We start from the raw sequence: 72,089 nt of genomic DNA on the forward strand, positions 1-72,089 counted from the left end.
CCAGGCCTACTTTGCTGGGACTCCAGTTCAGTTAATAAAGGATGCTGCTGTCCATCTACTAGTCACAGGCAGTTGTTCCAGCACTTTTCTCTTTTTCCCAGGTCCAGGGACACTTTTGTGATGAATCTGATGCTGAGATGTTTCTAAATAAGTTATACTTTCTCGAACTGCAATACTGAGCAACACTGGCATATTGGCATCTCAGGACGTTTCTAGTACTCCAGCAGTTCAGCCTGAAGTTTATGATCCCAGTTTCCTTTTGCAGTCATTTGTTTATTTTTATGACATTGTGACAATCATTCTCCCACTGATGATTTGCTTTTCTTTGTGTCCTGTAACTGCTTATATTTCAGCAGCGTGTTTTTATCATGCATATTTGACATATTTTGAAACACCGCATGCAAGCATCTCACTGCACAAGCAGTTTAGCTCAGTGTCATGCCATCCCATGCTTTGACAGTTAAACCCATTGCTTTACCACCTTTAAATCCATAGCAGAAATTTCCTGACCCATATTTGTCACGCAGTGCCATCTACCAAGCCAACATACCACTTTAACTCTGACTTGTATATCTCCGATTTAGACTACAATCTGGATCAGATAGATCTACACAGATAAATCTGCACAGCTTATTGATTAGGACTATAGAGATCACAATCAGTCAGGAAGTGATAAAACAAGCTAATCTATATGCTTCAATACATCTATATGTATAGACAGGTTGTTTAAAACGTACGTATCCATAAAAATGTTTCACATAGCCACCAAAATTTTATAAATCAGTGTTTGCTGCTTTCATAACTGATTTTGAACAAAACATCCCAGAAATTCAGCAAAATTTAGAAGTTGCTGTTCCAACCTGGCATTTTTGCTGGGAATTGATAGGATTATTTGCTTTGTTCAGTCTTTCCCTATGCTTCTACACCTCCTGCAAACAAGTGCTATGCCATTGGTGCCAACCTAAAAGAGAATATCCTGAGAACACAGTTAATAGTAACAGAATTTATCTCAAGCACAAAGCTTTGTGAATATATGAAGCACTAACAAAGCCCACATGCTGCACTGATCAGGCTACTAGTCTTGAGTAAGTATCTGTTCTACAAAAAAGTTGCCAGCCCATTTTCAGGAGCAGCAAGCTCCAGAGCTGCCCATCAGCCAGTCTCAGACCCAATGCATTAAAATCCTGGAGAAAAAGTCAACAGAAGTTGACCACTTTATTATTTGTCACACCAAGTCTTGAAGGAAATTCTGCAGGAGCATTCACTCTCACACCTTCTTGAGCACCTCTTATCAGAAGTTGAAGTCAACTTGCCCATTGACTGAATGTGTCAGAAACTATATCAAACTTGAACAGGTCTTAAATTCCTTCTTATTTCTGTTTTAGGTAGTGATTGGGAAGAAGATGCCCCAGACACTCTTCAAGATGGATCAGACTCTAAATGCTCTTTCAGGTTGCAAAACTAAGGTGCCAGCCAGCTACTTTTTGAGACGTCCCTGGCACATTAACTCGCCAGAGCTGAAGATAACAAACCAGACCTTTAGACAGGTGGGGCCTAATTAGAATTAACCTGGCTTTTCATTAACTTCAGTAGAGCTACATTGACACTGATGTGGAATTAGCGTGAAGACTAGTTTGTCTCCTCCTGTAGCAGGCAGATTCCAGCCCAGACCCAGGGATGAGACATGAACCTTGTCTAGCACCACCATTCAACAGATTTATGACTCATTTATGCCTCTGATTCCTTTCCCACTTGTTGCCTACTGAGACGTGATGCCTTCTGGGGCAAGGTCTGTCTTACATGCATTTACTTGCGGACTGATGTTGCCTGAAATTACAGCAGCATTGAACTGCTGCAGCTGCATTCAAATAAAAATACTCAAAACGACAGAAAAATGTTTACACCTACATCATATCTTTCCTGTGTGGGAAGGGGAATAAGCTGCAAAAGTAGAAGGCAGGGCTGCTGTGATGCAGTACTATGGCTTGTAATAGTATAGTTATTTTAGTAGGACATTTATATTCTCAGCTGGCATAGTTACACTGTTAAAAACTTCCAGTACTGACCCAGTCTGTGCTGGAGCTGAACCTTTCACAATGCTGCTGCAATCCTGACTGGTACCTGTGGATGTTACTGTAATGCAAATAATGAATAATAAAAAGTAATAATTGGACATGAACTGCATGCACTATGCTGTCCTGGGTAGGCAGTACAAATTACTTGCAGAAATTTTTCCTATTCCTCTGTATTCTGCTCTAGGTGACAAGCTGTTTGTTAACTTTTCTTTCACTGTTAGCAATGAAAATGTGCATATGTGGCAGCTAGTAACTCAAGCTTCCCATGGGGACAGTTAATCCTCTGCTCCTTGGTCCTGTGCTTAGTTCCCTCAGTCACTTTCCCCCTACGGATCCAATAACAGAGCAGGAGAAGACATGCCGGAAAGAGAATGAGAGCAATAATTAACCACAAGGAATGGAGAAACAGGACTGGTTAGAAAGAGTAAGAAACAGTGGCATGTCAGACAGCAAAACATCAGTGCTTAATGGTTTAAACAAGTAACATGAAAGCCTTGTTCTTTCTTGCCCAGTGACACAGGAGTCTCCCTATCCACAGAAATATCTCTCTCTTAAAGGATAACATTAAACAATCCAATCTTTAATAAGCCCCTGGAAACCCAGAGGCACAATACAGACCCCCTTTGTTTATCACAGACCTTATACGCTCAGAGGTCTTCAGATGAATGAGGTGCCAGACAGCAGTCTGGGAAGGCTGGGGGTGTTAACTCAACACCGTCCATCAGCTTCACAAAACCATCACTGCACGCACTCAGATTCTACCCTGTCTTTCTCACCATGGCTGAGGATAACGAGGAAATTATTCCAAAACTATGAAAACTGTAAAATAATTCTGCTTCTATCTGAAAGTCAGGTTTTATGCCATAGATCTACTACAGGATTGACATGCAAAGAAAAAATTCTTAGCTTTGATGAATTCAACAGTAAAACTCCAAGAGACTCATTCACTTCCCTAAGTAGGGGCGTCTAGTCCTGTTTGAGATCTCCTGGGGTATGCCACAGCTTCTTGCCCATCTCATGCACACCTTTTAGAATACCTTGTGGCATCTCATACAACAGTGAAGGCCTATGTCTAGGTACCTGAATTGCTCTACAGTCTATACCGGGCTACAATTTCACCCTAAGGCTAGTTTGTGATGAGATAGCAGAGTTTACAGAAAACTTCCTTTTCTTGCTTGGATCACAATAGCAGTCGCTCCTTGGAGAACAAAACACTGCAGAGGCAGGATGAAAATATGTGACCAGCGTAGAGCTTGTTTACCCTCTCTGGCTTGCAGCATGGGGAGCAGATCATGCATTTCAACTCACACCAAGTGTTAGAAGAAAAAAAACTTAGGTCTAGATGTCAGGTCTTTAAGGTTTTTCTTATTTGTGGGTTGAAGACTAAAAACTGCAACCTCTTGAATAGGGATTTGCCTAATGCTTCACATAAAGCGCACTGGTTGCCATTGACATTGAGGTGCTGGAGCTCATCCAAAGAAGGCCAACGAGGCTGGTGAAGGGTCTAGAGCGCAAGTCTTATGGGGAGCAGCTGAGGGAGCTGGGGTTGTTTAGCCTAGAGAAAAGAAGGCTGAGGGGAGACCTTATTGCTCTCTACAACTACCTGAAAGGAGGCTGTAGTGAGGTGGGGGTCGGTCTCTTCTCCCAAGTAACAAGTGATAGGACAAGAGGAAACGGCCTCAAGCTGCGCCAGGGGAGGTTTAGATTGGGTATTAGGAAAAATTTCTTCACTGAAAGGGTTGCCAAGCAGTGGAAGAGGCTGCCCAGGGAAGTGGTTGAGTCCCCATCCCTGGAGGTATTTGAAAGACGGGTAGATGTGGTGCTTAGGGACATGCTTTAATGACGGACTTGGCAGTGTTACGTTAATGGTTGGACTTGATGATCTTAAAGGTCTTTTCCATCCTGAATGCTTCTATGATTCTATCATTGAGTCCTGCTCTAATATCAGTTTTACACCTGCATGACAGTGTTAACTTCCACATTTGCAGCACTGGGGCACCAACTGTCCATTAATTTCATTGCAAGCATTGGATCTAGCTGTAGAGAGGCAGTTTCAAGACTGAGGACTTTTGAAGATCCATCCAAATACTTGATTAAGACAAGGAAACCCCAAGCTGCCTGTTTAATGTTTCTCTTTCAACAGCAAACTAACACAAGGGGAAAAAATGAGGCTTCTGTGCTTTGCATGAAGGCTGGGCTGGCAAGTTCTACTCAGGGCTTTCTTCACCTTGAGCTCCAAGCACAACCACCTGGGAGTCACTTGACTCCCAGACTTGGTCAGACTCGTGGCAACTTCCCAAGCACTCATACACTTGTTCTAAGTAAAGAGATCCAGTGCTATCTTTAAAACTGAAGCAACCCAGAGCTCTGTCCCATTAGCTCCACAGAACAGATAAGTTTAAAAACACTTTGGCAGGGAACGTGTGTCTGACACCTTTCCCTTTCATGATGCCTCTCCAAGTAGACTCTGCAGTCTTTGATAGGACACTTGGTAAAACAAAAGGGGAGTTGGGAAGGTATCTGGCAAAAATGGCCTGCTGACGAACTGGTTGATAATACACATTATGCTCAGAAAACTCCTTTGAGCTTACACTTCATCAAGCTAGATGATTCCCTATGTGAAAGGTAATCTAAAAAGGTGGTGAAGCCCATGCAAATAGGTAAGTGAATCCCTGCACAAAGTGCAACCCTTCTCTGAAAGGTGTTATGGAAAATTAAATGCATGTGGGCTGGGTGAAAATTCCTCATTTGCACAAGGACAAGAGTGTATAACAGCCTCCTTTGCTCTTCCTTGCTCCTCACACTTGCAGAATAAAAACTCACAAAACTTTTAAAGCTGCCAGCATGGTGTTTACACCTTGCTACACAGAGCAGTGAGCAGCAGGGTTTTGATCATGAAACCCCTTATTCAGGGTGAAATAATCACATGAAGGGGGAGAGAGAAAACAGGTTGACTGTAGATGTGATAGAGAAAGATACTATGATTTTTCTTGAACTTCTAATTTATGAGAACTTACAAAACTGCCAAGCCTCTAAGAAAATCCCTGGTGTAGGATGAGCTTACACATGGTCAGCTTGCCCTTCCTTGTATTTTCCCCTTCTGACAGACACCTTAGATGGATTTGCCAGGCAGATGGAGCTGGGCATTTTTTGGAAGGAGGCAACATGGGCAGGGAAGGGTTACAGCCACAGATGCCCCACATTTGCAGTGCTTCGCTAAGCCTCAGCATGCACACAGACAAGAGAGGCTGCTGTGCCTCTCTCTTCATGTTAAGAAAGATAAAATCAGGTCACTTAAGACAGGGAGAAGAAAGAATGAAACAAAAACAAAGCTCAGAAATCATCACTAAGGGAACATCCTGTACATGTAAGAGTAACACCAAGGGAGAAGTGAAATTCCTGCAGCCAGCCTCCAGTTCTTGCATCGATTCTCTCTGAGAATGTTTGGGTTTTTTTCTGCCTTTGTTTCCCCACCTACAAAACGGGGATGGTACTCACATAATCACTTTGCAAAGTGCATAGGAGGATCAGCTGGCTATTATTTGTCATATAAACAGAGTTATGAAAGTGCAAAGGAGTATTTTTAATAAATAGCTCATTACCTCATTATATTTTTTACTTCATTTCCTCCCAGGAAGGTCAATCAAATTAACCACCTCATCCCTGATGGGCTGTCTTTACCTAAAATGACCTACAAACACCACCTGCTCTTATACGATGTGCTTCTCTTGGTAAGTCATGTATGTGAGTCACAGTGAGCAGCACATTAAACAATAACAGATTGATTTGTATTTTAATAATCTGACCTTGTTTTAGCTGGACAGGCAATGGTGTTTTACATCGCGTCGTGCTGCAGACAAGACAGGTTATGGATCCTTGTGATACTGCTGTGAATACTGAGTGACTCCAGTGAAGGCTTCAGACTTCTACCACAGAAAGGGAGATCAAAATAACTTTAAATACTTTGGGGTATTTAAATAACTTGGAAGTGGCTGCAGCCTTGCTCTTCAGGCTTTAACCTGCACAAGCTTGAGAGATTTTGTGCCCTTTGCAACTAAGGGCTAGGGCAAATTTCTTTTCCAGCATACCCAAAACCTTTTTTATTTGTTCTAATCAGTTTGACCTGGATTCACTTGGCTTCCTCCAAGCAAAATTCACTGTACTGCTCAAGAAAAAAAAAAGCCCTCACAATATCTGCCAGATGCAGTGACCCCCAGCTAAAAAAAAAAAAAAAAAAGATTTTCATCAGCATATTATTTTATTTCTTCAGCTGATTTGCTTTTGTCTCCTAAAAGCCTGTGGGACACAAAGACAGCACTAACTTTCCTCCCCATCACAATGCTCAGTGATAACATTAGGTGACCCACTTCAGCGCTGCAATGAGTTGTGCTATTAAATGACTGAAGGTAAATTGACTCTTCTGTCTTTTCACAATGCAAGTCTCAATACATATGGAAAAACTTACTTCTTTATTTTTTATCATTATGAAGGCTTACCACTTACCAAAGAGTGCTTTCTAGGGAGAAGGAAGCTGCCATATGACCAGGGTAAAGATGGTAAATAGTAATATAGACTGTTTATTTTGCACATTACACAAGAGAATGACTATAATAGGTTTGAATTAACAGTGGAGGGTTACTCGACACTGTTTTCCTGTCTTTGGCCAACTCTCAGTGCAGAAGGACAGGTGTGATGGATTTGGCACCTGGGCTGTCCTGCAGAAGTACAAAATGACAGCCTCAAAAAGCAGCCAGGAAAATAGAAAAGGATTCAGTCTAACTCTGATCCGGGTCTTTCCATGGGATTTTCCTAAGGGTGGCCCAATTGCTTGCACAGGGGCAGATTATAGCACAACTTCTGTTCCTATTTTCTGATGCGATCTCCATGCCAGAACAGGGTGCAGCCCATGGCAGACTTTGCTCATACCAGAATACAGTTCTCTGCCCTCTTTGCTTCCTTAGTTGTTTAAGTCACTGCACCAGATGACTGGATCCACTCCTGTTCCCGAAGTGACAGAAAGTCCTCTTCATCTTTCTATCATTCCTGAGTTGAAGCCTCACTCGTCTTCCTTCATCAGGGTGTGGCAGATGATCTTCTTCCTCTTCCCTCTCTTGTGTACGAGGGATACAGAAACAGAAATAACTGTTTGCTTTTGAACCCTGGTGAGCACACTCAGATCTCAGTCGCTACTCATGGCTGTGTGCAGTCTTCACTTCTCCTCCACTTTTCTCTAACACTGCCCAGGTAGGAGGTGGAGTTTCTTCCTTCTCCTGTCCTGTTAGGAGGGAAGCATCAGCCTAAGCTAGTCTTGTCATCAAATCTTATTGGACTTGGAAGTAAATGGTTGCACATGTGCTGCTTTGAGAAAATAAAGATGCAGTCAGATAGACCCATCTCCTCCCCGTTGAAGTCTAGAGAGGTACTTGTATGATATGAGATGAATAGAAAAACTGGGATGAAAGACAACTGGCTTTGGGCTCATTTTAAAGAGGCTTCCTCATTCAGTCATAAAATATTCTGATTATTCACTACAGGGTTGGTTCAGAGCTGGATGTGTCTTCCAGGGCTAAGAAAGGGATGGTCTCCATCCACTGCTTACTTGCAACCAGAGGCTCCGCTGCATGCTGGCATTTAGTTAGGCAAAACGGAAGGGAGGGGAGGGAAGTCTATCAGTTTGGTTAAATTCATTATCAATCCATTGTTAATATTCTTAATTGATTGATGACTTTTTTCCATGTCAGAAGGCAGTTCACACCAACAGAGTTTTATAATGAGAACAGGAGATCAACATTTCCCAGATCAAAGTAGATGGGCGCATATTTTGAATACCAAGCTGGGGGAAAAGGAAGATACCCTCATGGGCTGGGAACTCTAACTAGCAGGACGGGGTTTCCAATGATTGCGCTATAAACTACGTGCTGGGCATGTATTACAGTAATCTCGATCACTGGGGACACACTAATTGGACATTTAAGAGCGGGCACATAAATAAAATACTTCCAGATTGTAGACAGATTACGTGCATGCATTCGATTCTGTTATGGCTACACTTTCTTCATGATTCCTGTTATATGGTCCATTGATAGGATTTTAAAATTTAATCCCCTAGGCCAGCAAGTCCAGAAAGTACTTCCCAAATAACATATTGCCAATACTGATCTGAATTAAGACCAGCCTGTAAATTCTCTACCATGCAACTGATTTGGCTTTGCACTGCTTGTTTTTTTTTTTAATTTTCTTTCCAGTCTTCCCAGATGATAAAAAACAATAACTGCATTTCAGAAAAAAAGAGACAAGGGGATCATTCTTATTTTGGTACTCAATCGAGGAACAAGAGTAAAACCTCTGAGGGATTAAAAGAACACCGTCAAGCAGTTTAAGAACACAAGTTTAGTTTTGTGAAAGCAATGGTAATAACAGTTTACATTGCTGGAGTGCTTTTCATTTCAGAAGATCCTGAAGATCCTTACAAATTGAAATTTGTGGAGAAGTGTCATACAGCAATCTGACTAACTTTGGCAACTCTGTATGAACTCTTAGCAACACGACAGTGAATTCTGTGAAAAAGGCCCTGTTAATGTGCACCGTAAGGTGAGTGAATTATACCCACTATCTCAAAATTAATTCAATTTTTTAATGCACATTTGATAGATGAAATAGTTTGTCCAATGAAGCAATTTTCAGTTCTTCAGCAGATAAAACATGATTGCTCTTTATAAATTTTTGTAGATTTGCCAAATCTTGAGGATTTGATCATTTTTCTTCAAAAGTCCAGTTTCAGTTGTGATCCATAACCTTATAGCTGACAATCAATTAAAGAACCAACAACCAAAGCCAGTGATATATGGTCACCAGGTCTATGAGTTGGTTATTCTTATTTCTAAACAAAAAGATTTCAAACTTTCCTTGCAAAGAAAGTCTTAGCTTATAAATTTGCTCTAGGTTATCCATAATATTCTTTTTCAAAATGTTTAAAAACTCCAAAAGAATGGAAGCATTTTAATCAACCCCAAATACATGTGTGTGTGGTTTTTTTTTCCCTAAGCAGTCTTTTATATGTCTGCTTTAGGTCTGCTTGACACAGTATTTCTGCCCTCTATTTTTGGAACATGAGGTGCATCCCAAACTTATTGCACAGCTGCGCTGCTTCATTCCTTCTTGCTTCAGGCTGGGGAGAGCATGCCTGAACAGAGCCTCCTTCAACACTTCTTGGTACGTACAGGTGGCACACGAAATGTTGATTATTTGTTGCTTTAACTGTAGAAAAGAGCCAGGTGTGGAGGAAATTGTGACTCAGAGATGAACACTTCATAGCACTTCTTGGCTTCTTCAGGTGTAACTAACTGACTCATGATATGCAGCCCTTGCTGAGGGCTGTACACTAAATTGGATGACTCTCTCACACTTTGTGGATGCCAGTACAAATCCACTGAGTCAATGAGTCAATAGGGTGATGCTGACTTGCATGAAGATGAAGCGTGGCCCAGGCTCTAACCCTGATCTTCCAGATGAATGCAAGTCTTGTCCCAGGTATCACAGGACACATCTACAGTCTCACACTGACAGGGTCCACGGACTGAGCTCCAGCACCAGCTACCCGATTGCTGGCCCTGCTTGGCTGCTGGTGCTCCATAGCTGTCTTCTGAACCATTATAGCTGGATCTCACCAAAACAAATAAGCTCCTGGGGTAGCAATGAGTATGTGAGCTTCTTGCCACTTGTCCTTTAGCCTATAGCTAAGTCCCTAGCCCTCTTTTTTCTTCCCCCCGCCTCTTTGTATTTTTTTTTTTAACAGCATAGACACTGCTGTAGAGATCACAGAGAAGCCATCTTCTTCCAGGGGAGGTTTCCCTGAGTGCGCATCTCTCAGTGTCTTCCTTTTTTGTGATCATATTTGTTTTTCTTTACCTTTTTTAAATGCATATCCTACAGAAGCTGCACCACTGGCCTACTTTTTAAAATGCATCATAGAAACCCCTGGTTCTTTGAGTGTTTAAATACAGAATTTGTACTGCAAAGGTTAGTCCAAGCAGGTAACAGACCAAAGCAAACATTTACTATAGTGTGTGTAAAATGAAAAAATAAAAACAATACATAGATTTTGTCAGGCCCATGAATAATGTAAACAGTGAGCTGAATTGTGTCAAAACATAAACCAAGCAATTCTTTTTAGCCATGCAAATCGTCTGTAGCCAGTCTGAAGTCTCAATCACAAAGCTTTTTCTGCAATATTAAAGAGAAGACCTTCCTTTCACTGCAGAGTGATAAAGAGGCACTAAGCCCTGCTCTGTCGTTAGTCACAAGTCATTTTAATGTGGGTCTGCAACACTGTGAAAGATGACCTGCAAAAGGCAAGTGGCAGGCTATAATTCTGTGCCTTGGAAGGTAACACCGGGATCTACTAGCTGATAATTGACTTTCCTGTTATACACTTATCATCTGTAACACTTTTAGACCCTCAGTGAGTCCTTGCTACCAGTGTGTGTGTTAATCCCTGTGATAGGGACAGAGCAGTAAGCTGTCCATAGTGTGGCAATGACTGTCCCGTCCTGTCTGAAAGCAGCAGCAACAAATACGTAGTTGTGAACCCAATTCCAGTTGCCAGTCACAAGCCACTAATTATCATTCTTTTATATGATACAGACACTACCTGGCCTTAAAATTGACTGGAATCCTGTTGTAGAAGCACAGTGTAAGATTTTGTCTCTGCCACGAAGAATTTATAATCTGACCAGGCAAAGGGCTGGAAGAGTATTTGGGAAAGGGCTGGAAGAGTATTTGGGAAATACCACAACATTTGTGCCCTGTTTTCAAACACCTCCCTAGGCACTGACAAGTGGCTACTGTCAGAGACAGATAGGAGGCTAGGTGGGCCTTTGATTTGCCTGGTCTGAGCGTTAAGAGCAGCAAGAGAAAAATCTGTGCACTAAGGACTCAAGTGATTTGGCCAGAGCCAGGTCAAGAGCCGAACAGGTCAGAGAGCCCAGAGGTTGCAACCCAGAGCCCAGCCTGGTAACTCCTGCAGTGCATCCAGATGGGTCTTCTCCTCCTCCTCCTCCTCCACCCCAGGCTCTGCAGACAGCCTAATAAGACTTGTATCTGCTTTCTTTAAGAAGGGATTTCCAGACTGCGGCAGGAGAACTGACACAGACATTGCCTGGGCTGCTTGCATTGCTGCTTCTACACATCTGACATTGCAGAGTGGCAGGACTAGCTGCAAAAGCCAGCCTGGTTAACACGGATAATGAACCGATCTGCGTGTACCTGCTCAGAGCAAGCAGCGACACATTCGCATACGTATTCCAGTTACATCCCAGTTGTGGAGTTTGATATTCACCTGCGTGTGATGAGAGCCTTTAAGGCAGCGCTGCTGAAATCAGCACAGCCTGTGGCCTGCTCCTCTACAGATTTAAGCAGGGAAGGAGAAACGTCAGAGTAGGCTGAGAAGACAAAATACAGCTGGGTATTTCTGTATTGCTCCCTGCTAGCCTGGAGGAGGGTATAACCAGTGTAGGAACATGAGCCAGTGGCATTACTCAGTTTAAGAAATGCAAGAACAGATAAAGCCATGGCTTTATGCTCCTTTGCTGCCGTGATGAAGGGTGTCTCTCACCTGTGATTCCTACTTTGCGCTGTAATCCTCACCTGCCTTAGTGTGTATATTTTGGATACAGACTTGAAAGTTGTGATGATTGCATTTCAATAGACTTTCCCCAGCCATACCTAGCAGGTAATTTGGCTCTGGTTTATTTTGTAAACTTGATACGTCATCTCTTCCTAAAGCAACTAGATGTGTTTTCTTTTGGAGGCCAGAGAGGGAAGAGGCAGAGAAAAGGGATGGGAAGATTTAGCAAAATCTACATTAAAAATGCTAAAATCCATTAGATATATGGACCCATTTTTTTCTCATTCTTCTTTGGTTTCTTTAACTGAATGATGAACTAACACTGATTTTTTATCTGGTAACTCATTTGGGATGTTGAATATGTGATGAATCCCAGAGCAATAAGTTTTATTATTCTAATTTACTATTACTAAAGTGAACTTCACCAAAGTAAGCTGGTGGAAGTAGAAAAATATTTCCAGCCGGTTTCTGTTCTGAACTAGACCACGAAATTATAAATACTAGGCCTGTCTTCTATAAGCATGTGAATATGTCTGTAAAATAGTTCACTTTTGGGGCACAGCTAAACTTGAGCATCTGAATGTAGTTTAGAAGGACTGCATGTGAATGCTTCTATGTGAAGGAGAAAAAAAAAATCAAAAAGTATCCAGAAGTGGCTTATAATCTGTGGGCAGCCAATGTAGAGCTGCAACTGGCTTGAAGTTCTCCTTTATTTAACTCCATCACATCTGTCTTCTTGGAACTAGGTAGCCCTGAAACCTTGTGAAGAACTGCAGCTATTTGAAATCATGATACCAAACTGGAAAACATCCTTTCACTTTGAATGCACGAATCAATATTGATCCCCTTTACCATGTGGTAGAAGATTTCAAGGTCAGTCTCCCACTGGCAATGTGGAGCCAGGATACATGCTGCAGTGCAAGTCTTTTATTGCCATTTTTCCTCATTAGTCTGGAGTAAAATATGTACGAGCTATACCTTGGCAATTTCCTTTTCCCCAGTCAACTCAGACACCACAGTCCTGAAACTCAACAGCTTTCTCCCTTGATCTCTTCCCTCTTGAAAATGTCCTCTCTCCTTTTATTTATTTTATTTATTTCTCTTCCCAGTCCCTTCTCTTTTAAACTCAGAAATTCCTTTACCCGAAACATGGCCCTTAATAACATTTCTGCCACAACTATTCACATTTTTGGAATTCAGGTTCAATCCACCAGTGGGAAAGATTACTTCTCACTGCTGCAGTCCAAAATTAGGAAAATATACTTTTACCTGCAGAATCCAGAGCAAAGTCATATTTGTATTTGCTACTGTATATACCTATCTTAATCTTTTCAGCCATTGATGTGTTTTAGTATTGACAAATAGCTACCTAAGTCAGGGTTTCTGAAGAGAAGTTCCTCAATAAGTCATTAAGAAGAGGAGTCACAAAGCCTAATTTGGGCTGCCTTATGAAATCTAGAGCTCATTGGGAAAAAACAAAAAATTTCATGGACTTCCAGCATTTTTTTGCCCTGTTCACTTGTACTCCCCAAAAGTTTCACAGGAAGCTTAAATAACATATTACACCTATGCAATTCTTTAAAAGAATATCTGTTTAATTTAAATGTATTACTTGTTTTTTTGTAGTGTTTTTTCATTTACTTAGGAAAAAAAAATTCTTTAGACAGGATGCCACTTGTTGCAGGGAAACAGTTACAATTTGTTTTCATGTGTCCGTTGTCTTCTAGAGCTATGTGGTGTGAGAAGGTCTGTTCTGTTTAGGGGAACCAAACTGTGACAGTCGTATTGTTCTGGGACATAGTGGACTGCCTGGTGCTTTTGAAGATCTGATGGCCTAAATTCAAGCACATCTGAAGGACATTTCTGGATGTATGAGTGAAAAACCCACTTTCTTTCTAACTGGACTTTTTTATAACACATGGCTATTGAGCAGAGAGTTCCAATGGCAAGGGAAGGCATTAACACTGGGTATGTCATTCTCTAATGCATGTTGGCATAGATTTATATAAATATGTATTCACACATATAAAATGATATACATATAAATAAGCTTTATATATAATGCTGTATGTACAGCAGTTGTCTAGGTACAGAAATATGCACAGAAATATGTATTTATATATATATATAAATAGGGCATGATTTGATGTTATTAATCTATACCACCAAGACCTGTTGCAATGATGTAGTTACAACACCTCAAATCACTTTTGTCACTAGCATAAAAAAAAGCATTCAGGGAGCTAGTGCTAAACGGAATGGTCAAAATCACTTGACAGTATAAACATATGTCTTCATAAAACAGGTTTGTAGGTACAGCTACACCAGCGAATCCGTCCTTATGTAGACCATGCTTATGCCCTCAAAGGACAAACAAGCCCCATGGATGTCTCTAAATTTGTGTCATGTACAAGTGTATTTTCTTTCCCTACCAGATGAGGAGCCACATGGAAAAAATCAGCCACAGCTTTTCAGAGCTACTTAAAAGGGGGAACATACCCAATTCCCTTTCACTTTAGCGGCCATTCAGATTTTAGCTCTAGAATTCTGTCCTGCATTCCCAAAGCACCATGAGTTTATGATAAAGTAAATCAGTTGTAGCCCTTAGGATAAATGATAAACCCAAGGAGAGGCATTTCAAGACCTTTGGAAATGTAGCAAAACAATCTCCAGGTAAGAGGTACTACACCTTAGGAGGAACACTTCTTTCACTTGGCCAGGATGGCTTTGGCTATCAAGAGGTGAGGATCACTAGGAGAATCCTGTAAGCTTTTGAGAAACTCACTCCAGCTGGCCCAGGAGAGGGCACTTACATGTCATTCATGGTACTCAGTGATGTCATGTATTGTCCTTGACTACAATTCTCAGTGCTCAGAGGCAGGAGGGTTCTCCTCCAGTCTGCCCAGAAGAGCAAACAAAAGTAGAGAGACAAAGTACTTTGCCCAAGGTCACTCTGCAGGTTGAGACTCAAAATTAGAGTGTTAAAGTACATGTGCTGTACCCTGGAGAAGAACAGCATTCAAATTTCACTGAAGCCTCTGGCTAAGCAAGAGAACACAAGAACAGCCCAGTTTCCAGTTAAAATCTCAACCTGGCCAATGTGCAGCAGTTGAGTTCAAAGATGCAGCCAAGCTCTGAGCCTTCCCCACTGATTAATGTATGATTAACAGGTCACCAGTGAATGCTTCATCAAACTTTTCATTAATTCTGAAATTAATTTCCACTTTGATTTCATTTTCTGTTTCCTGAGAACGCCCCCATTCTTGAGACATCTAAACATATCCTTATTTCCAGTGAAGCCACTAAGAGAAAAGCTTATTAACTACTTTTTAATTTGGAGCAATGAACCTCTTAAAGTTCTCAATGAAGTTTAGCATTTCCTGATGCTTTGTTGCTTTAAGCAGAGCTCGTCGCTCAGACAAAAAACAAAGTGATAACAAAGCCATAAAGAAGTGAAAGGATTTGTCTAGGCTCCCCTATTTTCCAACAGTAGAGACAGAGAGACCACCTAAATGTCCTGATTTTCACATTGCTGAGATCTCTAATAACCCACATACCCTGCTTTCATTTTGTGATGAGGACCATAGAGGACAAGTCCCTAGATGAACATGGAAGAAAAAGCTGTGGGTTCCTGTAAGATCTCCTGCCATGCTCAGGCCGCCTCAACATCATGGAATCATAGAATCATAGAATACCAGGTTGGAAAGGACTTCAAGGGTCATCTGGTCCAACCTTTCTTGGCAAAAGCACGGTCTAGACAAGATGGCCCAGTACCCTGTCCAGCCAAATCTTAAAAGTGTCCAATGTTGGGGAATCCACCACTTCCCTGGTGACATTATTCCAATGCCTGATTATTCTCATTGTGAAAATTTTTCTTGCTGTGTCCAATCGGAATCTCCCCAGGAATAACTTGTACCCATTACCCCTTGTCTTTTCCATGTGACTCCTTGTAAAACAGGGAGTCTCCATCGTCTTTGTAGCCACCCTTTAAATACTGGACCATGGTGATAAGGTCTCCCCTAAGCCTTTTCTCAAGGCCAAACAAGCCCAGTTCTCGTAGCCTTTCCTCATATGGCAGGCTTCCCAGTCCTTTGATCATCTCTGTGGCCCTTCTCTGGACCATCTCCAGCCTGTCCACATCTTTTTTGTATAGCAAGGACCAAAACTGAACACAGTATTCCAGGTGTGGCCTGACAAGTGCTGAGTAGATTGGGATAATGACTTCTTTATCTCTGCTGGTGATGCCCTTGCTGAGGCAACCCAGCATCCTCTTGGCTTTCTTTGCCACAGCAGCACACTGCTCACTCATATTGAGCTTGTTGTCCATCAGGACCTTGAGGTCTCTTTCCACAGCCGGGTGGATCCCAGCCTGTGCTGCACTCCTGGATTATGGTTTCCCAGATGAAAGGCCTTATATTTGTCTTTGTTGAACTTCGTAAGGTTCTTGTTAGCCCACTCTTCCAACCTCTCTAGGCCTTCCTGCAGGGTGGCTCTCCCTTCCAAAGTGTCCACTTCCCCACTCAGTTTGGTATCATCTAAGCCATCCTCTGAGATCCCTTGCTAGGCTTTGCAGTCGCACTCAAACTCCCCACACAACTCACCCTCTACCACAAAGCCCTTTCTGTCCTGCTCCCATCCTTTATACAATAGAATTAATTTTCCCATTTGGTATTTTATTTTGATGTTCCAGTCATAAAAAAGCAAATGGTTCCCTCAAGCCGTTTCTTCTCTATGAAACTGTGAAATAGCTTTGCAATTTTGGAGCAGTTTAAAATGCATTGTTATATTGAGAAAGAAAAGGAGAGGAGGGGGGAAGCTTCTTTTCTAACTTTGAGTACTGAATGCTATAGGAAAACCAGATTGAAATTCTTCAAATAATAAGGATTTCATAGCTTCTGCAGTGATCAAGGCGGATGGCTCCCTATTTGCATACTGCCATCTATATAAAAGAAATGAGACTCAACAGTTTTATTATAATTATATAGCTAGGTTTTTAGTATTAATAAGCCTATTGTTATCACCACTGCCTTTCAAAAAAATCTCCACATTTCTGTCATACAAACTGAAATATTGGAATTTATTTTTAAGGCACGTACTAAAAAAGTAAATCCTTTCCAAAGGCTCTCCTTGGTTTGTTGCTCAGCACTGAACTAGTTTGCTGGAGATTATCACCAAGGACTGTGTTTGATCATTGGGTTTTTCAATACTCCCTTGCTTGCTGAGTGCTGCTCCAGATGCACAGTGAATTATTTAAAATTCACAGTGGAAGGGAGATGCATACTTTAAAGATATTATCAGTGCCATTTTCTGTGGGACTTCAGGCAGTTCCTAGGTGCCTGAGTTGATGTTCTATTAAAATAGAGTATCCTTCATTGAACCACAAAAGAAGGTGACTGATAATTAAGGTGAAATTGCTGCTCTCCTGTCTACGCTGCAGAACTCTTATCAGACGTGTGAACTCTTATCAGGCGCCCTCTTATCTCTCCTCCTGTGCATCCTGTGCTCAAATCCCACACGGAACTCCCATCGAGATCAATGGGAGCTCCACTCGGGATGTGAAAACACAATAGCTGGTGGAGTCTCCTGAGTGTGGCTCTGCAAGCCTAATGTGGTCTTAGGGACATGGTACACAGAGGGGAAATGTAAAAGGAAAAAATCAATGGCTTTTGAGGCTGATTCAATACATATATGTTGTTCACATATAGCAAAGTTGTTCATTTGGTGTCACAGCCAGAAGTAGAAGCTAAGGCTCAAAGCTGAAATGCTTCAGCTTTGGATATTCACAAGGACACATTCTGATGGGGTGAAAAAAAGTTTTTCTCCCAGGGTAGAAAAATGTAAAGAAACCTGTAGCTCAGTTTCAGAGACTTTTTGCATAGGAAAAACAGAAGCATAACTTTTTCAAGCAGATAATACAAGGGAGCTTTGTGGAGAAGGTCACAGTCATAAAAGCAGGGGTTTATCTAAGCTAAATCTCTGCATGTCAGTCACTTCAACTTCAGAAATATCAGCAGGTCCTATTTGCCATCTCTGTGGCTGATCTCAATCCATTTCTTATGGGCACAGTGATAGAAGTGGGTCTTCAGGGAGAGGTTGGAGAAGGACAGATATTTGAGGTATTTGGGGGAGGCAAGCGGAGGCTTTGAACACCACAAGAGGTTTGAACATCAGGTGGTGTGAAAGGGAGCTGTCAAAAGAGATAAAAGGTGGATGAAGAAGAATGGGAGAGAGATGTTTTACAGCCAAACAACAGTAAAGAGAAATATCTAGAGCAGGCAGAAAACACAGGTATGTGATATGGCAGGGAAGAGGTTGATGTAATCAAGGAAATAATGAAGCTTCATGGCAACTTTCTTAAAAGTATCAAGCCCACAAGAAGCTAATTCTGAGCATATGGTTGAATGAAACATTGATAATACCCTTTTTGTTAGGATTTTACCCTAAGACCTCACTTGCATGCTTCTGGATGCTCTGAATTCCCCTTAAGCCCTGAAATTAGGCACAAGTATAGGAAATGCAGGCCCTAACCCTTTTCAGTTAATATAAACCTATATCTTTAAACCATTGAAACACAGGTATATTTTTGAAGAGCTGTAGTGTAGGAGTTATTAGACACGTGACTCTTTTATAGTGTTTTTCATGGCAACCACATGACTACAACACTGCCTGATGCTTGAAAAAATTACCACTGAGATTTACTCCTCTTCACGAAAACAGTTCTAGCTCATTCTTCACCTACCACGAAAAAGACCTCAAGTCTAGATTTATCATCTCCCTGCGTACTTGTCAGCTTGCATTATCCTGACAGAATACCAAAACCACATACCCTCTAGTAAAGAATTCACAGACTCCCAATGTGGGAAGGATTAAGCATCATAATAGCCAAACCAAACAATTTCTTAGGGGGTTCATATAAAGTCTGTCAAACATGTTCCATAGCTCTGAGAAGAAAAACAAATGCAAATGTAAATCACCTCTAGGAAAGGCAACTTCTTCTAGGTGTCCAAATTCACTAAATCAATCTATTTATTTACATTTGGGCAGGGTCCACAAGCTTTCACTATCTACAGAACCACAAGATGAGGGAGAGTACTGACTGTGTTTGGCATGTTTATATCAAAAGTTCCCAAGGCAGTTTACTAAACTGAAGGTACTTTAATAAAAATCAACTCAACTGAAAAAAACTTGAGCAAGGAATGAAAAAATAGGATTAAGGTTTTGACCACTCCTGCAGAAACTCCATCTTCCACATCTTCCATAATCACATTTTGAGAATTATGTCTTTGACTTAACATGTGAACACTTGGACCCAAACTGGCATCCAACATAGTATACACTGATTAGCTACATGCTCGGGAATCCAGTGGATAGCAAACTGGCTGGATGGTTGCATCCAGAGGGTAGTGGTCAATGGCTCGATGTGCTGATGGAGAACAGTGACAAGTGGTGTCCCTCAGGGGTCCGTTCTGGGGCCAGAGCTGTTCAGTATCTTCATCAATGACACAGACAGCGGGATCGAGTGCACCCTCAGCAAGTTTGCAGATGACACCAAGCTGAGTGGTGCAGTTGACACGCCTGAGGGACGGGATGGCATCCAGAGGGACCTGGACAAGCTGGAGAGGTGGGCCTGTGTGAACCTCATGGGGTTCAACAAGGCCAAGTACAAGGTCCTGCACCTGGGTTAGGGCAATCCCCGGTATCAGTACAGGCTTGGGGATGAAGGGATTGTGTGCAGCCCTGCCAAGATGGACTTGGGGGTACTGACAGACAAAAAGCTGAAGATGAGCCAGCAATGTGCTCTCACAGCCCCGAAGACCAACCGTATCCCAGTCTGCATCCCCTGCAGTGTGGGCAGCAGGGTGAGGGAGGTGATTCTGCCCCTCTACTCTGCTCTGGTGAGACCCCCCTGGAGCCCTGCGTCCAGCTCTGGAGTCCTCAGCACAGGAAAGACATGGACCTGCTGGAGAGGGTCCAGAGGAGGCCACAAAAATGATCAGAGGGATGGAGCACCTCTCTTATGAGGAAAGGCCGAAAGAGCTAGGGGTGTTCAGCCTGGAGAAGAGAAGGCTGCGGGGAGACCTTATTGCAGCCTTTCAGTACTTAAAGGGGGCTTATGAGAAAGATGGGGACAGACTTTTTAGCAGGGCCAGTAGCGATAAGACAAGGGGTACTGGTTTTAAACTAAAAGAGGGTAGAGTTAGACTAGATATAAGGAAGAAATTTTTTACAGTGAGGGTAGTGAAACACTGGCACTGGTTGCCCAGAGAGGTGGGAGATGCCCCATCCTTGGAAACATTCAAGGCCAGGCTGGACGGGGCTCTGAGCAACCTGATCTGGTTGTAGATGTCCCTGCCAATTGCAGGGGGGGTTGAAGTAGATGAACTTTAAAGGTCCCTTCCAACCCAACCCATTCTATGATTCTATGATTCTATGATTCTATGATTCTATGATTCTAATCATAGAATTGATTCTAATCATAGAATCATTTAGCTTGGAAAAGACCTTTAATATCATTGAGTTCAACCTTAAACCTAAAACTGCCAAGTCCACTGCTAAACCATAACCCTATAAGTGCCACATCTACAAGTCTTTCAAATATCTCCAGGGTTGGGGACTCAAACACTTCCCTGGGCAGCCTACTCCAGTGCTTGACCACACTTTCAGTGAAGAAATTTTTCTTAATATCTAATCTAAACCTTCCCTGGAGCAACCTGAGGCCATTTCCTCTTGTCCTATTGCTTGTTACTTGGGAGAAGAGACCGACCCCCACCTCGCTACAACCTCCCCTCAGCCTCATTTTCTCCAGACTAGAGCCAAAATGGCTTAGCCAAAATGAACACCAGACATAGACACTTAATTACAAGTTAGTTTGCAAGAATCTGGACCTACAAATTTATTGGCTCTCTCAGGAAGCATTAGGTATGGCAATGTGAATTAATGAAGAAACTGTACACAACAGGCTAAAGAAGACCTTACTCTTTGTCATATTTCTCAGACCCACTTAAATCAACAAATTCCTTCCAGTATCAAAGAAAACAGCTGAGCACTGGAAGAGTTCTTGATAAGCAGCTCCTGTTTCCATGCCAACTTCAAAGGTCTGTTCCTTCATTACAGGGTTAACTTATATCACAAAGAAATATCCATGGTATGGAGTGAAATACATCTGCTAGCAGAGGAATTATCAAAAGAAGAGACAGCAAAATTTACTGGCTGAAAGCAGAAGCTAGATAAATTCAGACTAAAATTATTTAAACTCATAGAGCAGTGATAATGGTTAAGAACTGGCCAAAAGTTCCAGTGGAGTAACAAATAATGCCAATTTTTTTACATTGGATGAGAAATTCTCCACCACACAAATACATAATATCTTGTAGTTAGAAAGGAAGCTGCTCGGGGAAATGCTGTAGTCCTTGTGACAAAATACATGTCAATGGTGTGCTCACTTGGCTTTCTTAACTGTGAGTCCTTTAGCCTGAGCAAGTCTACCAGGCAGAGAGCTCCTGTTCACATCAATATTTGTTAGACCTTGAGACAACCTTCATGTGTCTGCTCCCTTCCATCTCTTAACCTGTCTTAGGCTGAGGACTCTTCTGGGAACACTATGGCTGTACACGTGTCTGCGCCTCAGAGATGCGCTCCCATGTGGGGTGGTGTATCTAAGCGTTGCTGTAATTTCAGTGGAATCCATTTGTAACACCTCTTTTTTTCCCTTGTTCCTCTCCTCAGTGGTATCTCTCAGCAACTTTCCCTATGTTAGTTAATGCAGCAAATGAGATTACACTATCTGCTACTCTTGATATGCTCAGACAGCATGCTGCCCATGTTATCAATGTCACTCTCCACCACTCTCCCTCATTCTTGCTAACTTAAACCTTTCAAAACTACTAGCCAACATGGACTGATCTGTTACTAATCTCTGATAAATCCTTTGTTAATCCTTCCTCACTTGTGGCCTGATCAGTTCCTACTAAAGCCAATGGGAATTTGACTCAAAAAGGACATGAACTTATGGCCGTGATGCACAGGCAGTGCTCGAATATGGAGTAAAAATTAAAAAATTCCTACCAAACAGAATTGCAGAGAAATGAACAGACCACGTTGCTTGTTAACTTTTAGAGGATTAATGAAACAATTGTGTATAGCGGGTGTGTGCTTTGTAATATACTGTTGTATTCAACAGTGCTTTCCGGGAGTAGGTGGATAAATTCTTTAAAAAATTGTCTTAGACTATCAGGTTGGTATAGCTGGTACACGAGATGTGCAGGTATAGTAAAAGATTTGCACTCGTTGTTATAAAAATGGGAAAGCTGGCCCTCGAATACACCAGATCTTTTGTTAGAGAACAATAGAAATTCTATGAGAACTCATGATTTGGTAAGTTTAATTTCCTTTTCTAACCTGTTTTTCTCCCTGGGCTGTTAGCAAATATTTTCTGATATGAAATTTTAAAAGTCATCCTCTCACATTTCTTCAAATTCTAGGATTTATTTGTTGTTATTTTTTATTCTTCATCTTTCAGTAGCTACCAGAAAGAATGATCTGGAATCAAGGTTTTCTTACTCTGTATGCTGGACAGACAAATATTTAAAAAAAAAATGTTCTGCAAACAGTATGTACTGTCTGGATCGGAGAAGAGATTAAATAAACACAGGAAGAAGAAGGGTGAAAATGAGAGAGTGAGATCACAAAATGAGAAAATTATCTGGCACAATGAGTTTCAATTTACTTTTCCATGCATTAATGTGAAAAGATGTTATTAACAATCACAAAAATTTTTGTGCTCTGATGGTTGTCACATTGCTTTATTCAAGAGTGCAGTTGGTACCTTAAATCTGAACAGTTAAAAATCTGAGTGAAACGCCAAGCGTAAGGTGAGGGACAGCCCTGGTTTCTTTTGATTTGCAGTTAATATTTTTATAACTTGTAAATTGCATCAGTGTGCCTGAAGACTACAGTCAATTTTTTTTTATGTAGGAAGGAAATGCAAAAATTAAGTGATGTAGCCAGGGTCACACAGGGAACTTGGTTGTGAAAGTAGAATCCAAGTGCCTTACCCTCAAGCTTGTTCTTTATATTACGAGATTCTGTTTCTTTAAAAAATACCAGAGAAAATATACAAACAGCCAGTGGGGAATTATCCTAACCAATTAAAAGTCAGTCAAGCTGCCAAAACAATTGGCACTTTACATTTTGTAGAGCAGAGGGACTCTTTTAGGCATGTATACTCACTTGATAACTTGCAGAATTTGTAAGATGCAAATAAAGATTCGCTGTGTTCTGCTGTGGTATTTCTCACTCACAGGTTTTTGCTTCAACAAAATAAAATTTCATCTGAATCACTGGAGAAGTAATTAAATGTGACTGAGAATACACCCCTGTGGTGTGGTTAAGTGTTATCTTCATTTTACAGATGGGGAAACTGAGGAATATAAAAATTAACTGTTAACCTCTATTTAAGAAAAAAAATTGAGATATTAAAATCTGGCAACAAAACCTACTTAACTCTTGAGTTTTGTGCCCTAGACCATTTTTTAAGTAGGGTGTATGACTGTAGTGTGTCTGACAGACTCCTACATACAAGGACTGATGATAGTACTTTTGTCTTGATTAAAAGTCTAATACTCCCGTATTGAAAGTCTACTGAAGTGTAATTTGGTTTCTATAGAAATTATGCTAACCACTATTTTAATAAAGGAATCCTTACTACAGGGCTTTTTAAAAAATCCTATAAGATTCCATGCAAGAGTTATGACTATATACACCAGAAAAGCATTTATTAAAAACTACAAAAGTAAAAGCACAGAAAGCAAGTAGCACCCTATTAAATTCAGTGGAAATTTCCTATGTGTGATGGATTGCCAAAAATCCAGGAGACCTCTTTCCTGAACTCTCCCATGAGAACGGATCTAGACATGAAACATCTCTTCCTTGTTGCGTACGTTCCCTATGAATTAACATTAAGGTTACCAAAGCCCTTTTCTGTCCTTCCCCATACGCTGGGTTCGTTTCATGGAAATGGCACCTTGTTCTTGCCTCCTTATGTTGTAATGATCGGTCTTGACAAGGGTTTTCAGGGAAAGGGGGAGCAGTCATGGCTACGGGCAAAATCACAGCTTCTGAACTTCATGCTTGTCAATAGCTGTTTTAGTTTGCATTGCCATACTAATGTGCCTTATAAATATTCCCCCGGGGCTCTACACACCACCACGTTGCTGTTGTCTTATTCATCAATACAGTCAAAACAGAAGCAGATGCTGTCAGTTAAGGTCAAGATGTGCTTCTTCCAGATCTCTGGAGTGAAAAGGCCTCCATCCCATCTTATAAAAGAAGGAAATATTCTGTATTCATTTAATATGTAACTCTTGGGGCTCAGAATTCACCCATGATGACCCCAATAATTAACTGCTGTACGGAGATTAACCCTTCACGCTGTCCTCTCCACCCTTCCCATTTCACTTGCTCTTTTCTCCCAGAGTGTTTTTAACGCTTGGCACCCACGCTGCCGCACTGTCTGCAGGTCACACTGTGCAAGGTGGCATCTAACGGGATAGGAAATGACAGCCCAGCCTTCATCCCAAATGAATGAAAAATCGAGTGAAAGACTAGAGTGTGAAAGGTGTGGGGAAGAATGGTCCCTACTTATCTACAGGACAGATGAGGATGGAGGTGCTGCCAGCTGGAGCTTTCCCAGCATTTCCTGCATTTAAAACTCCAACACTAAAGACATTTCTGAATGTGCTTACACAATTTAGCTGCTCAGTTCTTAGCTTTTTTTTTTCTTTTTTTTTTTTTTTTTAATTTTTTGAAAATTTCATGCTAAAGCAGTGCACCCACTCGGGCCAGATTTTAAAACAAATTTGGTTTCTCTTAAGCTTGAAAATACATGCTACTATATACCAACAAATACAGGCCAAAAATTCCCACCGCTCTTTAACTCCTTGGAAAATCTTGCTATGAGCTTCACACAGGAAATCAGTGACTTTGAACACCGTGGCCAGTATGTTTCTATTTAGGCGCTGATGTGGGATTGATTCAGAAACCAAGGGGAGCTGAACACTTCAAAATATAGCTCCAGGGAAGAGTCATTTTTCACAAAGTCCTTGGCTTTTCTGCTAAGACTAGTGACAAAGCAGACATCTGGTGTGTGCATGGATTTCTGCGTTACATGCACTTGTGGTTGTGCAGACCTGATGGCATTGCCCAGAGATGTTGTCTTCTCAGAGCTTGCCTTTGCGCATCTTCATAAGGAAGCGTGCTTTATGAGTAATCCCTCTTTGCTCTCCCTGCCTCACCTATCACCACCAAACTTATACCTGGGCAAATCATGTTGTTTAATGGAGAAATTCTACTGCAGTGGATTATTACCTGTCCTTAAATATACCAAGCATTTGTAAATAAGCAGGTTACCAACCTTTTCACATAGTATCAGTAACTCACGCAGCATAGTTTGATGACCTCTGTCTCATAGCACAGTGAACCCATTTATGGTCCCCTAATCGCTATGTGCACGTACCTAACGGAGAGGTTTGCCCTTATTTTAATACTAGTCCTCTTCTACAAAAGACACGGCATGTCAGAGAAGTAAGACAGCTGCCTACGCAGCCAGAGACACTGTGATTGTCTGAGGACTTTAATAAAAGTGGCAGCAGTAAGAGAGAAGTAAAATATAGCCTCCGTTTCTCATGCAAGCCTTGTTTGATAAAATCTGTTGTCATTCAGTAAGCATACGAGCTACGAAGAAGACACGCTGAGCATGCAGAGAGTGGGCAGGCTTATCTGGGGAGCAACAGGGGCTGCAGACCTTCGACAGCATTGCCTGGTTCTCTTTTCATAAAGGAAGAATGGTCCTGCCCCTCTCTTTCCTCTGCTGCTCTGTGATCATGTAACTCTGATGTGATAAACTGTCCTCTTCAAGATACCCATTTCTGGAGGGATGTGCTTACTCAAAATTTTCCCTGCAAACTCTCATTTCCTTGGAGCTGTTTGTCTGGCATGACCTCCCCTTGGTGGGGATTGTTGGGCCATGCAAAGAAGTAAGATAATGATCATTGTTATTTGATAACAAACTCTTGCCGAGTATTGATATATGAAAAATATTAAAGTAATGTCCACCTCCCTTTACATCATGTACTTAAACACATCACTTTTATAAACCAACTTCAGCTTCCTAAAACTCTCTGGATGGACAGCTGTCAGCCTGCTGGCCTATGGTTAAGGAAAAAGAGCCACCAAAGCCACATCTGAAGTGGAGAGCGCACACCACACTGTGAATTGGGGGAATGACGACATCTGGAATTGTGTTACAACAAAGGACCATCCTAAAGCCAACTCCTGCAGATGTGTTTGGCTCCACGGAAGCTTACAATACTCATCCTTAACCTAAAGAAATGCAACATGCTCCAGAAAGCAAAATGGAGTCAAAATATGCATTTGATTTAGTATGAAGCAGGGGGGGTAGGAAGAAGAATGTGAAACTTTCCATTGCCTTATTAAACTCTCCTTTTTAAAGTAGTTTCTGTTCAAATGAGAGACATGCCAGTTTAGCTAAGCCAATAACTTCAGAGCCAAATGTGTTCAGTTCCAGTGCCATCAAGAAGGATAGATTATAGAGCTGCTGCTCATTTATGTGTTTGTTCTGATGAAATACAGACATTTATCTTTGTGGAACTAGTAAAACAATTGCATCATTTTCCACTGCAAATTGAATCAATGCACCCAGCGGCTGCTGAGCTAGGAGCAGAGCTGAAAACTGGATCTTCTGTTATGCGGCCACTCTGTATGGTAGTATCCACTTTGCATTCATCTGCAGTGCCTTCACCTTCCCTGTCCATTCTCAAGCCTCTTTTAGAAAACCCACACATACAACAAAAAAACGGAGCTTTTTTTGTTTTTTTTGGTTTTTTTTTTCCCCTCCACAAACCCTCCACTTGTGAGCCTGAGGGCCTTAATACTGGTGGTCCTTTGTCCAAGTACAAATTGCTGGGGAGACTGCTGAGACTACTGTGACCCCATGCGAAATACAGATCCCACCTGGAATTCCTCCCAGTGCTCAGAGGTATTTGCCTCTGGGATTTTCACTCAGGTCACCTCTCCTTACAGAGCATCAAACAGTGCTCCATTCTTTTGTCAGACCCCACACAGAGCAAGCCATTTGGTAAAAAATCATAGACATTTATTCAAACAAAGAAGACAAGGACACTTCCTTTGAGAGCTCGTGCCCCCTGGGCAAGTCTAAATGTCTGGAATTGCCTATCAGAGTATAATCACTGCCATAAACAAAAAAGGCTGCTCAAGACATTACGATTTTGTGTGGGGAAGGAAGCAAGTGCTATGAAACATATGGTAGAACCGCCAAAAAGCTGTGTAGAAATACAACAAATTCTAATTATAAATAGGTCCTTACCAATATTCCTGTGATATGATTATTAACTATTGCGCATATCACTAATATTCTTGGGGTCCCAAACTAAGGTGGATTTTAGTCACCCTTAGTGGGTATCATCCTGCTTGGTTTCCATCTGCCACCCCGAAGGGTGATAGAAGTCTTACAGATCCTACATCCTAGCTATCATTCCAAGGTGGAAAGCCCAGATAGTGCTGGTCTTCTACAAAGGCAGGAGATACCCATGTTTATGCACCTGAATCCCACAGGGTACACCTGCAAAACCAGGAGATCCTTTCCAGTGAGGAACCCTGCCACTGGAAAATTATAAGTCAAGAGGTAAGAGCTGAAAACAGGCAGGCAGAAGGGTGAGCACAAGAAAACGATGAAACTAGCATAGTGCTCATATCACAGCTGGCCCTCAGCTGGCTGATGGTTGGCACTTCTTTAACAACCAGTGAAGGACAGCTCCAAAAGGTATCTCAGGTAGGACTGTGATGCAGCTGTACTTGTATTAAGGGGGCAAGTCTCCCCTAAGCATGACTGTCAGCAGTGGAAGAAAGCATGGAGGTGCTTTCTTCACTGCTATGAGGACATTCACAAATTGGGCAGAACACATTGCAAATGCTTTTTTTTTTTTATGTAGGTCTTTCAACTTCTATTACTATAATTCTGGGGGGGAGAAAATACAGTCATGTAAAGAAACAGTGAAGTGTCTAACTACAAAAGTAAACTGTGCTGAGGACAAGCTTGGAAATGCACTTATTTATGCTATAACAAATGATTTAAAAACCCTCCAGCTGGATTAGGTAGCTGTCCTCTTTCCACGTCTTGTCTCATTCCTGAAATGGTTTTGTTTTGTAAATCCGTAGTTCCGATTCCTCCTGATTTTATTTATGCACATTCCAACAGTGTCTCTAAACAGTATTATTGGTGCCTACCATGCAAACCTATATAAAAGACAGTCTTTTCCCTGAAGGCAAATAGAAATAGGGAGAAGATACATCTATGGTATAGAATACAGCAGAAAGGAAAAGGCTGTCATGAGGAAGGATCCAAAGGAAAGCCAAGATTTGCAAAAATGTTTGGTTGTTTATAGGGCCTCAGGGCTTAGCTGCTCCAGCTGAGATGCTTCCAAAGGGGGCTGATAATGCGAAGCATTCATTGCCATAAAACAGGATTTGAGCCTGCCTCAAGTTAGTCACTTATAACACCAGGAACTGAAGATCTTCTAAACTTACACTTCTAAAGTGTAAGTAAGTTTAGACTTCCACAAATTAATCTTCATCCGGTGCTAATGATGCCCAGTACTGGCTCTTAAAACTCCACACATGAAGAGTTCACAGTCCTGTTGCCTTCAGGTTTTTGTGGTTATTATGAGAAAAACAACAAACACTGAAATAAAGTGAAAATATGCTTTGAAAGAGGCAACATTTGTGGGGAGAGATTTTATCTTTTATTAGTCCAACAGATAAATTTGGAGAAAATGAATGAGCTCAGGCACAGGCTCAGGCTTGAAGCAGAAGCAGGAAAATTCAAGCTAAATCAAAAATGAGAATAATTGCTCCAAAGTCGTCATTCTACAATACTTTGTCTTTGGCAGAAAAGTTGGTGTAAGACTTTGTATTCCCAGGCACTCGATCCTGCTGGATCCCCAGTACTCTTCGTTCACTGAGTTGGGCCAATACCACTACCTGCATGACTGAGATTTAAAGAAGTGTATTAAATGATGTTGATTTAAAAGTGTTGTTTCCTTTCCTTTCCTTTTTCTTATTTGAGTGACTGTATGCACAACATGGCCTACAAACAGCATAACAAAACAGGGCAGCAGACTCCGCAGAAGAAACAAGATGGGGATAAGAATTTCTTAAGTGGCTTTAGTGCCAAAGGCAACATGCTGGGTTATTACACACTTAGGTTTAATTAATCTGTGTTACTCAATTAGAAAATCTGAGAGAAAAAAGGTTGGTAGTGCCTTTAGAGCAGAGGGAGCTGCTGGCCAAAAGAGAGATGATTTGCCTTGACAGAAGAGAAACAGGGATTCATTTAGTTATCCAAGGCACTAGTTTGAGGATTGTATTGCACTTCATTGAAAACATTCATACTGTTCACCTGTGTCCTGTATTGAAATATCCTTCACAAGATAGTTCCAGGTCATTCACCAGTGCATCAGCAGGGCTTTGCTGCTCACTTCTACATATGGGCAACAGCATGAAACCCGCACTGTCTGCCAAACAGCCCATATATCAGAATTTACCTGGCTCCGCTGCTGCTGCTTTTTCTCCCCTGTAGAACGCCACAGGCTACAGACAGATGAAACGGGAAATATTATAGCCTTTCAAAAGACCAGTGTAACTCTTAAGGGGAAATTATCCTTTGATTGTACAACAGAGATTCCTGAACACAGCTGATATTAGGAAACACCCCTGTAACACTACCTTCAATAAAGAGGCACAACAAAACATAAGTGTTTCTCAAGTCAAAAGAATGAAACCTGGCAGCTTTGCACAGCTGCTTGGCAAGGAATATGAGTGCTCTAAAGTGGCTGGTTAAATGCTAGAATTATAATGGGAACTGGAAATGGAAAAGTCTGGAAACCTTCTAACTTTGGAGGTTGAGAGCTATTTTCTGTTTCTCCTGGCCGGTATATAATGAGACACTACGGCTGCTCTCTGTTGCTGTTCTTTTGCATAAATACATGCCAGAAATAGGAGCAGACAGCTGCAGAAAAATCCATCAAGGGCTATTAAACACAAAGATACCACCTCTGGCTCAAGTAGTCCCAGAATAGCAGATTGCTGGGAGCTGGGAGGCCGGCCAGGGGAATTGCACCGCATGTCCATCCTGCACCCGCATCTCCATACGACAGAGATTGGGTACCGCGCTGGCAACTTCTGCCCTTACCCAGTATGGCTTTTTGTATGAGCTAGTGTTAAATGAGCACTTTGTAATATTGCATTCACTAGGCACATTTTGAAACAGATGTTTTACAAAGATGCTTGCATGAATGACCAGTTAAAGTGGCTTTCAGGAAAAGGCACCTCCACATTCAGTGAAATCTACCCTTTGCAAGGGCTTCCAGGCTATTGTCTCTTGTACCACACTAAATCCCCATCAAACATGGTTGTACAGCCAGAGGCTGGATCCCACTGAAAAATACAGATCCTAAAATAATGTCTTTTAAAGTGCAAAGGTATTTGGATGTCAGGAAGAGAAAGCTCTTTCAGGTCAGCCTCTACTTACAAGTTTCCCATCTTTTTTGCTGTGAGGATTCAGGGCTCAGTTCTCATGTCAAACCCCACAGTTAACCAAACATTTAGCCAAGTCCCTGTAGTCTGTTCAGAAAAGAAAATAAAATAAAGAAGATCTAGCTTTTTAGACAACAGAACACTATTTTCTTTCCTTGCTCTTCCACGTGTGAGAAAAAGCCTAAAAGAATTTGTTTTCCAACCTGGGAGTGAAAAATTCCACCTTTAAGCAGAAGCCAACCTCAGAAAGTTTTGTTTGATGCAATGATCTTTTCAGAAACTTTATTGGCAGGAAAAAATAAGGAATTATAAAGAAGAATCATCTGTAACCTGAAACGCAACAGTGGGCCCTGACAGAAGAATGCGGCTTATATATTTGCACATGCACACACACACATATGTAATAATGTGCCAAAGATATTCAGAAAATAAAAAGATCAACACATAAGGATGAAAAGGACAAACTTTAGAATAAAGTAGTAGGGGAAAAAATCAGAAATATTTAATAAGCCATCATCTAACCATTATCTTTTAAAACTTTCATCATGTACCAATCACAGTTGATAGACCTGGTCAGGTCAGAGGTACCAAAAGACAGAGTTTTGGGAAGTTCATAACCTGATAGGAGGCCTTTTAGTGTTAGGCACACCAACCCTGTGGAGTTTAGGCTGGATTTGGGACAATCAAGAGCTATAAACTCTTTTAATGTCCAAATGCAGGTATCAGTGCCTAAAAGCCCTGGCCACTTATTGCTCTTTTAGAAAGTTGTGTGACCCTTTTGTCAAACTCAGCGACATTTTCAAAGTTGAACAGCAACAAAATTGAGTCAGAATAACAGACTTTTGGAGCCCATAAAGAGGCTACCATATGGGAAAAGGTAAAAAAGAAACAGGCACACATATAAGACAGCATGAGAAATGATGGCTTTGCTTGGCCTGGGCAGCGCTTGTCCTCTCCTCGAAGGATTTTCAGCTTCCTGAGCAATCAATCCAAGCACTAAATTTGCCGCTTCTTGTCTTTGTTAAAGAAAATCTACCCATAAATCCCCGTAAGAGTTTGTGTAACCCAGATCAGTCAGTTATTTCTCTCTCCCTCAGCATTCACAGCTTAACCAGCTGGCTCTCACACTGCCCAGGCACAGACCTTGTTAGGCACTGATGGCCAATGGAGACAGCCTGCAAGTTGCTTTCGTGTTGCATTTCTAGGAGGCAGACACACTGTAAAAGCTCCCAGAATATACTTTTTGTGTAAGAACAAATAATCAGGAAAGCCCCAAAGTAATTTGTTTTCTTTTATGCTAAACAGGAAGATGTATGGGAAGAGGAACATTGCTTATTAATCCCAACCAAACAGTCAACTCCAGCTGAGCAAACTCTGCCATTTGGTGGACTGAATTTCTTAATCAGGAAAACATATGGGGAGGCAGTTTTCAGCAACTGAGACAGGAGCATTTGCAAATGCTTTCCAATTGGTGCAGACCAGAAAGACAGCACAGTTTGCATAAAAAAACAGGAAATCTTTTTGCTTTTTTTCCTTGCATGAGCAAATTAATGTTAAGGGAATTCAACAGCCTCCCTGTAGTGTTGTGAGAGCAGCAGAACCGGTAAAGATGGCTCAATTACAAAAATAAGAAAGTTGTATACAAGCCGAAAACCAAATGAAGCAAAACTAACCCATGCTTCTGTTCTGCTCATCCACCCACCCCAGGAATGTATGTCAAGAAAACAGCTCAAAATCTGGAATCTATCACCAGGGAAAAGAGGCAGAAAACCACTCAAAGTAGCCCGATAAATGGCAAAAGCAAAGCCTTGAGAGGAAACTTGCTGCCTTTTCATAGAATCATAGCATGGTTTGGGTTGGAAGGGACCTTTAAAGGTCATCTAGTTCAACCCCCCTGCAATGAACAGGGACATCTTCAACTAGACCAGGTTGCTCAAGCCCCATCCAGCCTGGCCTTGAATGTTTCCAGGGATGGGGCATCTACCACCTCTCTGGGCAACCTGGGCCAGGGTTTCACCACCCTCATTGTAAAACATTTCTTCCTTATATCTAGTCTGAATCTCCCTTCTTTTAGTTTAAAACTGTTACCCCTTGTCCTATCACTACAGGCCCTACTAAATGTCTGTCCCTAGGTTTCTGCCAGCAGGTTTATCTAGGCAGTAGCATCTTTCCTCCCTAGTGAAGCGGAAGCAAATGTCCAAGCACAGTGTTTGTGGTCACTGTGCTGGTGAAGACACAATCTCTCAGAAGACTTCAAAAACTAATTTCTTGAATATTTCTGATCAGGTATCGAACCAGCCCTAAGGCTATCAACTCCTGCCTGTGACCAAAGAGGTTATGAGTGGACAGAGCAGATGCTATGTTGCCCATGCATTTCGGTAGAATGATTCCTCTGTGCTTTGTGTAGCTTAAAACACGTTGTAAATTCCCCAAACTTAAAGTCAGAGAAATGAGTAGACCCTGCACGTCAATAAATATATGCAGAAAAAATCTCCCCAAGTTAGGTAGCAAGGGTCAATCAACATAGTCCTGTAGTACATTAGACTGGGGGAGTATATTTAAATACATGACATTTCTGGGATGTAAAGTAGGCAGAGGACGAGAACTTAACTCCGAAATTTCAGCATGATCTGCTCAACAGCTTTTTTTCAGCATTTCACCAAATCGTGGACTCAGTGATTTTAAGGGTCTTTTCCAACCTTAACGACTCTATGATTCTATGATTCTCTGAAAAGAAAATCATGTGCAAAGCCTTGATTAAAAGAGAAGAGACACAGGTGTAAGGCAGCTTGTAAAGAAGTATATGGAAACTGAGGGTTAGCACCTCAAGAGATTTCTGTAGTCAAGGGCCATGTGTCATTAATCTATTCACAATCAGCAAATCCTAGAGGTGAAACTGAGTGACTAACTGGAAATGCCTGTGACCAGGCAAGGGAAGCAGGTAGGTATGTAGAATCTGCAGAGGGGCCCTGACTCTTGGATTTATATATAATAAAACTCTATATGCAACATTAATTACAATCCAAAGTATGAATTGTAATTAATTCATAAGCTGCTCTGTAAAAGCAGCTAAATTGCTGTTTTTTTAACCCATCAAGGGAAGTTGTGTGATCTGACCTTCCCACAACGATCCCATTCTCTTTAGATGCTTTTTTACCAGTAGAAAAACATACTATGCTGTGAGCAAGACCCATCCTGCCTTCCTTTCACAACAGTGTAGGATCAAGAGTAACCCCCTGCCGACAAGAAATGGCCTGACCCCACTGTGAAAGAGAGACAAACGAGGCCAGATGGATACCCAACACCACGTTGAGCACCAAGGGCCGGAGGGAGCAGGACGACACCAGAAGAAAGAGGGCTTTGCTGATCTCTCCGTGAAGTAACTGCAGGGGATTTTTCACTTTCTCGAGGCACCGCACCAACATCTGTTTGTCACTGATATTAATACAGCAGCTTTGCAGTCATGACTGAATTAGATGGCCCCATCAGGAGTCAGTGTGAAAGCAGCCAGAAGCAGTAGCTGGCACAGCAAGGTGATGAGGAGGGGGACAGGGAGGGTAAGAAATGTCCCTAACCATCGACAAAATAAATGATCTTGAACAAAGTGGGAGCAGCCTTCAGAAAAGGGTCACAAAAATGGGACCACAGACCCTGAGAAGAGCCCTCCTGGCAAGTTCAGAAGGTGGGGGGAAAAAAGCACAATGACAAACTTGGTACCTGCCAACATGTCACGCTGGCTTGTAAAATCACAGCCCAGGTGAGTGTCATCCAGCAGTGAGGCTCTGCTTTGCTTTCATTTGCTACAGGAACTCACGTTACCCTCCTTAGAGAGTGTTTCTGACCATTTTAAAGCATAGATTTTAAAGGACATTATCCATCTCAATTCAGTCACAATGTTCAGAAGACTACAAGTTTTGTGGGTTTTGACAAGATTCATCCCTCCTATCTTTAGACATCTATAAAGTACATCTTCACGTCTGAGCTGGTCCTTTGATATTCACTTTAGAGCAAAGAGAGGTGCTCCTGGGGCACAATTCATCCCAAGGTAGACATCTAAAACAGGTCAGAGAAATCACACCTGAAAAGTGTCTATTTTGCCCCTCCATTGACTGCAGGGGTTTAGTTGAGGAGCTCACATGCAGAAAACTACACTGAAACATCTGAAGCTGGAGGAGGCAAATCCCACCCTAGAATTAATCTCTCCCAAGAGCTGCCAAGACTCTTCACTGAAACTCTTTGAGGCTGAGAATTATTTAGACTGCAAAGCTTTAGGGGGTCTCTTACTTCGGGCTTGAAAAGTTATTGACATATTGGAAACTGTTTCAATGGAAGTCTTTGCACACTGTAGTGATACTACCTGGTGGGAGTTTCACATGATTCCTGTTTAAAAGAAAAAGGAACACGATCTGTTGCTTGTTGCTAAACATGGTCCCACTCTTCAATACGCAAAATCCCATAGCTAATGAGTCTGATTCTGACCTAAATTAGCCTAATGCAATGAGAAGTGATACCACCAAAATCTATACAGTTATATTGGTCTAAACCTGAGAGAAAGTAAAACTAGAACATATTCAATTCCCCTCTACTGAAATTCTTTTGCCAAAGGAGATTCAATCGTTGGTAGCTTGGGCTCACAACCTCTTCTCAGGAAAAGATAAACAAAATTGTTTAGGTAAATGTAGAGAGAGAAATTAATAAAACCTAAAGTGAATGCAAATGCTTAAAAATTTAAAATACTTTTAATAAAAATTCTCTGTCTTGCTTGTTTGAGTGGTTTTTGTCCTTTTAGTGGAATTGAACTTTTTGGCCTAAGCACATAAATCTATTAAGCATTTCCAAAGGCAAAAAATCTAAACCTGTTTATAAGAATTCTTAAAAGTAATTTCTCAGAATAATTTTACTAGTTGTTTTTACACATAACATACAGCTGCATTGCCTTCAGTGTTTAATCCACAGCAGCGTCATCACCGTTTCCTTGCTCTTCCATGATGCAAGTCAGTAAGAACATTTCCAAACTCTCTGGTTCTGCATTTCAGTCCTTACATCAGGGTTTCTTCATCTACAATGGGGAATGAGAAGAGCAACCCTGAGCCCACCTTCCTTCCCAATGTATGGCTGCATTGTGACGGTGAGCGGACTTCTTGTGGGAAGCTGAAAGACCTGCTGCCTTCACGTGCTGGGTGGCGTGTGGGGACATGGCATCTCAACTGCTTTGGTGGGAACCCAGTGGCAGTGCTGGGGCCATGCCTGTGATGCTGAACGTCCCACAGGCAGAGCCTGATCTCTTGGGTGGCTTCAGAGCAATCCTCAAATAACAGGAAGCTTTTGGGGAGAGAGGACCACTGGAGTGCGGTGATGCAGCACCTCTCCCAGCTAGTCAAACAAGGGAGCTCGTTTCCCTGCTGTTTGTGGGATGATAAGTCTTCCACACATGAATGAAGAATACTACCAGGTGTGATAGCAGCTTCATGATAGCTGTCATGGCAAGGTAGAAACTGGGGATCTCCTGTGCCTTAATATTAATATATGATACTTTCCATCCAGATGGCATATTATCACAGTGTTACAAAAGGGAGGATGTTCACATGCCCTGAGGATGTCAGGGGAACAAGAATCTAAGGCAGAAAATGAAGTAAACTTCTATGCTTCAGAATCCCAAGCTCAACAGTGTGCCTGTGCGTGTGTGTGCGTGTACATACACACAAATACCCAAAGAGGCTGATGGGAAAAATGATATTTTCAAGAATATAAAAAATTACCAGCTCCTAAACCTCCAGAGCACTAAATATAGCACAGAGAAGGCACATATTTAACAACTCTGACTCAAAACTGATTGAGCTCTGGGAAAGACACCTGTTGATTTCACACTGGTTATAGACCAAGCTCTCCATAGAAGAATGCAATTTCTCTCATTAGAGGATGTTTACATTTAATTAGGTGACCGTATTTTTTATTGTGTGTTAATTCTCCCTGTTCTTGGTGTTAGGATTTTTGTTTACAATAGCGGTGAACACTTCAATAATAAAAAAATGTTGAATACAAGTTTATTAGAATTCTCTTCCTTAAGCAAAACTAAACCAAAACCAACAAAGTAATTCCAAAGCCATTAATTACTCATGCTGTTCTTTGTGAGAGGCGTTTCCAAATGCAATGTCTCTAACAACTTTTTTCTACTGTTGTGACTTACATTCACAGATTCTGTGGGGTCTAAATGAAGCAGAAGGATTAATTGCATACAGATGCTTTCTTATTTTTGCTTGCCACCGGTTTTTATTATTCTTTTGTGTTTTTTTAAAAAGCAAAGCCAATAAAAGGAATTTACATTATACTAAGAAAGTTAAACGCAACCTGTAAGAAGTAATTACAGGCACAAAACATATGGAAATGCCATCTCTTGTTTTGGTTATATTTGCACATAATGTATGCAGAGCAAGTCATGATTAGCAAACAGGAAGCACGCTCTGTGATTATGCAGGATTTGGTAATTGAATCCACGAAGGATAATGATGCTGACCTTCCCATTTGAAAATAAACTAGGCATTCAAGTTTTAAGTGGTTTGCGTTAATTCTAATTGCATAGACATATCTACCCAGAGCTGCTGCTGGGAGGACACAGGACAGGTAAATAATGATTACATTAGAGACTTGTATTAACAACAACTAAAGTAATACTGTTTACAACAATGGTGTTTGGACCATATCAAACTGAAATTTGAATATCTAGGAGCCATCATTTTCACTGAGGTACACACGCTCTTGCTGTATCAACCACAATGAGAAGTTACCCACCAGAGTCTATGATTACAGAGTCTACCACTTGCAAACCCACACAGAAGAAACTAGTAGCTAGTTAATTCATGAGAGATCTGGTTTCTTTCCTCATCTGCTATCCTTCCATCTTTCAAGGAAGAGAGGCTTCTAAAAGGTTGGAAATACAATGGAATTTGGATAAATAAATGCAATATTTATGCTGGAGACATGGCATGATTTTAACTATCTATCAAACCATAGGTTGTTTGGGTTATTTTTATTTTCTTTTGAGGTGATTCTCTTTTGAAGAGTTATTAACTTGGTTCTACTACTGTAGTTCAAGAATAGAGGCTATTTGTCATGCAGAAACAGACCACTGGTGTGTTAAATCTGATATCTTGCCTCCACTGCAAGGTGACCCAGTTCTCAGTTAGTCCAGTGAACCCACTCCCAAGTCAATCTGTGATGCTCTTTCCCAAACCTTGAAGGCAAAGTTGCCTCAATCCAAAGCCTGTGGCATAATTTTACTTACTGTACCAGCAAGACTATGTTTCCCAGTCTGCAGTGTGACAGATTTGTCAGCGGACAGAGGAGAAAAGCAAGGACTAGTGGCTTAGAGAAAGCTTTATGCCCTCCTATTTCCAGGGTCACAGCAAAGACATGTTGCTGACTGGGAGCGAAGTAATGACCAGAGCCTCCTAGCTGTTGTCTCTGCTAGGGCTACAGTCTGTCTGGAGTAATTTGTTTTTTCTTCTGGAAAAAAAAAGGTTAAGGATTTTTATATTTCTCCTAGATTTCTGATGTGTATCAGCCCCAGTCAGATGTGGGATCCAGTCACTTGCCTCAGGTCTGGAAATTACAGACATTTCCATGTTGCTTGAACAGATCAGCTCTGTGGCGCACGCATGGAAAACAAACATTTCCCCCTGGAAATGCCAGACTTACACGTGCCCCATAGTCTCAGGCTGCAAAAGCAGTACACTCAATTCTTGCAGCAAACACCAGGCACACACAGGACTCACCTGGGAAGGTGTCCAGCACGTGCATTGCAACTCCAACATGTTTGGTAAGCATTAAGCTTATTGCATGTGTGCTTTACAGCTATGCACAGACATTTATGCCTGGACAATGGCAGTAAGAAATACTGCAGTTTAATTTCTGCTTTCCTTTACCCCCTGATCCAAATAAAACGAAGCCATTGACTGATTTCCACCTGGCCCTTAAAGCTGATGACTGATGTCTGTAGGAATAGCTCAGGGACTCAAGCACTGGAAACTCTGGGAGTTTGGCCTCAGTCAGGGTATGTGTGATCCAGATCTGCAGAAACGTCTTTGGAGTGTCCAATCACCAGGGCAGACTGCCTGCACCACCTCTGCTAGGACACATAGGTGGGAATGACTCTTCATTGGTGGTTATAGAACAAAAAGCTCCCAGCAACAGTAAGAAACACGGATGGCTGTTCTATGGCAGACCACCGAGCTAAAAGGGGAATGCTTAGAATCTAAATTACTGAAAAACAGACTAGAGGAATCACACTGAAGCTCTATACTACTATAACTGCACTGGAATTAAGTTATATACTTAAATTTTGCATGTGTAATAAATTGGCAATATGGAATGCAAAGGCTTTCACCTCTGGGTCACTGGCTTACTGCTCCATTATTTTTTATGCACAAACAGGAAAACATTATGTAGTCCTCACTTAGAGTGTATTTGTGTCTCAACAACACTCTGAAAGTATGTCCAAAACCATTTTTTCAGCTCATTAGAATAACTGCAGGAGGGAATCATGATAGTCTGGGGTTTGTAAGGTGATGCAGAGGTCAAATGCATCCCAGGATCACTGTAACCAGAAGTTTTTATTAGTTACTTGCCACTCTGCTGTCTACAATATCGATTGATGGTCTCAGTCCAAGTCCAACTGGCTAGGCACGTCTATCATTACCCTCACATGGGAAATAGGTAAAGAAAGCATAAAGATCACTTGCTTGTCCAGAAAAAAACCAACATCCTGTATCTTTGAGCAAAAAAGTCAAGCCTTCAGTCTAGATAATGGCCCTTTGGCCTCACAGACAATGGAAGAGACCTTTATCAACAGCTTCTTTCACTCTTACCCCATCTCCAAGCTGCTGGATACAAGATGATATAAGAACAACAACTCAACTCAAAGGCCAAAAACTGTAAGAGCTTGTGAAACTGTATGGACACACGATGATCTTGTCACTGGCTGTATAACATTGCCTCTTCTCCCTTGCCCCTCTGCACCAGGCTCTGCTTCCAAGGAAATTTAACAGCAAAGTGGGAGGGATGGGACCTTGAATCCTGGTGATAAAAGCAGTGATGACAGCACCGAGAGCTCAGCACTAAGGCATTGAGCTGCCTTGTTTCCTGCAGTGTTGGTAAAGATAAAGAGATGCGGCAGAGGCAGTGGGATAGTGCTTCTCATCCACCATTGCAGGAAACAAGCAAGCAGGCTCCATCAGCCCTTGCTATCAGCCTCGGCTTCTCTTTCATGAAAAAGGTCATCGAGTCTGCTACATCATCTCTAGCAACAGGAAAGAGACACAAGGCTCAGGATTAGAAATGTTCCTCTCCCTTTCCCAGACTTCCCTGTTTACAGAAATATAGGCTAAGAGGAAATTTGAGTCATGACCTTCTTGCGTAGTGAAAGACTCCTGGGATCAGCTGAGTACTTTTCTGATAGAGGTAGTTTTGCTCTTTTCAAGGGTGACTAGCACCCAGAATGACTGCTTGTGATAGTCAAACCATAAATGAAGAGAAATATCCACATGGAATCCCCTCTTGCCGCAGACTGGCAGGACGGCGCACACAGACAGCCCTGGATCAAGCTGATAATAACCTGCTTCTGTTCACAGACGAAGGAAAATGAGTCTCAAATTACCAGACCTGTCCCTGGGTTTTGATACTATCATGCACACTGCTGCTATCCAGCCTCAAAGTCATAGCAGGGGCAAGCAGTGTGGCACCAAGGAGGAACAACATGGTCTGTAAGAGCACATGAAGACAAAAAAAAAAAGAAAGAAAAGCACATCCTTTCTCATATCCACCATCCAGCTTATTTAGTATCAAGATCCTTATTTTCTTATGGTATCAAATCACATGGGACTCAAAATATCCCCCAAGTTAATAAATGGTGAAGTCAGACATAAAAGCTACAACTATTCCACTAAATTAAACAGGGACGGGGTTTGGGCTTGAGAACTCGAGCATGACTGCCCACATTGTTTAATTTCAGCACCCTCTCTGGTTTACATTTGGTCCATAATAACAAGCAATCTCCTAGACAAAGGCCAGACGTATTTTGGGGGATATATGAACCAGGCAAATAAAGCCAGTGATAATATGAGGAGATGACAAAATGCATAGCAGACGTATGGAGAGCTTGACTTCACTTTCTCATCATCAATCAGCTAACTACCTTGATACTTGTTCCTTCCATACCTCTTTTTCTAAATGACACTATTGAGACATTAAAGGATCTGAGCAAAGGACAGTGAACTGGAATTCACAATATTAATTATGGCTCTGACACTGGTTACTGAGGAGACCCTTCGCAAATCACAACCTTTCTGTGTCTGCTAAGTGAGAAGACGACTATTGCAAATCCTTACCACATGTCAGGAAGGAGAGACTTAATTAATGCTCAGAAAGTGCTTTGGAGATTAAGTGTGCAACTCTCGATATCATGAGAGCTAAATATTATTACTGAACTCAGATTCATACATAAGGGCAAAGGTTCCCAGAAAGAGAAGCATCAAGAGCAGGAAGTAAAGAATGCTCTCATAGAAAAATACTTGATGTGACTCGTTCGGAAGCTCTTTCCCAACAGCCACATGACTGTTTCCCTCTAGATACAAGGCTAAAAGCCTTTCTGCTAAAGCCCAGGAATGTATCAGGGTTTAGGGATGTGATATAAACCACAATCTTCTCCAAAAGAGCTCTCATTTTTAGTAGGAGCATATGCATACTTAACTGATTCATTAGGTGTAGACATCATTACGCAGAGTTAGGGTTTTCTCTCTTTGTATCCTCTGAAGAGCTTTCTTTTTGGTAGACAGCTAAAGGAACACTATTAAATGTGGGCAATAGACACCATCTCTGATCACTTCTTATTCTCTTGCTTTTCTATATGGTACAGTCATAAGACTGGGAGTTCAGCTCAAATGCAATGGATGTTGGGCCATAAAGGAGGGGATAAGTGAGGGTCCAAAGGGAGAGCTACTAGAGGCTAAAATGAAGCTCCAGCAGTCAAAGGTAAGGCTCTTGCCCAGAGCAAAAAGTACCCTACAGTGCTTTTATTTAGTGCTTTATATTTCCCAGTCTTTCTGGAAAATGAGCTACTTCAAAGGTCTACCTTCTTGAGCAGGTCAATTCTTCCCCTAGCAGAAAAGGATGCAGTGATGTGTTACTGCATAGGTTGCCACGGAAGAGGTCTCAGTGTGAGGAGTGGGATGAGCTAACATAACAACATATATAGGAGGGCATGGATCTTTCATCCGTGAAGGCAATTTGCATTTTGTCACAGACTCTGACAAGAATACACAGAATTGTTATACACTGAAACTCAGAAAATTGTAGATTGTAAAGGATCTTTGCAATCACCATTCTGCATTCCTGCATAACAGTTTTGAACTAGATCCTATCTTTTAAGAAGAGATCCTATCTTGATTTTAAAATCCCCAGTTATTTGCAGAATTAAATACAACCCTTGAAAAACTGGTGCCTAATTTCAACAATGAGGTTGTCTAGGTTCAATCGGCATCACGATCTTCTCAGCTCTTTTCAACAGATTGAATAGCCATTTGCAATGTTTATTTTCTGCAAAAGTATATGTAAGGACCTAATCAAGTCTCTTTCTACTTCTTTAACTCAAACCGTACTTATGGTATTCTGAAATCTTCCACTGTGTGCATGTTTCTTAATTGCTTAATCATTCTTGGGAATTTTGCCTGAACCATGTCCATTTTTTTAACATCCCTGTCAATACCACATGCAATATTCTGATAGCAGTCTCATCAGCACAAAACACAAAGGTGATACAGTTAGTTTTACTCAAGATCCTCCAAAAGCTACATTACTTATTTTTGGCACTAGTGTTCAGTGAGTGATAAACCAGGACCCCTCAAACATAACTCTGAATCACTGCCTCTGAAAATAGACTCAAGCTGTGGCCTTTGTTCCCACACATTTGACTTTGCTTTTGTCTCATACCCTGATATCAAGCAGTCCAGATTGTTCTGTATCAGTGATCAGTCCTATTCATGATTTATCACTCCCTCAAACTGTGAAATATGAAAACTTTATCGGTAATGAGTACATCTTCTTCCATGTTGTTCCTAGAAATATCAAACAGCAGAGGCTCAGCAAATCATTCTGCTTGGCCCACTAGAAACAGCCTTGTTTGATGTTCCCGTTCACAAACACATTTTAAGACCTAATATTCAACCAGGTTTTATCCTTTTAATAAGTTCTGGTTTGAGCTTGTATCATTCTGGTTTCTTAATCAACGTGTCATGCAACACAAAGTCAAGCCTTATAGAAGTCTAAGTCTATTACATCAAAACTATTACCTTTCTCTACCAAACTTGTAATCTCATAAAAAAGACATCAGGATGATTTGACAAGATATATAGTTTTTTCAGAAAACTACATTGATTGGCATTAATTACATTACCCTCCTGTATGTCTTTACTATTTGAGCCCTGCATCAGCCATTCCATTATTTTGCCTGGGATCAATGTCAATCTGACAAGACTATAATTACCTGGGTTGTTCCATTTAGCCTTTTAAAACATTGGTACAATGTTAGGTTTCTTTAAGCTTTGTTAAGGACAGAGGGTTTCAAGGGAGTTTTCACATCATCCCTGCCCATTTTGACATCTCAAGGCCTTGACAGAGACTGATGCCTCTATGGGTGAAGTTCCCATTACAATAATTATTACTTCAGATCTTCTGTGCTTGTAAAGATTAAAAGGTCAACATTACTCTCCAGAACCCCAGCCTAAGTCTGTACAAGGAGAAGCGCTGGAGCATATGAAATCTCATGCACTGAGAATGACGTTGATCTGATACCACCTCACATGCTCCCATCACTGTGCATCCCAACACTTTTAGGGCAGGCATCTATGGCTCACTGTTCAGTCCTCTTTCACACTCCCTGGCCCCACACATTTCTGGCTGGACCATGAGCCAGGAGCTAGGTGTGTGTGAAGTCACCCATGAAGAGAGACCTCCTGCCCTGCATTGCCAGGGATGTCTTGCCTCTGAAGAAGGCCAGTCAAGCTATAACTGGTCAAGCCAAGCTCCAGCGTGGGAGAGGTTAGCTGGAGAGAAGCCAGGGTTAAGACAGCACAGAGAAGGGCCAATTCATCATATTTCCCAGACCACTCTGCTGGAAGGCCTTCTAAGAAGCCCTCTGAGCAATATTCAAAGTTGCTTTTGCAGTGAAGAATAGAGTTGTTGTGTTTATCTTTTCTGTCCTTCCAAAGGGACTAAGATGCTGTTGCAAGCACAAGGCTGAGGTGCAGACTACTATATCCCTGTTGGGAGGAACCAGCTTTGGCAGCGAAGAAAAGGTTTCCTTGTAGCACGAGAAGAAAATCTGGCCAAAACCAGTGTTACCAAATCCAGCTGTATCAGGCTCAGTTTTAAGACTGTGGACAAGTTCAAGCAACACCTCGCTTTGCCCAAAGTTCACATCAGCATTTCTCCCGTTCAATGCACTGACCTGAAGGAAGGTGACTGCACTGCGTCTCTCTGGCACACAGCAGCTCGCTCAGAGTGATTCAGAGTCACATAAAGCTGTGTTCCCAAGACACAAAGGTCAAGACGCTTCCTTAAAACCTGCAGAAACAGGTCCTTTTTCACAGCTTTTTTAGCTGGCGGTTTTGCAGCACATCAGCTGTGCTCCCTAGGAGAGCAGAGATTATGTCTGGCCGTGACATCTGCTCTGGGCTGTAACCAAGGTCTCAGCCTTCCACATCAGTTCTATTTATTCTCCTCTATTATTAGGGCAAACTTTGAAATATGTGCTTTATTAATATCTGTTTTATCCACAGTGTTTATTTCAGTGGTCCTTTCCAGCACTACTAATTTAAAAAATACATGCTTAACTGTTAGAAACCAATCAGACTGTATAAAGCTACAAAAGAACGGGTCATCAGCCACAAGTTCACAGGCATTACATACATCCATCTATAAATTATTTCAGAGACCAAGACAGCAATGCAGAGAGCTGTATTTAGTGCATGATATGCAGTATAAATTTCAAGAGAGGATGGTCTGAAGTGAGGATTCATTCATGCTACTCACTGTGATTCTCATTATATCTGTATGCTCATCCCGCAGCATGCTTAGAGAAACACAGAACGATGATAAATTTTATCTGACTACCCAAAATGTGGGAAAAAACTATGTATTTTCTTGTGAATAAAATGTACCTCAAAAGTACTCTATCTACTTGATGATGTAGAAAACAAAGACATGTAGGAATAAAAACAAGGAGAAAGCATGTCCTGTGTACAATTAAATATGGCCATACTGCATATAATTTAATTAAGACACTTTAATGTGCTCTTGTGTTCTTGTTGCCTAGTACCTGCACTCAGGCAGTGGTTAATTAAACATGCAGCTTAGCAATGGTGACTGCATCACACATTTCACAATGTCTTGTATTAAAATTTTATTTGTGACTCAAGCAAAAAAAAAATATTTTTTCAGTTTTCTCATCTTGTGTAAGTGTGAAGAACTATAATCAATCCAAGAAGGTGCAATGTTTATGATTTTTAATACTGGATAAGACCAAGAAGAAATAAACATATGCAGAAAATACAAGACTTTGGGGATCAGCCATGTAGGGAGAGAATAAACTCTGGTGCTATATCTCATTTTTGTATTTAATGTAAAATAAAAAAAAAGAAATGTTGAAATATGCCTAGGTTAGAAATGAAACATCCCCTTCATAATTCATAAATGATGAACAACATACTTCTTTTCTTTGTCTGCTGAGGATATTTTAAATCCTGTTTGGACTATCTGCTGTGGGTTTTGTTTTTTTTTTTTCTTGTATGGGGATGGCACATGCCACCTGGAATTACTGAGTACATGTAGATGAGTTCACAATGTAAATAAGACCCATTACTTCTGGCAGATCCAGAAGCTCCCAGTCTTCGTCTTTGCTTCTGCCCCATGAACAAAGACAGATTCAGGCCTGGTGTGTGTGAATAAGTGGACTTTAATATTCTATAGCTAGCTTACCTGGTGTTGAGTTTGTCATCACATCGTGCATACCTATACCTAGCAGCATCTTCACAAGCTTGCGTATAAAGCCCTTTAGCACACTTATTGACACGACATCATCAAGATGACTCTTTGGAATGCATCTTATTATAATGTATAGAAAGATTATTACAAAATGATTCACTTTGTCAGTACATTAAGTGGCCACATATTCAATCCCAGGCAATTAACTGCCCAACACAGTCAATTATCTAATAATAAAACTGGACCCTTCAAGTCTTCCAACTAAATTAAAGGGTCTCCTGCAGAAGAAACGGAGTGGCCATAAAACTCTCTGCGACTTAACACTGTTAGAGGAGTCTAAACATTTCCTGAGTCCATTTGCAATATAGATTTTTTATTTTCTTCCCAAATGACCACAGGAAACAGGTTATATCATTTTAATTATTGCTGATGCTGCTCAGAGGTTCTGAGGGCAAGCCAATAATTCCGAAAACAGGTCTCTTCTAATATGCAGTTCCTCTTCAGCAGACCTTCTGCTCCCACACTTAAACTCTCCATCCACCTTATATGCTGCCTTTTTTAAGGAAGCCTTGAATATTGTGCCTAAAAGACTTTCATTCTCCCCCTTCTCCCCTCTCTGTTAGTCCTCCCCCCATCGTTAACTACAAAGTCCAGATTGTGAGACTTGCAGGCTAATGGAATGTCTAATGCAGAGCAGCTGTACATTTTTAATGCAAAAGGGGAAAAATAAAGGCAGCATATGGTTTTATGCAATCTTCCTATGAATTTTTAACTGAGCGTCCTAATTCATGTCGGACAGAAAGAGCTTTTTTACTGGTCCTTTGTGGTTAGAGCCTGCTAGCATGAAGCATGCAGTACCTTAAAGCCACAGTGAGTGCAGGTGAGATTGCTCTGTAGTAGATGCTGGTGTGGATGGCACTTGGTTGTACTGATGACTTTAAACAGCACAATTCAGTGGCTGGAAAAACAAAGGGATGTATGAACAGGATGGATGAATCGGTCTCCTCTGAACATGCCTGTTCTTGAGTGTTCTGTGCAGTCCTGCATAAGCATCATAAAAATAGAAAGTATCACAACAGCTTCCTGCACTTCTTTTCTTGTAAAGTGCTCACAAAGTCCAAAAAGAAAGAAAGAAAGAAAGAAAGAAAGAAAAAGTTGTTTGTGTTTTTGTTTTTTTTTTTCTTCTAAAAGTCCATCTTTAAGCATGATATATGCTGAGTCTGCTCTCTGACCTAACATATATCAATATGCAGGGCACTACGAGGTTTAAATTCCTTCAGCCCTAAGTGACATTCATTTTCTGCCTACATGGCTATTTCCAGTAGCCTAGACAGACATTGTACATTGCATTGTGAGTTACCAGTGCTTGCACAGGAGAAGATAATACTGGGTCCCTTGCTGGTGGACTGAGCTCTGTGGTTCTCATCTATCCAAACAGCAGTAGGTATGAGAACGTGGGTCCAATGAAGGAAAATGTGGATATAGGAGGAAGCACAGCTTTGAGGAGGAACAGATCCTCCTAGAAGGTATGCTAAGGCACATTGAGGACAGGGAGATGATTTGAGACAGCCAGCATGGCTTCACCAAGGGCAACTCCTGCCTGACCAACCTAGTGGCGTTCTATGATGGAGTGACTACATCAGTGGACAAGGGAAGAGCTAGGGATGTTGTCTATCTGGACTTCTGTAAAAGGCCTTTGACACGGTCCCCCACAACATCCTTCTCTCTATATTAGAGAGATAAGGATTTGATGGGTGGACTGTTCGATGGATGAGGAATTGGTTGCATGGTCGCATCCAGAGGGTAGTTGTCAACAGCTCAATGTCCAGATGGAGACTGCTGACAAGTGGTGTCCCTCAGGGGTCTGTACTGGGGCCAGTGCTATTTAATATTTTCATCAGTGACATAGACAGTGGGATCGAGTGCACCCTCAGCGTTTGCAGACAACACCAAGCTGCGTGGTGCAGTTGACACACCTGAGGGACGGGATGCCATCCAGAAGGACCTGGACAAGCTTGAAAAGTGGGCCTGTGTGAACCTCATGAAGTTCAACAAGGCCAAGTGCAAGGTCCTGCACCTGGGTCAGGGCAACTCCCAGTATTAATACAGGGTGGGGGATGAAGGGATTGAGAGCAGCCCTGAGGAGAAGGACTTAGGGGTACTGGTGAATGAAAAGCTGGCCATGAGCCAGCAATGTGCTCTTGCAGCCCAGAAAGCCAACCGTATCCCAGTCTGCATCCCCTGCAGCGTGGCCAGCAGGTGGAGTGAGGTGATTCTGTCCCTCTATTCCGCTCTCATGAGACCCCCCCTGGAGCCCTGCATCCAGCTCTGGAGTCCTCAGCACAGGAAAGACATGGACCTGCTGGAGAGGGTCCAGAGGAGGCCACAAAGATGATCAGAGGGCTGGAACACCTCTGCTATGAGGAAAGGATGAGAGAATGGGGGTTGTTCAGCGTGGAGAAGAGAAGGCTGTGGGGAGACCTTATTGCAGCCTTGCAGTACTTAAAGGGGGCTTATAAGAAAGATGGGGACAAACTTTTTAGCAGGGCCAGTAGTGATAGGACAAGGGGTAATGGGTTTATACTAAAGGAGGGTAGAGTTAGACTAGATATAAGGAAGAAGTTTTTTACAATGGGGGTGGTGAAACACTGGCACTGGTTGCCCAGAGAGGTAGTAGATGCCCCATCTATGGAAACATTCAAGATCAGGTTGGATGGGGCTCTGAGCAACCAGATCCAGTTGAAGATGTCCCTACCCATTGCAGGGGGGGTTGGACTAGATGACCTTTAAAGGTTCCTTCCAACCCAACCCATTCTATGATTTTATGATTCTATGATTCTATGATTCTATACTCAGGATGTCCTCCTAAAGACCTGACCCCAAAATACCATCTGAGCATCTTCTGGTATATAAGTAAAATGGATGGTAGACAGTCTCAACATGGGAGGAGGCTTGAAAAGTCTTGCGCAGTTTTGAGCCCTCTACTTCAAACAAAATGTGGATCACCTGGAAAGATTCCAGAAGATAGCATTTTGAGGAAAGACTCAGAAAATTGCCAGAAGAAGTGAATGCATTGTAACTGTGGTGAAATGCATACAAAGCTGCCACAAAGATGAAAAGAATAATTTCTCCTTCACATCCACTGAGGCCAGAAATATAAGTAACTACTTTAAAATAAAGCAAGGAAGATCCAGATGTGACATTTAGAGGAACTTTCTCAGGGTAAGGAAAACACTGAGATAGATAGTCTAGGGAGGCTGTGGAGTCTCCATCAAAGGAAGTCTTCAAAAAAAAAAATTGTGGAAACATGTGCCAGAAATGACAGAGATACAGCTATCCTGCCTTGGGGTCTTTTGAGTCCCTTCCAGACTTATGATCCTATGATTCCTTTATTATTAACTGCCAGCGTGGATGTACCCTCTGTAGCCTCAGAGCTGATCAATACAGATTCCTCTGTTACTTAGCTACCACCCTCTAAATGTCCCCACATTAAACTGATCTCTCACATTCATCCATTTTCTTTGCTTTCAACTTCCTTCCTTCCCTAGCTTGTCGCTCACTCAATTTTTCTAATACTGCATTTAAGAGCTCCCTGCTTCTCCCTCTTTCTTGCCAAAGTGGCTGCCCTCCCTCTCTAACATGTCAGCTCCACTCTTCATATTCAGCTTTTTCAGCAATCAGTGGACTTCAAAAGTGGTTTAGGAAGGAGGCCATTTTACAGATGAAGAAACTGAATCGGAGAGAAGGAAGTAACTTGCAAAATAGCCAGTAAAGAAGCCAGGCTGCCATGCCAGTTTGAAATCAGCAGGCAATACTTCTTCGTTGTCATTCATTAAGGATGACCTGCTGTAATTTTCTTCTCAGCCAAGTGGACAGAAGAGCTGGGAAGATAGGGTGAGAAAACCTAAGGAGGAGATGAAGAGACCATTTGTGGTGGTGTTGCCGTCCAATAGAGCTGATGCATTCTGTAATTGCAATTATAGGCCAAACAAATGCCATCTTTTCTTATACAACACTGTCTTCCTAAGTCCATACATCTTCATGTGTCATTAGCAGTTTCATTAAAAACGGGGAAAAAAAAGCAAAGAAAAAGTGTAAAAGTGTTTCCCCTGGATCTTAACAATTTGTTCCAGAATTAGGGCATGTTTTCAAGCTATTTTTTTGTGACTAGAAAATCTAAGGACCTTTTCCTCTTTAAATGAAGGGTGAGGTCTTTGTCTAATTATCTGACTGCAAGACTTGAAGAATCCCAAATATGGTTGGACTTGCAATAAAATTGCTGGCATTTTCAGCACTGAAACCATTCCTCTAAAAAGAGCATGACATCACGTTTCCACCCTCAAATGCTCCTACTTCATAATTAGTCTTATGTCAGACTTACTATCTTTTGCTATATAAATTCCTATGGAAAAAAACAATAACATAAGAGAGATTTGGTCCTTATTTTCATCCAAAGGTGGGTTATCTGGAGCTCTGTTTCCTAGTGCTACCTGCAGATCTCTGAATCGCATAGGGAGAGGTCTCCTGTGAGAACTCCCCCACTGTTCAATTTACCCCAAGCACCTTGATTTTCTCTCCCATGGGGCTTTATTTGCTTTTACCATTAGAATGAATCATAATCAAATATCAAGGTCTACACATGGATGCTTAAATTATAAATGCATATGAGGATGCAGCCCCATGCAATTGTGCCTGAAGAGAAAGAGAGCTGTTGCTGACTTATATCTAAGAGCTGGATTGCATTGCAAAGACATTGCTGCTCTTACCAATATCTTGTCATGGGGATTCCTATGGACTCAGTTCTTCTTTGCTACAGTGGCGTAAGTCTGGCACTAACGCAGTAAAGCCAAATAATTCTGAAGTTATTCTGCACATAGAGGAGAACGACATTTGCCATATAGTCGTGCGCCTCGTTCAGCCAGAGGGTGTCAAAAATTTGCAGAGACAAGAAGCAAAAGGAAGCAATTAAAAGGCAGGCTGCAGTGCTTGGAAGCAATCATCATGGTTGTTCAGAGAAAGAAATGTATAACAATCCAGTATGACTGATTCAAAGACAGTGCAGATAAAACCAATCAGAACACATCCTTTCTTGCCTTACACATTTAGCAATGCTTTCTTTATTCCTGACTCTAAGGTCTTATGGACAAGCCGTAACAAAACTCACATTTTTTAGGGCTTTTATTTAAAAAGAGTAAAGAATTGGATCAAGGCTGTCCTCCCTTTATGAGGAAAATGATGACTTCTCTTTCCTGGCTGGTGTAGCGACTAAGAGAAAAGAATTCAATCTCAAATATCACACAAACACATGAGAGCATTCACCATTACAAAGCCAACCTTTTGCCTACAATAAACGCAGTGATATTGAAAAAAAAAAACCATGCAGATTTTCTGTGAAAAGGGACAGAGCTTTATTTCTCCTCCCAAATCACCTTTACATGGTCCAAAAACATATTTCAAGTATTGGAGGACAAGGTTATATGCTGAGCTCAGCTGTGCATTCTCTGCCACTCATTTACTTTTCTAGTTATTTTATCTTACCATCACCACCTTCCCCTCATATGAAATGGACTACTATTCCTTATTTATATATAAAACACTTTGAGATCCTTTATTTAGATACGGTCCAAGTGTAAGAGATATATGTAACAGCATTAACAACTGAGTCACAGCAGTGGGTAAATAAAGGTTTTTATATTATTTTTAGGTTTGAAGTAATATTATTTCTTGTGAAATGTGTTTTCATTGCACACCTCTCCCCCCTCCTTTTCTGCAGTGTGCCGTTCTCTTGCAAACACTGTTTCACTCACAGCTTTTCCAGTGCTGGCCGTGCAAGCAGACAACTGTGTGCCACAGAGATCTGAGAACTGCAGGATGCAGGGCAGATCACAATGGAAAACTTTGCCTATTAAACACTAACAAAAAAGCTTTAGAAATAATAACAACAATAAAAAAAAGGATTATTAGGAAAACCCTAATGATGTTGAAAGTTGTGATTATTTTTTAATTGAAATGATAAACGTGTTGGGATTACCCTGAAAATGCTCCTTGGCTAAGATTAAAGTGCAATCATTTTACATACTACGAGTATGATAGTTTACTGATTGTGCATCTTTATCTTCTGGATCAGTGAATAAATGGTTCAAGCTATGGCAGGAATTCATTCATCCTTGACATCTGAATGAGTAAGAGATGAAAACCTCCAAAGATTTCCTGCAAGAAGGGAACCTCTTCTCCCAAGACTATATTTGTCAAAGTTTCATTGTCCATTTTCAATCCTGCTCTGATGATCCACAGAAGATTGTGAAGAGCACAGCTTTCTGGGACCTTTGCTGCATTCATAACCACAAGTCTCATGAAGCCTAAGATATGTCAAAACAGCAGGGGTTCATTAAATGTGTTCACTGTCATAGCACTTTATTCACAGGAATTTATAAGGATTCACTAATGAGGAATGACTTCCGAAGGTAAATATACAGAATATGGTTATATGATGACAAAGAGGGTGTCTAAAGAGCACACACACTTTGGGAGATGTCAGCATCTTTGAGACGAGGGAGCTATTTAAAATGGTACAAAACACTTGGAGCATGGGGATGTATTTAAGAAACGGAAATACCAGGATTATTGGGGGAGGAAACCATCCAAATACTGATGATAAAATGGTTTATCCAAAAAAGGTGCACTGTCAGTAGATTCAACAGCTCAGGGTACATTGACAGAGAATAGAAAGTTACTGTCTTTGTTAGGGAAGCCTGCCTTTCTGTCTTTAAATCAAAGAGAATGTCGTTCAGCTATGGCATCCAAGTGGGTTTACAAAGATTTCTTCCCCCCCCCGTTTATATTTATTTGCTGTCTGTGCTCGCAGCAGCAGTGCAGAGAGCTGGATGCACACCCACATGGCAGTAGTTAAACACTCCCTTGCTAGTGCTAAAGATATGTCACAGACTCCATAAACAACATTCCTACTCTTCCCATCCTGTTAGCTTTAATAGTCAGTAGGGATTTTAGAAAGATATGACCTAGCAGCCAAGCAAAGAGCATCAGACTAATTTCCAGTACTCATCTCAAATGCTATTTGAACCCAGGAGCCTTGAATCCCTGGTGGAACTCACTGCTGCAGGAATCCAGAAGATTTGAAATGGAGTATTTTGAAACTGTTGGCAACTTTTGTCGACTCTACATGAAACTGGTTACTAACACAACCACCACCATCTTCCTAAGTCCAAGCATCTAAAAACCATGAACTAGATCCTCAAATATCCTAAGTGGTGTAAAAATCTTTGTTGTCAATCTGGATTTTTAATGATTTCATCTGAATTCAAGCTGTGTTTTCATGGCCCAGTAGCATAATCTGTCTCTATTAGAACTGATAGTGACAACGAATTTGTGGCTGTGTAAGTCATGCCAGCTGATTGGTTTGGGTTTCCCTTAAAGCATCTTGGACTTTTCACTTTAGAGTCAGGATAGTTAAATGATTAACTTTGGAAATTGCTCCTTGATATTCTCCAGTAGCATGTTTTTTTCAGTTTTTACATGTATGTATACATTGGGAAAAGAGAGGATGCGGGTAAAAGAGGATAGTTTTTCACCTTTCAGTCACTAACTTCCATAGTGTTTATAGGTCTGGGCAGTATCTTGTGAGCAGATACGATACCGCTGTGTTTACAGGACTCAGCTCAGCTCCAGGTCAAAAAGTGTGACTGTGTTGGCAAGGTTACAACTCTGAGCTAACATATCCCATTAATACCGAGCCTATTATTATGGGTTTGGCCACATGCTATATGGTGACACAGCTTCTGCTTGGCTTGGAAATGCAGACCTGAGGAGCACATGTCAGCCCACAACATACCACAATGCAGAGAGAATTACAGCCTTCTCCACCTGTGAGTGGAACCAGTACCAGAGTATATAAAAGCACATGACACATGCAATGATGGGTACTCATCCCTTTGGAAAAGAAAATAAGAATTGTTCCCAAAATGAAGACCTACCCAAGAAAAACCATTAAGAGAAGAGCAAAAGCAAAGCGGATCTTGCAGATTCACAGTCCAGGTGAATATGTTCATGTTTATCCACTCTCTGTGGGGTTTAAATGGCCTGATACATTGCAACAAGTCCAACTGGCACGTCTCTGAACACTGAGCACATGTGTTGGCTGCAGGACACACAGATTTCGTTGCAAGATTTTTATCCATGCAGTTGGAAGGCTGTTCCTCTGCATATTTCAAGTAACCCAAACTTTTTCAAACATCAAATAGTAAATCATACAGATAACCATTTCAAGCTTGAGGAGAAGGTTAGGGGTCATTTTTGGCTTTTTTGGGCTGCCAGGAGGGAACAAATATGACTTTCTCTGAGCTGGCATACATCCCCATAATGAGTCCTGGTGCTTTTTCTTGATTAACTGGACTGTGGCCCTTGGAGCCAGTACTTTATGCTTAGAAACGCACAGAAAATGGTCTGCATAATGCTGCGAAGAGTTGGGAAATTACAGATTGTTATCAATAATTAGTATGATTTTTTGCCATTTACTTAACAAAAAGACAGAAAGAGGCTGGGTCAGTGGCAGCGGTTCAGGCTTGTCACTTTTCATCAGCTTAAGTGCTGAGAGCAGATGTGAATCAGGTTACAGCTAAAAGCTTCATACACCAGTATTCACAGCCAAGAGTGCATCAGCCGTGAGCATTTGGTTAACTTTTATATGTTATGATTCCTAAAAGGGGAAGGTTCTTGATGACTAAGAATCCATTTGAGGTAATGAGAGCTCACTTGGAGCTAACAGGCTCAACTTCGTTAAGTAGTGCATGCAAATAACCTGGATCCTGCTGCAAGCTACACTGACAACTCAATAACACCCAATACAGACATCCACAGACTACATCAAACTTCAACCCACTGCATCACGCAGCTCCTATGAGCATTTCCATCCCCTTTTTAAGCAGATAAGTCATGTTTGCTGATATTAATATCTGATAGATGACTATCTAATATAGATAACACTCAGAAAAAGTTGTATATACTTGTGGAAAGAGGTCTACGCTATGGAATAGCTCTTAAAATAGAGTCCTCACTTCTCTTTCCATGCTGGTTCTTATAAATTTCTTGTCTCCACCTAACTGCTCAGTTAGCTGAGAACAAGCAATCATGTTAAGAAGATAAAGCCTTTTTGTGCCTTCTGGGACGCAAGCTCCCATTTTGCATTTGGAAGTGTTCAGAGCCTGGCTGCATGAACATCCATCTGCTTGCTTGCCAGAGCAAAAGCAGCTCAATAACCTGGATTAAAAGTCTTCTGTGTCATTCCCCTAAGTTTGTTGCACTGTATTGGGGTGGCAGAGAGGCACTAGTCAAAACCTTCCAAGTTTTAGTTAATTAGATGAGCTAATTTTTCACCATGTTGTGGCATGGGGACCTATAGATACATAAATCATGAGCCCAACACAGCAGTGCTAAACTTTTTATCAGCTAACCAAATACCTATCTGAAAAGTGTCATCATGTTTTAAGGTGATTGAAGACAAGTGAGGTGAATTTGGGCCTTGGTCTGGGGAAGATGTTATGGGAATGAGCCTACATCAGCCCAGTAGATACTTTTTCATTGTCTGGTATATCCATGCCACCATAACATTAGAAATCATCCAATCTGTGCATGGACTTGCAGAAGGGTATAGAATAAATACGATTTTTTTCTTTGTAAAACAATGTGCAGTCTGTATTAGCAGCCACATTTTAGAAAGTTCCTGACTGCAGCTGTCAAGCAAGAAATGCAAATAACAACTCTGCGCTGGTTTAAAAGTAACAGCTTTCTAAAATCCTGTTGTCTGTATAGTCTTCATGTTTCTTGTCTTTTAGTAACTCTATCCTACCATAAGAAAAATGTCAATTGTCTTCCTGTACAAATCTAGGATTAATGATGTAGTGAACAGATGCACTGTAGAAGCAACAGACAGTAACATTTTTTGCTCAACATAATAAGTTGTAGGTAGGGCTTGAGACCGCAAGCAAAAAGTATAGGAGAAAGAGATGAGGTTTTAAGAAACAGCCTAATGATTCTAAACATGGTTGACAATCTATTCTCCCCACCATATAAAAACCTGGATAATGATGAAGACACATATATACATGCACAAATGCACACATACAAACGCAGAGAAATGGAGCAAAATAGTTGGGTTTGTTGTAAAACTGCCACTGAAAGAGCTAACAATGGCAATCATCACCAAGGATCAAAGCTTGATTATATATTTTAGCTACTAATTGCTGAACCAGTCCCAGCTGGTACTCTAATCCTATTACCAAATCTGCTAATGCTGTAGAGAAGCCTGGTACATCTCAGGTAATCTGAATGTGAGCAAAGGCAATCAGGAAAGGTTAACAGCAACAAAGGCTAATTTTCAGATAAACCAGCAACTAGAATACTGCTAAAAATTACTGATCTTCGTGATTTGGGTGGTACACTGACCACCAGGTGGAGTCAGGAAAAACTAGTGGGGCCTTCATGAAGTATAAACCATTTTATTTCTTCTGAAGTGTGTAGCTTTTGTTGTTTCAGCTCTGCTAGAGCAAAGGTGGGTTAAGGTCTAGATTCAGACACCTGAAATTAGACCTCTACACAAGAGGCAGGTGTCTGTCTACACTTCAATTACAGTCAGAGGAGACCTAATCAGCACAGTCAGTGGAGTCTAGAAAGCCATTTGGCTGGTCAAACGCAGGTGTCTGCCTCAGGGTCAGATAAATAGCTCTCTAGACTCCATTGCCTGCATTGAACAGATCAAGTTTAAAGGGAGCTTCACCATCTAGCTCACAATTCGATTCATAAGACACTAAAATTCATGTGGTTGAACATGCAGATGGATCCTGCCCAATGCTTTTTTTTAATATCTTTATTTATTTTTATGTAGCAATTCCCAGGTCATCTACATGCATGTGTGTACTAAGATGAAGTGATTGAACAGCTCAGGCATAGCATGCCTGAGACATTTACCTAAAGCAGCATTCTCACTGTGATATTACAGGTGCCTCTGTTGATATTACAAGGCGGTCAAAAACTGCACACTGCCTTGATTGCTGTGCAAATGCAGGTTTTCAGGAAGATAATAAGCAACACATTTTTCCCAAACTGAAAAACATTTCTCCCATTTCTATATTCCCCTCATTCTGATAACGTTCGCTCTCTCCTTCAAACTCATCTTCCAGCTTATCACACTTTAATGAAATTCCTCCCATGCATTCTTACAAATATATAGATCTGAGATGGTAAACCAAGGCCAGTGCAATGGAAGTGGAATACTGAAATACAAGTACCTCTCCAAAACTTGTAGCAAACATGTAACACAATCAATAAAACCCACCTTACAACAATCTAAACACTTTTTATTGTACGTTAAGGGTTATTTTATTCAGTTGCCTTTTTTTTTCCAGAGAAATCTCTTTGTAAAGAACAAAAAGCAGCAACTGCTGCCAAACAAATGTTATTCAAAATAACCTGCACTCACAGCTTTTCATCTTTCCTCACCTTGAATCAGAAAAATCTCAAGTGAGAGCATATGATGTCCAAACAGATTGCTTGACCTCCTCTAGAACAGTACACCAGGAGGAAATGAATGGAAATTGTCTTTAGTTTTCATAAAAGCTTATGTTGTCCTTGAACAAAGTGCTAGCAGGGAAACGTTATGTTCAATAAAATTGTTTATTTCCGTAAAGTCTCCAGGCCAATGCATTCTGTCACTGATTACACGGAATCAAAGGCAGCATGTTTACTGAAGACAAAAAGGGCCAAAACTTGGGTTAAAATTGGTCATCATATTGACATTTAAAATCATGAGATGTGCCAAACACTTTGCAGCAATCAAAACTAAATAATGAATCCCCACACCACCCTGTTCTGGTAAAAGTGGCTCCTACCTGCCCCATCCTATCATTACATAGACTGGAAACAAATATAGTAATTGAGAGAGAGAGATATGAAATCTCAGGAGCTCCTGCGTCCAAACCTGCATTCAAATCACTAAAAAAAAAAAAAAAGCCTTCCTTAGCCAATCACTTTTATGTCCTATTTCTTCCAAGGTACTTTCATAAAGGAGGTCAAACACAACCTTTTTGGTATGAGATGGAGCCCATTAAACCTGACGAGTTGTAAAACAACAGCAATGACATTGTTAGCTCTAGTAATCAACTTGCAAAACCCAACTTTCTTCATGGCATTAGTTCCAAGGGTTTTAACAACCTTGTTGTTTTTCCACTGACATCAGTGTATGCTGGGGGGGAAAAAAGAGCACAAGTGGGTGAAGCTAGGCCTGTTTTGCAGAACAGCACCACAGAGTATAAGATACTGCATGCATCTGTATGACTAAGTAATTTCCCACCTGTCACAGGAGAAAGTCAAATCCAATGCTTAAATCTTTGATATACCCTGAGGTTCCATCATTTCATCTCTCCTGAAACACCAAATTGTTCATTTCTCATTAATTGTCCTTTATGCAGAGAGTTTTCAATTAAATTGGGAGTAGTGTTACACTCCTTACTTTGTGATATTAGCCCCCAAAGATTAATAGATTGCTCATAATTTCTGAATTGCCGTCTGTGTTCTATTACGCTCTCGTCATTTGTTCTGGTTATGAAACCAAAACAGAAATTGTCTCATGGAGAGTGGCAGTAGCCATCTGGATCCCTGTGGGAGCTGTTTTGGTAGAAAGAATGGCCAACTCAGTTTGAATGCAGTGACAAACTTAAAGTGATTGCATGGAAGCCTGTAGCTCCATGGAGGATGCCATCCAAATTTTGGTTCAATTTACTAACTCCTGAACCATGCAATCCAGGTGTCTTTCTGCACAGTCAACTTTGTGTGCTTCTGAGTTTGTGAGGTTTTTATGTGGTGTTAAAAAAAGAGACTGGAAAGAAGAAAAAAAACACTTAGAATTTTAGGAAAACCTGATTTTCAAAGCAAATTCTTCTGAACAGACAATAGTAAACAAATTAATTGGAATATATTTTCTTAAAGAAGGCATATTGTGTCATTAACCTGTGATACTTACTACCCTGCTTTTATCATTCTTATTTCATATTTGCACTCGATAACTACCATGCAGATGTCCTAACAACTCTGCTAAGATTAAGTATCTGCTTGCAAATTAGACAGGTTTAAAAAAAAAAAAAAAAGTTTTTATATTCACAATCTTGTCACCAAAAAAATGCTTGTGATGTTAGTGAAGATAATACATCCTTTAACAGCCTCAGCTTTGAAAATAATTCCCCCTATATGGAACCTAATCTATAATAATCTACAATAATAATATTGGCATTTCCAAAGAAGCATCTAGTAATGGTGCATATCTCAAGATGTGGACCAAGACGGGTTGAGCCTGACCTAGCAATTCCTGTCACTTGAAAGGGGACTGAACAATTATGAGTATGGAAGAGGTAAACAGCTAAACACCTGAAAGCTCACCAAAATGAAATGGGTCCTGCTCTTCACACGTCAGAACTTTCTATGACAAATATATACCTCCATAGAAAGTACAAATAATAAATTGCCTGAAAGAAATCATTTAACATCCAGACTTTAGCTATAGCTTTAACTACAGCTCAGACCAGTGATAGCTCAAGCTAGATGAACGGTTACTGGCAAGTAGCACTCCTGCTGGGATCCCATCATCTGTAATAGCCCCAACAATGTCCAGCATGGCCAGCAGTCACCTCCAAGGCTCTACAAGACCATGGTTATCTGTCATAGTTCATGCTCACTGATGTTCTTCATAGAATCTATGTAATTCTTTCTAACAAGACAAGGGTTTGGTTTTGGGAAGTCAGCTACTTTTTGATTTTTTGTCCTGTAAGCTCTGGAGTTCCCAGTACAAGGAAGACATTGACCTGTTAACATCTGGTCCAGAGGGGGCCCACAGAAATTGTCAGAGTCATGGAACACCTCTCCTATGAAGAAAGACTGAGAGAGTTGGGGTTGAGAGTTCAGCCTGGGGAACAGAAGGCTCCTGGAAGACCTTATTGCGGCTTAAAGGGGGCTTATAAGAAAGACAAAGAGAGACATTTTGCCAGTGCCTGTAGCAACAGAACAAGGGGTAATGATTTTAAACTGGAAGAGGGTAGGTTTAGATTGGAAGAAATTTTTGACGATGAGGGTGGTGAGACACTGGCACAGATTACCCAGAAAAGTTGTGGATGCCCCATCCCTGGAAGTGTTCAAGGTCAGCTTGGATGGGCTTCAAGTAACCTGACCTAGTGAAAGATGTGCCTGCCCATGGCAGGGGCTTTGGACTAGATGGTCTTTGAAGATCCCTTCCAACCCAAACCTTTCTATGATTTTATGATTCTGTATAATTGAGGCACTAATTTCTAGCTTGAAAATCTGGTAGGTGAGGGAGGAAAAGACAATGTAAACTATGTATGTTATGTGATAATTTTAAAAATTTTTGTGTAGTCAGGTATTTTAAGAACTCCTTTTTTGGATGTGACACTTCCAAACAAGCAGATAAAAATAAATAAGTAAACAATGTGGAATTCAGATGAGAAGAAAAATAAATCTTGATATAATGCTATCTATAATGTGGCCAGAATGTTTCTGAACTTCAGCACAGTCTGAGGATGTCTGAAGCACTACTTCATAACAAACTGCATGTCCTCTCTATATCTGGAAGAAACAGACATACAGTAAATGCTATAAAGAAATTCACACACCAGCTAGGGGAATAAGCATCCAGACTTTTTATTTCTGATATTTTAAGTTTTGGCCCATCTCAATTAAAATCGGTTAGAAGTCAATTTCACAGCTGTTGGTTTTTAAGATCTCACAAAAATGATAATTCACTGCTAGGCAATAATTTACTTCAGTGCAGCCATTCCCAGGATAAAGCTGACACATTTTAAGTCTCTCTCCCTCTCTCTCTCTCCCCCTCCCTCATATCCATCCTTCTGTAAGCCAGGGCTGGGGAAAGGACAATGATCTTTCTTCTTGAAAAATATGGGGAGGAAGAAGGAGATTACAGATCTGTTTGACTCACCCACAGCCACATCTCACTGGTATTATTTCCTAGGTATAGGGTGAACAGGAGCTGTCCTTGCCTTGTCTGCTGAGGTCTGAACCCTCCTTGTGCTTCATTTTGCCTACACTCTATATTGCCTGTAATAGCATCCCATGGGAAGATGAACCTGAATGCAAGTCATTCCAAGACTGGAGCTTGAAAGTTTTGTGGTTTGTTTTGTTTTTTTGTTTTTTGTTTTTTGTTTTTATATGAAATCTTCTTTTTCTTGGTTAAAATATTTGGACTATGTTTACATTTTGAAACCTATCCTAAGCACCCTCCTGAGGGATCAGAACAAGATCAGTCCTTTGGTGGAATTTGTTTTTCAAGTAAAGGTTGAAAAAGTTGTGCTAGAAACCTTAGACATATTTTCAAGTGGATAATTAAACCAGACTTTCCTCCAGGGGGGTGGCCTTTAGTGCAAGTTGGTTGCCAGTACATGTCTATTTAATAGATTGTATGTTATTTCTGTCGAGTTTATTTGGCTTGTATTTGAGTGCATGGAATTGAAAGTAAATTGGGTAATAGGCATTATCTAAAGTTATCTGGACTTGGATTGCTCATGTGGGTGAGAAAAATGAGGCAGAGGAGTACACTGCCCTGGACCCCCAAATCGAGCCAGGGGCTGCAGCTAGGCTTTAGGTTCAGTAGTGTGATGCAGAACACCTCTGAAATGCAGCCAAGAGAGGGATGCCGAGGGATGCCACAGGGCTTGGTTCACTTCTGTGAGGCTTGTGGGAAGTTTTGCACAGATCTATTAGGCTTCATACATCTTTTCAGAGCAGGTCTAAGTCCAGTACCACAAAACTTGAGCATTGAATCGCTTAGCCGGTATATTACTGACTTCTGGTAAATCTGAAGACTATCTTTCCTTTGGGACAAAATTCACTCTATTTGTATAGCAAGTAGCAAAATGATGCCTTGATCTCAATTAGTTGCTAATGTTATATGAATGCTCATCTTTAATAACCATAGTCTACAGAGGCCTGACAAAGGGTCAGGTAAAAGAGAATCTGGATTTAGTTCAATCCTGATAAAACTGTGTTTCCAATACCAGGTCTAAACATTATCCAGGTTTACTTTTCCTCTCCTAAAGACCGTGATTTCAACAGTAATGAATTAACACAGCTCCCACAAAGCCAGTGGGATTATGCGTGTACAGAACTAACTGATAATATTTGAAGCACATCCATTTTCTTCAACATTATTTCCACATATTTTCCCCAATGACTGGCTTCCACTCATTTTTACGTAAGTTATTAAAGTAGATCATATGCCATCTGCCTTCAACCTTACCCTCCATTACCTGTGCTTGACATGGTTAGGTTTGAAGAGGTCTACAACTGTAATTAATGTATTCCCAGTAATCTACCCAACATGGAGACAGCCTTTGTTTTATTATGTACACGATTCTGTGCATCAAAGTATGCTCTGATGCAAATTATCAATCACTGTATCCCAGTGTATCATTTGCAAAGTACTTTTAGATGGTGAGACATGAATGTCACTACATAAACTTTTCTCATTTATTCCTGATGTGGATGAACATGCCTTAACTGTAGACCACTGCTAAATTAAAAAAAAAAGCGCCATTTCAAAGAGTCAAACATCTGCCCAATTCCAAAGGGCAGCATCAGAGCACTTAAACAAAAACACAGCAGGGAATTTAATCATGAGAAAACTGAAGCGAAAGAAGATTTTGTATGGACACAGCTAGTTTTAGTTCTTTCATGGCAAAAATAAAGGGGTCAGAGAGATCAAGAGGTCACCCATTCATGAGTTAAAAAAAAAAGAACAAAAAGGACTTTTCTATAGTCTACTATGCAGTGTTAGGAAATGTCCAGATCAGGGTTTCCCCACCCTGTATTCTACCCACCTTGAAGAATAAAGAAAACAAAATCCTTGGGCTTCAACCTCCCAGCTGGCTTTTATCATAATCCATATTATTCGCAAAATAGACTGGAGGTGACTTATGCGGTGACCTCTCACCACAATTCAAAACGAGTCTTAATGAACTAGGGTAATTCATTCCTCCGGCAGAGCTTATGAGATAAGGCAAGACCGCACTGGTGGGCTCAGCAGACTGAAATGTTAATCTTTTGTAGTCTCTGCTCCAGAGGACCCCCAGGTCAAATCCTGGTGCTGCCGAGAAGTAGCACTGCCTTTGTTTGGAGTTGGAGAAGCATGGTTCTTGATTTCAGTGTTGCCATTCACTTTGCAGAATATAGTGTGTGTATGTAAGTAAAAACAGACCGTAAAGTTATTTATAATCGTACAACAGAACTATCTGTTGAAAGGCAGAGAACAAAAGCTTAAAAAAAAGGGAATTTAAGGAGGCTGAAATAAAAAAAAGACAATAAGGCTGTGCTCCCAACCCGCATTTGTGGTTATTGTCCTCCTCTCTAGGTCATTAAAAATCCACTGTGCTGTCGCTTCAAGAGTTAGCTGGAAAGAAACCTCAAGTGAACTGGCTTTGATTATTCATTACAAAATAGGAATGTATTTCTTTTCATCCTCCAGTAGCAGCAGCAAAGTATGATTTATCTTATCAATTGTGATAGCATGTAAACATCTCTCATTTTCTCCCTTCCCTGCTCCTAGACAAGCTAGCTGCCTCTCAACTCCAGTGTACAGAGGAATCACTGGTATTCCTTGCTTTGAATCAGTAAAAAAAGGTGTTGAGAAAGAAAAAGATGTGTTTAAAGTTGCAGTGGAAAAGTATGTAGAGGGGAATTGAACTAAATTTCCCAGATCCCAGTTCCTGCCCTAATCTTCCTACTTGTGCCTTCCTTTGTCTTGGCTCTGGCAGCGCTTGCCGGGCAGCAAAATCAGTGAGAAGGTCCTTGGACATCTGATCAAAAAACAAGAGTGAAAAAGGGAAAGTTAGAAACTGTGGGCCTGGCTGTAAATAAACTAATGGAGAAGAGTTAGCAAGGAAAAGTTTAGGAGATTTACTGGGAAAAGGAGAGTGGACATAGAGTTAAAAAAAAAGTTTTAAAGCTGATTAAATGGTTTGCCATTCTCTATCTCTTTTTCAAGAAGATAGGAAGGTGGATGTACTCGGGAAACAGAGCTTTCCTAATACAGTAACAGCAGACTCCAGACTGCTGGAAAATTATGTTTTGGGTGGGGAAAATATACCTGGGAACTGCTCATAGTCATCCTGACCTCAGCAAGTTCATCCTGAATGTGGCACGTTGGTGGCCAGGAGAGACCAGCCTCCTGGCCCGGTCAGGGCTGGAGTCAGAAGACCAGAGAAAAATCTTAGTTTCTCTTAAGTCATGGAGAAATCTTTGCGAGACTTCAGTGGGGTTGGGATGTTGTGCTGTAGATTGTCCTCAGTGAGATGGGTATGTGTGGCGGGACATGCTTCAAACTACTGACATTTCTGAATTTATTGGAAAACGATACTGGTATTGACAACTACAGCTGGGCTTCTGCTGTTGTGGTCAAGGTTGATGCAGAAGGACCAGCCTTCTCCAAGGCCTTCGATACGTTTCCCCACGGCCTCCTCCTGGAGAAACTGATGCGTTATGGCCTGGACAAGTGGTCTGTGCAGTAGGTGAGGAATTGGCTGAGGGGCTGCACCCAAAGGGTGGTGGTAAATAACTCATTTTCAAACTGGTAACCCATCACAAGTAGGGTTCCCCAGGGATTAATATTGGGCCCAACGCTATTCAATATCTTCATAAGTGATCTGGATGATGGGATCAAGTGTACACTGATGAAGTTTGCAGATGACACCAAATTGAGTGGGGAAGTAGACACTCTGGAAGGGAGAGCCACTCTTGAGGAAGATCTGGAAAGGCTGGAAGAGTGGGCTAACAAGAACCTTATGAAGTTTAACAGACACAAGTGTAAGGTCTTGCACCTGGGAAAATATAATCCAGGAGTGCAGCTCAGACCAGGATCCACCTGGCTTGAGAACAGCTCTGCGGAAAGGGACCTGGGGGTCCTGGTGGATAGGAACCTCAACATGAGTGAACAGTGTGCTGCTGCGGCCAAGAAGGCCAATAGGATGCTGGGTTGTATCAAAAACGGCATCACCAGCAGAGATAAAGAAGTCATTATCCCTCTCTACTCGGCGCTTGTCAGGCCACACCTGGAATGCTGTGTACAGTTATGGTCCCCGTTATACAAAAAAGATGTGGACAGGCTGGAGGGGGTCCAGAGAAGGGCCACCAAGATGATCAAGGGTCTGGGAAGCCTGCCACATGAGGACAGGCTGAGAGAGCTGGGTTTGTTCAGCCTTGAGAAAAGGAGGCTTAGAGGTGATCTCATCACCATGTCCCAGTACTTAAAGGGGAGCTAGAAAGAAGATGGAGACTCCCTTTTTACAAGGAGTCACGTGGTGAGGACAAGGGGTAACGGGTACGAGTTACTCCCAGGGAGATTCCGATGGGACACGAGAGGTAAATTTTTCACCATGAGAACAGTCAATCATTGGAATAATCTCCCCAGGGAAGTGGTTGACTCTGCTACGCTGACCACGTTTAAGACTCAGCTGGACGTGGTGCTGGGCCATCTCGTCTAGATTGTGCTAGAAAGGTTGGACCAGATGATCCTCGAGGTCCCTTCCAACCTGGTATTCTATGATTCTATGACCACTTCTGAGATCCTCTCAGTATGCACTGTCTTAAAGCCTTCCTTTTTTTTCTGGTTCTTCCTCTTCCCGTGTTGAACTTGAGACTGTTTGGGTGATGAGCCACGCTAAACACCATTAGCTGCCATGGAAACTGCTCAGTTTTCAGCTGAATGTGATCAACTCACTTGCACATTATTATTGTTGTTGTCGTTATTATTACTATTAATTTTTAGAAGTAGACTCTGACTAATGTACCTATGTGTGTGGATGTTATACAGAATGGAAAGACCAATTTTCCCCTTGGCTTCAGTTATAATGTTACTTTTTTTCCCTTGAGTTAATTTCTGCAAAGGGGAAAGGAGAGACAAGTTGTCATTTCCAGCCAGGAGAGGATTCTGGGATGGGTTTTGGGTAGCGTTAAGTGTCACATCACACTAGAGAGTCCATGGGACCCTTCCTTTCAGTGGAAATCTCAGTGAATAACCATGATCTCTTACACAGATGCTTGGGCTGGGTAACTAGGCCAGTGGGTATAAGGACCATGACAGAGGCCAAAGGGCCCTGGCCTCCAGAAAAAAATCCCTCCAAATTTAATGTCAATCATCTAAGGTCGTGCAGATGCTGTTCCCTTGCACACATCCGTGAGAGCTGTGTGTGCCAGTGGCAAATAGGACCAACACTTTTCTTTATCATCTTTCTTAGTCTTTTTCCCCCCTCTTATTGTTATTTCTATTTGTACTCAGCTGCACAGCTCACAGATGACTTCTCAAGCCTGATCCTACAACCAGTTCACGAATGGAAACCCAAGCAGAACTGGAAATTGCATTTGAGTGCCTGTATTAAGAAGGCTCCTCCCTTACTTCTGGGTAATTAAAGCTACTCATGGTTAGATTTTGTGCAGCAACAAGGACACATGGTTTCAACAAGCTGATGATTATTTTCTTTTGCAGCCAAGCATTTGAAGAGTATTTCCACTGTGAAAGCAGCCCGTGTCAATGCAAGCTAGTCATCTGAGTTTGAAGAATACTGCTGCTCCAAAGGCTGCATTCCTATAAAATTATAGGGAAAGAATTTTGTTCTTCTTCGGTTTTATTACCTTCCTTAAATTGGATCTGTAATGACTTTTACCAAAAAAAAAAAAAGAGAGAGGAAGAAAGAAGAATTTGTACTGTGGAGCAATATACTTGGAGAGCTCAAATAAAATATACAGCTATGTTATCTCAGAGTAATGCCCTATAATTATATCCATTCCTTTATTTCCTACGAGTTTGTATATTACAATCCACTAAACCAAAAGGCCAGATCACTCAGCTACCTAGATCCCTTGCAGTCTACTTAGCCAAGGGTGAAATTAATTGAAATTCAATGGTGATATGCTGATTTACAAGCGGAGGATCTTTCTCAGAGTACCATAAAAGTCTCTTTTGCTTTTGAATGGATGAGTGGTTAGATTTAGATTAGAGAACTTATATAAACATGAAAAGATAAACAGTTCCTATAGCCTTTTCTCAGATCATAAAAAATAATCGGATGCAGGGTTAGGTTTCTAAAAAGAACAATCTACAGAAGGAAAAATAAAGGAGCATCTTAAGCCACTGCCATCGCACTCTAAAGTGCCCACACAATAGGTTCATTTCAGAGCGAAACCAGTTCTCCTTTTGGTTCATTTGCTGACATTGTCTGATGGGCAGCTTTGCTCTTTGCAAATAACAGCTCAGAAATCCTGAGTGAAAGGTTCAGAGCTGGACAGAGAAGACAATCATTCATCCGTTCCGCGATCACAAAATTCAGGCTCCTGTGTGGCTTGTGAGCAAACAACTACTCGGAAAGCCAGGATGTGAGAAGGGCTTCTTGCTCCCAAAGCAAGTGTCTGAACTTGGGCCCCCAGAAGTATTTAACCAGAAATTTGCCTAGAGGGTCTTGTTGCCATTTGTCTTCTGCTTCCCTCTGTCTCTGAAAGGGACTCTTTTTGATGAATGATTGCTGTCTGCCACCATTCCCCTTAAGGTGAACATTTGTGCCCTTTAAATAGCACTGACTAAAGACCAGAAAGTAAAATAAAAGAAAGAAGAAGGAAAACACCTCTGGCAGGAAGTGTTGGATGTTCAGGAGAGCAAACCTGGGTCTCATTCATTGGTCAGTTATTGAAAACACAGGACTGTGCACTTAAACACCCTTGAAGCACTGCATTTAACCTCTTCCTGACTAAACACATGGAGGCAGGTGCCAGAGTAGTTGCTTCTGCATTTGTGACCTGAGAAGCAGCTACCTCCAGATACCAGGTCTTTGTGTGAGCAGAGACCTCACACCACATCTGAGTATCCTTGTTGCTGACCCAAAAAGTAAGATGCTGTCTGTGACCCTGTGCCTACCTGGCTACTCTCCCTTGCTCAAGAACCCTGATAGGAAACACTACCCCTGGCAGAAGTGTAGCGTGGATGTGGGGGGCTCAGACCACCGGGATCTTGAAGTGAGGTTGCGTCAAAATGTTGTGCCAAAGACATGATTGAAAAAAAAAAGCTTTGAGCATTAAATCTGCTTTGCTATTCATACCTAAGGTCCTCTCTCAGTCAAAAAAAAAAAAAAAAAATCAATTAGGTTTCCCTTGACTGAAGGCTAATAAAGAGACAAGCAAAGTGAGCAGGACTTCGCCTAACATGTCCAACCGACTGACCTCACCAGCAAAATCAGGTTTTGTCCTCTATCAGCATTGCAGGGATCAGCTAAGAATGATGATCTAGGAGCTATACATTTCACAAAGAGCCAATATTATGTAAAACTATGTTTTCGCTATGGAACCTCAATGAGAAAGAGTTGGGCCTTTCTGCGTGGTATTCTGATCCCAGATAGACCTCTTAGCATTAGTGTTTCTAATTCACTGTCCCAGCCAAAGTATGAGCTGGAGTAACTGAAAAACTGTTGTATCATCACTGCGCTCCTTAGAGACAAGGTAACTGGCACAAAATGTTCCCTTCCTCCCTCAGGTCCCCCTCATCGGGTTGAGGAGCCAGTCCAGTGTGTTCCCTTGCTCACTAAATTGCCACTTAGAGGAAGACACTGTTAAACATGGTCACCTCTGGTGATCCGCCTTCTGCACAGTGATGAAGTCATCAGGGGGCCACTAGATAAGCCAGCTAAAGAGGGTCAAGAAGGCCGTCCTCTACTTGATAGCAGCATCTTAATAGCTTTCTAAAAACAGTGGGCCGTCAAGTACCCAGACAATTTAATTTCACTTCTCAGCTGGAAAATAAGTACAGTAGTTGCTTTCATTCAGAAAAGAGAGGAAAAAGGAGAACTCATCTGCCCATTGATTCATTTGTTCACTCATTTCCTGTGTTTACTTTGACATACCGCAGGCTGCAAACTTTCAGAAAACTTTCTAAGCCGATACATGAAGACATTTTTCTCTACCACCAGTACTTTCCTTGACACTTTTGTAAGCTCTTAGGGTGCTTGGTTATCTTGTGATGCTATAGGAAAAGTCTAGATAATATTCAGAGATGGTAGTATTTCTGCTATTCTACCTAGTAGTGATACAGTTAATAATGTCGAGGTATGGATTTGGGCACCTGTGTCTCCTCCAGCTTTGAAAAAATCCCATTCTGAATTAGTTTTCAAATTTGGCATACATTGCAATAAAGTGAGAGCAACTCATAGGCTTTCAAAGTTTCTTGCAGACTTGGGCAGACACTGACAGTCTCACTGTTAAAACATATTCTGTAGTGAACGGTTAAACAAAAATCTGTGAATTCTCCAGCTTTTCCCAGTTTCTTCATAAATGGTTCAGGATAGACATACTTTCATTTTATTGTTAACTGATTTGAAATTATGTTTCATTACCCAAACATCAGTGTTGGGAGTTTTGTATAAGTTTTTTATGTGCAGCTTTTAGAAAGTTGCCAAATGACTTAGATGAAGCAGAAATTTGCTTTCTGCTTTGCTCAGTGTTCATCACAGTGGGTCTGCAGTCCCAGAGTACAACCACAGTAAAGATCCCAGCCACAGGATTCCCCACTGCAAAGCCACGGAGCGCTGTGAGATTAATGTCAGTTGGCACCAGGGCAACACAGTCTGGAATGGCAAGAGCAAACCTGTGGTTAATCTGCTGAATTTGGGACACTTTGTATAGAATGACTTATAGTAGTATTTGAAACATCTTTTGCTCCAGTGATGCACTTCAGCCTGTGTTTTTGTGTACCTACAGCTCTTCAGCTGCATACTAGACTTGATAAACTGAAGACATGCCTGTAAGTCTACAACTTCATAAAGAGGACTCTATCAGTACTGGGATGTATGGCATTTAACCACAAGAAATAATGGTTCTTACTTGCCTTGATGGAACTGTTTTGACTAGTCAATGAATGTCTGTGAAGTAATTGAAAAACTTAAATAATATTATCAATTATTAGGGTGATCAAAATCATCCCTTCCAGTTTTCTAACCTGCAATACATGCTTTCTTAAATCACTGAGTGTGAATGCTTTCAAATAAGTAAAGACAGTCTGGAAATCCCTTAAAGTGCTCCCACCAATGTCGTACTGGCAGAATCTTTTATATTCTGTGCAACTTTGCAGGCAGAAATCTCATCAAGGTACCAAATTAAACTGTCATGCTCCTCTGTGACTCCTGAACTACTGGCACGCCCCTGCTGTAGTGCATGTTATTAATAACATCAAGTTGTCGGGAAAACAGTTTCCAGGTCATATTGTAAAGGCATCTAATTGGTAACAATGAATGACAGATTCCCTTTAAAGTTCAGGAAATAACTGGATGTGCCACACAGTGATGCAAAATATAGAGAGAGCCAAGATGAAGACCTAGTTCTGGCACAGCTGTACTTCACTAAGTACTTCACTTTTCAAAAGCCAAACCAAAGTTTTTTCAGAGAATCTTAAGCATCCAAATCCTTCATTTTCCAGGCAGGAATTAGTTGCAGGCAGTGTAGCAGGAGAATGAATAAATAATGTGTGTCACAGTTGATTATTATTGTTAATCTATAATAACTAGCTAACCAAACATAAAGTAAAGGTTAAATTTCCAGAGGTGTTGAGATATTATCGATAGGTTCACACGACCAAATTAAGACCACCAAGCTTCCACCTTAGATTTCCTCTTTAACCTTTGGAGAAACAAAGGAATTGCTAGGGCATGATTCATCACTTCTTAAAGGCGAAATCTGCAATAGTTGTGACCAATCACTCCTTTAATAGTGCCTCTTCCTTAGCACCGAGCATAAATAGAGCCCAAGGTGCCCAGCTTAGATGGAGACATCTAAGTTTAAGTAAGATGAATCCCAGCCTTTGAGAATGAAGGCCACATCAGATGTAGCCCACCCAGAAAGATGGGTGGAAGGATGCACTATATATGCACCAGGTGGATAAGTTTGATTGATAGCCAAACTATCCCAGACTATGACTTCTCCCTCATTGATCACAGCTTCATGTACAGAAATAACCCAAAACCACATAAAGCACTGTTTGAATTGCTTCTTTTTATTGCTCATCTTATTAAACCAACCTTCTACCAATTTTGCATACTAAGGTATAACCTATAGCCATTTGGGACCTGCGTTTCAGGCAGTCTCCAGGGACAGGGCAGACACGGGATTTGAACAGCATCTCCTGGGATAAGTACTGAGCAGGGTGTCTAAGTCTCGTGAGTGCAACATCACTTCTAGTTTGAGGACAGAAAGGGATTTAAGCAATACATGAATGTAGTCGTATCACTCTGCAGCAGGGTGAATTTCACCCTCGGTGCCTCAGCTCATCATCTGCAAAATGATTCAGAGATGCACAGGCTCTAAGGCCGGAGGGATCTCTCACCAGCCCTTCTCAACACACAGACAAAACAGCTATTCCCAGGAGGTGGATTAAGCCTTTTTGAAAGATAGCTAATCTTGTTTTAAAGAACCAGAATGATGATGAGTCTGCCACCTCTCCTGGTAAGGTGTTGCAATGCTTAATTACCCTCACTGCTAGAAAATTGCACATTCCTTCAAGGTTGAATTTGTTTAACTTCAACTTCCAGCCAATGAATCTTGTTGTGCCTTAGTTTGCTAGACCAAAAAGACCTCCCTGTCTAAAAGTTTATCTAGGCATTGGTGTCTGCATACTGAAGCCAAGTCCCTGTCAATCTGCACTTTGATAAACAGCAGACAGTGAACTCCTTAACCACCACATCGCATAGGCTGTCTCCCTGGATCTTATTTTTGAGCTTCCTCTCAGTTCTCTGAAGCTCTCCTCCATTGCTCTCCAACTCGATGGAGGAGAGGACAGGACGACTGCAGGGCACGCTGGGCTTGGGACACACGTCGGGGATCATGTGGGTTTGGTAGCATTTGACCCTCAACACACAGAATGGGAACTAAACTTAGTTGTTGGGTTTCACATGTTGTCTTCGCAACTCTGCCCTGTCTCCATCCAAGCCTTATCAGGGCCTGCCCTTCTCTAGTTGAATCACACAGTTCTGCCTATTTTACAGTAGATTATATGCTATCCATATAAATCTCTGATTTTTCACTGCCTCTTTCTCCGATTTTAACTGTACTTACCTTTTTTTTTTCCCCTGAGATCCAGAGGTTAATTGTTATATGGTATGATTTAAAAAAAATCTATTTATCAGGCTTAAGTTTACTGTCACACACTTTCATTGGATAACTTATTTGTCTTGTTTGGTTAATATGGTTCCTGCCAGGTTAAATGGAAAAGCCCGATTCATGTTCTCAGTACAAAACTTTTTCCTACACAAGTCTAACTAATCATACACCTTTTCTCTCCGACTTACTGTTTCAATCTTCTTCCTCTCATGTAGAAAGTCTCTTCTCAACTATAGCCAATTTCATCATTTCTTTGCTACTTCTGTTGCATCTGTCTGAAGTTAATACTGAACACATGCAAAATTATACCATTATTGCACAATATTTTAAATATTATTTTTATAGCTGGCAAACATACAATGTAATATTTTGCCTCTCTTTTTGACTGTCATTGATCTATTATGTATACAAGTTTTCACTCTGCGCAACCAGAATCGACTTTCTTTACTGGGGGTGCAAGTGTGCAGGCACTCAGCAATATCAGGAAAACTCAGAAAAAAACCCTGCAATCAGCT

The sequence above is a fragment of the Platalea leucorodia genome (genome assembly GCF_965183815.1).
Source record: "Platalea leucorodia genome assembly, chromosome: 2".
Classification (NCBI taxonomy): Eukaryota; Metazoa; Chordata; class Aves; order Pelecaniformes; family Threskiornithidae; genus Platalea; species Platalea leucorodia.